Source organism: Thalassophryne amazonica, chromosome 13 (assembly GCF_902500255.1).
Source record: "Thalassophryne amazonica chromosome 13, fThaAma1.1, whole genome shotgun sequence".
In the NCBI taxonomy this organism is placed as follows: Eukaryota; Metazoa; Chordata; class Actinopteri; order Batrachoidiformes; family Batrachoididae; genus Thalassophryne; species Thalassophryne amazonica.
This window is the reverse complement of record NC_047115.1, coordinates 50,010,865-50,079,035: the sequence shown is the minus strand read 5'-3', so window position 1 is coordinate 50,079,035 and position 68,171 is coordinate 50,010,865. Positions and strand designations below refer to the sequence as shown.

Genomic DNA, 68,171 nt, shown 5'->3' with positions numbered 1-68,171 from the left:
TAGAAGAGATGTCTCACTGGACAAAGAACCATCATTTCAGTCTTAGAGTTTAAAAGTAGGAAGTTTCTAGACATCCAACTTCTCACTGCTGCAAGGCAGTCTTCTAAGGATTTTATGTGAACGAGATTACCAGCAGTTATCGGCATATATAACTGAGTATCATCTGCATAGCAGTGAAAGATAATCCCAAAACGCTGCAATATGTGCCTAAGGGGTGCTATATAAATGGAGAAAAGCAGGGGCCTAAGACAGACCCCTGTGGAACCCCAAATTTCATGTCACTTGCAAGGATGAGAGGCATGATGAAAACAAAAAATACAGCTAGAATATCAAGCTTGCTTTAGGGCCCACACATAGTGCGAAGTTTAGACAGTGTTTGGATGAAAACGCAGAAACAACACAGAACAGAACGCACATTCTGCAGGAGACCCTGTTGAGCAAAAAAAAGACTTCATCACTGTGCTCACAATTTCTGTTTTAGTCTATGTCATCAGTCTGCTGCACAGCAAAGAGACAGATGTCCTCATTTTTAGGGGCAGAGATTCTTTATTGGACAAAGACCAAAAGCAATTTGGCTATACTTTCGGGAGTCACATTGTGAATATAGTTGGGGTTATTTCAGAATGAACTTTTCAGCTGTTTGATGTTTTTCAAAGGTAAAAAAAAAAACACAACAGTGGGTCATCTCGTGCAACTGTCAGAGCCAAACATCATTATTGAAAGGACTTACCCTGAAGTGGTTTTCCCGGATGGATCCCTTGGCAACGAACATGCGGCTTCCCTCCACCTTCAGGTGTTTATAGAAGGGCTCGTCCAGGATGAAACTGTTGATCAGGCTTAATTCTCAGAAACTTCCAACAAGTAACACAGCCAAACACTTGATAACTAACATAGAATAATGAATTAGCACAGATATTATCTAACAATTCCAAAATGGAGTAAATTCATTTTTCCCCCTCAAAATCCTACTCACAACAGCCCATAATGACAACATGAAAAAAAAACTGTGAAATGTTTGCAAATTTTATTAAAAATAAAAAAATCACGTATACATAAGTATTCACACCCTTTGCTTAATATTTAGTTGATATGCCTTTGGCACCAATTACAGCTTCAGTTCTTCTTGAATATGATGCCACAAGCTTGGTGCACTCATCTTTGGGCAGTTTTGTCCATTCTTCTTTGCAGCACCCCTCAAGCACAGGTTGGATGGGAAGCGTCTGTGCACAGCCATTTTTAGATCTCTCCAGATGTACAATCAAATTCAGGTCTGGGCTCTTGTTGGGCCACTCAAGGACATTCACAGAGTTGTTCTGAAGCCGCTCTTTTGATATCTTGGCTGTGTGCTTATAGCGTCATTGTCCTGCTGAAAGATGAACTGTTGCCACAGTCTGAGGTCAAACCATGTAATGTCATCCCTGACGCCGATATATGGTGTGGGATTTTAATTTTTTTTTTGTAATACTTCCATGTCCTTCCTGATATAAGGCAGCTTTCAAAGAATAGCTCTGTTGCTCAGTGGTAAAGTCTCTGACTGGTAATCAGAGGTTTTGAAAGGCGTTTGTTCGTGTCCTGGGTGGTGTGTTTTTTCTTTTCTTTTTTTAATTATTCCACATAAGTGGCGTAATGTGGTCCCACAGGTACCGGTTGGTTTTCTTTTTTTTTTTTTATTCCACATAAGCGGCACAATGTGGTTCCACACGTACCAGCTGGTGTTTATTTCTTCCACATAAGTGGCGCCATGTGGTGCACCTGTCACTGTTCCTGCTCGACGGACACCGGCGCATGCACGAACTCTCGCAACGGGTTTGTGCGCACCTGCCTGTCGGCGCAATGTTTTGTGCGCTAATTTCGAACTGTTCTGTGTTGTTTCTGCATTTTCATCCAAACACCGTCCAAACTTCGCACTATGTGTGAAGGGGCCCTAAAGCAAGCTTGACATTCTAGCTGTATTTTTGTTTCCATCATGCCTCTCATGTCACTTCCCATTTGGAGCTATATAACTACATCTCTGTAAGGACTACAAATTTCAGCCTTGCAAGTTTTGAAAGTGTTTTATGTGCAATTTGAGCCATTTGATGAAGAAATGTCAAGATAGATTGCAGTCAAGCATTTGTGAACTGTTGCTGAAATTGCCATATCGTTGGTATTTCTTTCATGTTCATATTTATTCATTGGATGGTTTACAAGACATTGAAGACAATAAAAAGACAATAAGTATTTTGGAAATGTGCTATTGCCAATTACAACTTTAAATTGTGTCAGTGACACTTAAAATTTTGGCTGTCTTTTAAGTTTATGTTTTGATATTTACCGTGTGTCAACAAAGCAGCTATAGCTGAGTATTGTTTTCACTGGTGTGCTTGAGTGAGTGCATGTGTGTGGACTAGATGACTCAAAAAAAAAACAGCTGGACAAATTTCCTTCAAACATGATGGAATATTACATGGATAGATGTCTAGCGGTGATTAGGTTTTCAAGTAGTTTGATCAAAGGTCAAAGTCAAGGGAAAGATGGCGACATTCCATGTAAATTCAACGAACGAGGCTTATATCCACCTGCATGATGAGCAATGCAGTGAATGGGGTACTGTATGTCTGGACTAGAGGTGGGCGGATCGATCCTAATATCGATACCAATGCGGGTATTGATATTGAACGATCCTCGTGTAAAAAGATAGATACTCAAGCTTTTTTTCTCTCCCGCACACACTGACTGCTGCGCATGCAGATTCGTCAAAATCTACTCTCTGTAAGAGCAGCGTTGCGCTGTGTCACACAACGCGGAGCAGCTCACCCTTGTATTGTGGTTTGTCAGATTTTGTTTTAAGTTGTGTTGAGTGATATTTTTTTAACAAAAATGTTGATTGCCATAATAAAGTACTTTGTTGTCAAGTACAATGTTTGGCGAAATTCTATCCTTGGTCTTTTGGATCCTTTGGATCTATGAAGCTTAAATATGAAAAAGTATCGGTATTGGTATAGGCGATACTGGGCCTGTATTTACTTGGCATCAGATCAATACCAAAATTCCCGGTATCGCCCACCTCTAGTCTGGACATGTTCAAAGCTGCTGCTCTCAGTCTGGTTGGAGTAAGAATGGCTGCACATCTTCCTCCCTGTTCTTTTTGGTCTGATGAAAGTGAAGGTCATCACACTTCTTTCTGCAGATGAATATTTTGATGATCTACATTTAAAATTTCTTTAAACAGATCAATAAACATTGAATGCAGTTTTTCTATTGGTATTGATCAGTCTTGTCAGAGTCATGTAATGGTTTGGAATAACACTTTTCATTTTCATGGTTTAAGCCTAGTAACCATGGAAACCTTGGGGAATCTCCCTGGCAGATCTATGTGCAAGCATTCTGGGGTGTGCCATTAATCATATGAATGCAGTGTGTGCACACAATTAAAATGAAATTGTTATTTCAGCACTAGAAATACATTTGCGAGTGCACAAATTAGCCATAACTGGATGCTTAAATTAACCAGGAAGGAGTTTCATAAAGAAGGCCATATTTATAACACAAAGTAGATATCAATACCTTCAAAATGGAATCAGTTTGAAGAGTTTTATTTATTGCCCACATGAGCTTTTCTTCTAATAAAATTCGACCACAAAATTTTTTTTTTCAGATTTCAGAGGTTTCTCCCACAATAACTGTTTACCACAGATATGTCTAATTTACATATTTCATAGCCAGTATAACTGGCATTAAGGAGCCAAGAAATGGAAAGGCTTCTTTGAGTGTAATGGGCTTCAGTGTCTCAAACATGGATGCTCGCAATAGTCAATGTAATATTTTCCATAGTTTGAGCATACATAAACTTCACAGTTTAGTGTCAATGTCTGTTGTTTGACTATAGTCCAACTCTGGGTGTCCATGACAACTGCCACAGAAAATTGCAGGCCTCTAAGTCCATTATTTGCTGAGATATTCTACCTTGAACATGGCTCCAGAAATGACAGCCATAATTTTTGCCTAAAAAACAGCAGACCCCATGCACAGTAATTTGGCCATATCCCAGAAACTACTTGGTCTACAGGCCTCAAACTTCAGATTTATTGTTCTGAATAGTCTGGGAATATTTTATTAAAAACTGAAGAAAATCTGAGACAAAGTGTGTGAGGCCCTCGTTGAATTGACATGGAATGACCTGATGTTCCAAAAAGCACTTTTTTTCTTCTTTGTCTTTCGGCTGTTCCCGTTAGGGGTCGCCACAGCAGATCAATCGTTTCCATCTCACCCTGTCCTCTGTATCTTCCTCTGTCACACCAACCACCTGCATGTCCTCTCTCAGCACATCCATGAATCTCCTCTTTGGTCTCCCTCTTCTCCTGCCTGGTGGCTCCATCCACAGCATCCTTCTCCCTATATACCCTGGGTCCCTCCTCTGCACATGTCCAAACCATCTCAATCTCGCCTCTCTGACTTTGTCTCCAAACCGTCCCACCTGAGCTGTTCCTCTGACATGTTCATTCCTAATCTTGTCCATTCTTGTCACTCCCAATGAGAATCTCAACATCTTCAGCTCTGCCACCTCCAGCTCTGCCTCCTGTCTTTTTGTTAGTGCCACTGTCTCTAAACCATACAACATAGCTGGTCTCACTACTGTTTTGTAAACTTTCCCCTTCACTCTTGCTGATATTCTTTGGTCACAAATCACTCCTGCCACCTTTCTCCACCCACTCCACCCTGCCTGCATTCGCTTCTTCACCTCTCTACCACACTCTCCATTACTTTGAACAGTTGACCTCAAATATTTAAACTCATCTACTTTCACCACTTCTACTCCTTGTAACTGCACTATTCCACTGGGCTCCCTCTCATTCACACACATGTACTCAGTCTTGCTTCTACTGACTTTCATTCCCCTTCTCTCCAAAGCATATCTCCACTTCTCCAGACTAGACTCAACTTGCTCTGTACTCTCACTACAGATCACAATGTCATCTGCAAACATCATAGTCCATGGGGACTCCTGTCTGATCTCATCTGTCAACCTGTCCATCACCACTGCAAACAAGAAAGGATTCAGAGCTGATCCTTGGTGTAATCCCACCTCCACCTTGAATGAGTCTGTCATTCCGACTGCGCATCTCACCGCTGTCACACTATTTTTGTACATGTCCTGCACTACCCTAACATACTTCTCTGCCACTCCAGACTTCCTCATACAATGCCACAACTCTTCTCTTGGCACCCTGTCATAAGCTTTTTCTAAGTCCACAAACACACAATGTAACTCTTTCTGTCCTTCTCTGTACTTTTCCAACAGTATTCTCAGAGCAAACATTGCATCTGTAGTGCTCTCTCGGCATGAAACCATATTGCTGCTCAGAGATCTTCACCTGTTTTCTAAGCCTAGCTTCTACTACTCTTTCCCATAACTTCATGCTATGGCTGATCAGCTTTATGCCTCTGTAGTTTCTGCAGCTCTGCACATCACCCTTGTTCTTGAAAATAGGAACCAGCACACTTCGTCTCCACTCCTCAGGCATCCTCTCACTTTCCAAGATTTTATTAAACAATCTGGTTAGAAACTCTACTGCCATCTCTCCTAGACATTTCCATGCCTCCATTGGAATGTCATCTAGATCAACTGCCTTTCCACTCTTCATCCTCTTCATAGCAGCCCTCACTTCTTCCTTGCTAATCTCTTTTACTTCCTGATTTACTCTCATCACATCATCCAGCCTTTTCTCGCTCATTTTCTTTATTCATCAACTCTACAAAATATTCCCTCCACCTTCTCAGCACACACTCCTCACTTGTCAGCACATTGCCATGTGCATCTTTTACCACCCTAACCTGCTGCACATCCTTTCCAGCTCTGTCCCTTTGTCTGGCCAATTGGTACAAGTCCTTTTCTCCTTCCTTACTATTCAACTTCTTGTACATGTTGTGAAAGTGTAGTGACACGGACCCACAACAGGGGGCGCAAATGAACGGCCAATAGATGAGCCAAAAGGTAACAATTTAATGTTGTGAAATGTGCACAACGAACATACAGACAATCTCAGAATATAATTACAGTCAATCCACAAAGGTGACGTGTGGGCAGGCTCGAGGATAGAAGACGTCTGTCCTGAGAAGAGCCGGAACCACACGATTTCCGGCCCCACAGAACCTGGTGAATACTGGAGCCGCCAAGTCCCGAATTCCCAGGTGATCACCGTCCGACTGTCGGATCTGGTACTGCTGGCGAGAACAAAGACAGTCAAGTGTGGGTGTGTGTACACCCAGTAACAACAACGGTGGGAATGCCACCTCCACCTCTCACTCAATAACTGCAGAGTACTGTAGATTCCTCAGGGGAAAAGAGTGCCTTCAACGCTCTCTCAGCTTTCACCGACGGAGGTACCAGTACTCCTGCAAACACTCAATATACAAATATTGCAATCACAAATGGCTGAGGATATTACCTCCAATGAAGTATGATATCTCGGCAACGAGGTGGAGATGACGTCTGGTCTTTATGGAGTGAGAGGACGTTGAGTAGATGGGTGACAGCTGTCAAGAGGTAATGAGTGACAGCTGTCACCCCCGGCTGTGTCCATGGCGGCAGCGCCCTCTCGTGCCTGAAGCCCGCACTTCAGGCAGGGCGCCCTCTGGTGGTGGGCCAGCAGTACCTCCTCTTCTGGCGGCCCACACACAACAGTACAGCTCGCAATATGCCTTTTCCTTTGCTTTTGCCACTTCTGTTCTCGCCTTACGCCGCATCTCCTTGTACTCCTGTCTTTCTTCATCTCTCCGACTATCCCAAAACTTTTTCGCCAACCTCTTTCTCCTTATGCTTTCCTGGACCTCTTCATTCCACCACCAAGTCTCCTTGTCTTCCTTCCACTGTCCAGATGTCATACCCAGTACTGCCCTAGCTGTCTCCCTCACCACATCTGCAGTACTTTTCCAGTTGTCCAAAATTGCTTCCTCTCCAACTAGTGCTTCTCTCACCTGCTCACTAAATTTCACACAACAGTCTTCCTCCTTCAGCTTCCACCATCTGATCCTTTGTTGAGCTCTCACTCTCTTCTTCTTCTTTACCTCTAAAGTCATCCTACAAACAACCATCCTATGCTGTCTAGTGACACTCTCTCCTGCTACCACCTTACAGTCTGTGATTTCTTTTAGCTTGCATCTACTATAAAGAATGTAGTCCACCTGTGTGCACCTTCCTCCACTCTTATATGTTACCCTGTGCTCCTCCCTTTTCTTAAAGTAGGTATTCACCACAGCCATTTCCATCCTTTTTGCAAGATCAACTACCATCTGTCCTTCCCCATTCCTATCCTTGATACCATATCTACCCATTACTTCCTCATCACCTCTGTTCCCTTCACCAACATGCCCATTGAAGTCTGCTCCTATCACCACTCTTTCATGCTTGGGCACACTCTCCACCACCTCATCTAACACTCCAGAAATCTTATTTCTCCTTCATCTCACAACCTACCTGTGGGGCATATGCACTGATGATATTCATCATCACCCCTTCAATTTCCAACTTCACACTCATCACCCTGTCAGACACTTGCTTAACCTCCAACACACTTTTAACATACTCTTCCTTTAAAATGACCCCAACACCATTTCTCTTCCTGTCCTCACCATGGTACAACAACTTGTACCCACCGCCGATGCTCCTGCTCTTACTTCCCTTCCACTTGGTCTCTTGCACACACAATATGTCTACCTTTCTCCTCTCCATCATATCAGCCAGCTCTCTCCCTTTACCATTCATACTACCAACATTCAAAGTCCCCACTCTCATTTCCACCCTAGTTTTCTTCTTCTCCCGCTGTTCTGGCAATGTTTCCTCCTCTTCTTCGTCGTCTTCACCCAGCAGTAGCCCAATTTCCACCGGCACCCTGTTGGGCAATAGAACCGGTGGTGGACGTTGTTAACCCGGGCCGCGACCGATCCGGTATGGGAATTCGATTCTGAGTCTGCATAGTTGGGCTGGCTTGTTTTACTCCGGATGTCCTTCCTGGCGCAACCCTCCTCATTAATCCGGGCTTGGGACCGGCACTCAGAATGTACTGGCTGCACACCCCATGTGGCTGAGTTCAAAAAGCACTTTTTTTTGCATCTCACAAATCAAGAAGACAAGCTGGATGATCTAAAGCATATATTGATCAGCAAAATATTTGTGATTGATTGGTATGAATTATGTCATAATGAAGTCACAAAGAAGGCATGTGATGAAGTCATACATAGTCAGAAACAGCATCACAGACATGTATTTACGTGTAGATTTATGTTGTTGGTTAGAGTGTGCAGGGTATATATCAACCCTCTGACACCTTTCATTGCATTTTGTAAGGTTTCATTCATATAACTATTCTTCGCTGGCTCCATAGTGAATTGTACTTTGCATTGTTACATAACAGTTTAACTAAAGAATCTGCTTGCACTACTTGAATCATTCTTTGAATACAATATTAATAAGTAAAGTTGAAGCTTAAACTGTCAGATACAAGGGAACATCATGCTGCACACTAAGGAAACAAGGTGATCAGAGCGAGTAGACTTCACCCCATTCACACAACTTGTGGAATATAACAATTAATGAGATATTCTTGCTTTCTATCCCCTTAACTCATCTAATTAGCAGCGAAACAGGTCTCGGCCTCCTTTCATCTAAATTCTGGGTCTGTTAGTGAAGCTCAGGGCTAGCTGAGGCCATAACCTTAAGCAACTTTGATACTTGCACAAATTTGATCCCTGCGTTGCCGCGCAATGCATTGTGCAGAAAAAGTATCTGCAGCTACAGGTTGTCTCGTGCTCATCGTGTGGTGGCAAACGCATTTGAAATCTTGTCTCAAAGGTAATTATTTATATGAGGTCTATTAGAAAAGTATCCGACTTTATTATTTTTTTCAAAAACCATATGGATTTGAACTTGAACCCTCGTGCGCATGCGTGAGTTTTTCCACGCCTGTCGGTTGCGTCATTCGCCTGTGAGCAGGCTTTGAGTGAGGAGTGGTCCACCCCCTCGGCGGATTTTCATTGTCAGGAAATGGCGGAATGATTTGGGCTTGTTTTCCATCAGAATTTTTTCAGAAACTGTTAGAGACTGGCAGCTGGAAACCATTAGAAAAATCTATCTGGCTTTCGGTGAAAATGTTACGGGCTTGGTAGAGAATAAGGAGTGTTACTGTCGCTTTAAGGACGGCCCCCAGCGGCTGTGGGGCGCGCTGCACTCCGAAGCCGCCATCGACAGGGTGAACGACCATTTCATTTCTAAACGGATGGCTGTCTGGATCCGTGACCATCGTGTGCCATTTCTCTGGTTATCACAGGAGCTGGACATCAACCATTTTCTGGCAGATTTCACTTTTAAGAGATTGTCATGGAAAGCCGAGCGGAGGCTTTGCGCGTCACGATGGATTCGCTACTGGAGCGAGACAAAACCACCTCCGTTTTGGTCTCACAGGACGGCTTTGAGATGGCGTTCAGACAACTGTCGGTGGTTTTTCCATCGAGTGATTATCCGAGAAATTGTGGATGTGCCTGGACATGCCAGAACATGTGCCGTGAGGCTTCATCACGGCATTGCTGTGCGCCATGCGGCACCGCGCGAAGCCTCCCCTCCTCTTTCCATGACAAAAACTCCTGTAACAGTGGAATGTGCCATTCATTTCCAAACTGGACGCTGTGTTTTATCCGGGACGTGGTCTGACTAGCACAGGAATTGTGAAAAGACGTGGACATCAGCACTTTTTCAGCACATTGAGACAGACGTGCGGAGGAATTCCCGCGTCAAATATTGTTTAAATATTGTTCACAAACCAGTCTACAACGTGTGTGGCGTCGTGTGGGTGAGCGGTTTTCTGATGTCAATGTTGTGGATCGAGTGGCCCATGGTGGCGGTGGGGTTATGGTATGGGCAGGCGTCTGTTATGGACGAAGAACACAGGTGCTTTTTATTGATGGCATTTTGAATGCACAGAGATACCGTGACGAGATCCTGAGGCCCATTGTTGTGCCATACATCCAAGAACATCACCTCATGTTGCAGCAGGATAATGCACGGCCCCATGTTGCAAGGATCTGTACACAATTCTTGGAAGCTGAAAATGTCCCAGTTCTTGCATGGCTGGCATTCTCACCGGACATGTCACCCATTGAGCATGTTTGGGATGCTCTGGACCGGCGTATACGACAGCGTGTACCAGTTCCTGCCAATATCCAGCAACTTCGCACAGCCATTGAAGAGGAGTGGACCAACATTCCACAGGCCACAATTGACAACCTGATCAACTCTATGTGAAGGAGATGTGTTGCACTGCATGAGGCAAATGGTGGTCACACCAGATACTGACTGGTATCCCCCCCCCAATAAAACAAAACTGCACCTTTCAGAGTGGCCTTTTATTGTTGGCAGTCTAAGGCACACCTGTGCACTAATCATGGTGTCTAATCAGCATCTTGGTATGGCAGACCTGTGATGTGGGATGGATTATCTCAGCAAAGGAGAAGTGCTCACTATCACAGATTTAGACTGGTTTGTGAACAATATTTGAGGGAAATGGTGATATTGTGTATGTGGAAAAAGTTTTAGATCTTTGAGTTCATCTCATACAAAATGGGAGCAAAACCAAAAGTGTTGCATTTATATTTTTGTTGAGTATATATATATATATATATATATAGATATATATATATATATATATATATATATATATATATATATATATATATATATATATATATATATATATATATATATATATATATATATGTGTGTGTGTGTGTGTGTGTATAGTAATGGATTGGTAAAACAATTGCATTTTCATTCCTTCTTACAAGTTAATGTATCTGTAAAGTTATGTTTATTGTAGATGTAACATCTCTTCATAATCTAATTTCAGGTTTAGATGCCCTGCTGTGCGCAATGACCAAGATTGGTGATTACTTTGAAAGAATACATGTGGCTTACATGCATGTATGTAAATACATTTGGATTACTTGTAATTTGATTACTTTTGGATTACATTTCAAAGTAATCATACCCAACCTTGGCAATGACATGCATTGATACGCAGTGACACACTGTTTGCGAATAGTCTGCGCAATGTTCATGAGTAGTTCATGCAAGTGGCACAAAATTTATCAGCCTTGCGCAGTTTATGCACAGTTTACGAGGGGTTTACTAACTGGCATGCAAGGTTTCATGCCAATGAATCAACTCAAGGGTATCAAATTTGTGCAAGTGTCAAGGTGGCTTTATCACTCTGTTTCTCTGTTGATTTACTGCTGGTGAACTCAGGCCTTGGGGTGCAGTTATTTTCAGGCCGACTGATTCTGCTCTTTTTCTCTCTGTCCAAAGCACTGATGACATTGCGCAAGGCTGACGGCTGCGCACCACAGGCCGCTGGATTTACTACAAGATGCTCTGGCTGAAGCTGACACGGCACACTGCAAGCTGCTTTTGGAATGTACTTCAAAGTACATTCCAAAAGTACTGAAGCAGGTCAGCAAGGTGAAGGTTTTTTTGGTTTTTTTTTTGCTGTTTCTTCTGTTTTTGGTTACATTCTTCTCTATGGATCTCCCCCTACAGCTTTGTAGTACATGTCACAAAATTGTTGTAAAAACTCACTTCCCCCACCCCATCCCCCACTGTCCATGTGCATTTGTATTTCACAATCCATGAAACCATGTCAAGAAAGCAACGGTCCATGGAAAGACACAGAATAGAGTTTAGCTCAGACAGGTCTCTCACTCTCTCTCCTTCTCTTTCAGTCTCTGTCACTCTCACTCTCTCTCTCTGCCACTCGTGTGTGTATGATCTCTCTCTCTGTCTCTCTCTGGGAGGACACACACAGACAGTGAGTAAATATGATGTCACACTTTCAGACCACAGCAAACTCTGCTCCAAAGCTTCCACCAGCAGCAGGGACACAGGTCTGTAATAAAAAAATCTTTATGTTGTTAAACAGGCACAGGTGTTGTATGGCTGGGGGGGCCTGGCTGCCTTTTTGTTTCTGTCTTTTGTTTTTCCTTCCAGGTGGCTTGCATTTGGGACTGAGTGGCTGTGTAGCTGAGTTTATCAGGACCTCACCCTGATCACCTGAGGCTGATCACCTGCGGCTCGTCAGGACTCACAGCTGTGGTGCATCTACATGGATTGGAACATGGTGGCATTTAAGACTGGAGTACACAGTGTGTATTTGCCAGAGACTCGACCTTGTGACCAGACGGGTGAGATAGTCGTCTCGGGAGCCATCTCATCATCAGTGGATGCAGAGAACGTCCAGGTTTGATGCATGGTCTGTGAAAGAGGAGAGGGTGAGGTCTCACGCTCGTCAGCACACTTCCTGAGGTACGTTAGATTTTGTGACTAACATTTATACAGTCAGTAAATGTGGTGTCCCTCACACCTTATTATATTGAGCTGTATGTTGGTCATTTAAATCAGCTTCCACTGCAGTGGAGTTTTGTGAACTGGATGTTCCATGCCTGCAGGGTGGGAAGCTGATTAGTAATTAAGCCAGGAAGTGTTTGCTGTTTGTGCACCTTTGAGCGGTCCCTCTGTGTGTTGAGTGTGGACTCACATAATGATTCCTTCTTTCACATACTCGGTTTGTCGCAACCACCTGGGGGGTGTCGGCGGGGTCCTTGGGTCCGAACCAGTTCTGGCTCCGGACCGTTAGCGCTGCTAGGAGCGCACCGCAATCCACCACGCCAGACCGCGCACTTTTATATTTTTCACAGCACTGTTATGTTCATTAAACTCTGTTATCCTTTGTACCGTGCTCTGCTTATTTTATACTGGGTCCTTCAAACGCTGGTCGGTTCTCCGGGCTGCGTCCGACACATAACAGGTACAGTACAGGTAGACAGTCAGCGATGTAAAGGTAACAGGCAGACGTGAGGCTGAGGCATGGTCAAAAAACAAGCAGGGTTCAAAATCACAGATAGTCCAAGTACAAAAGGCTGTGGCAAAAGCGAGGTCAAAAAACAAGGCACGGTCATACACGGCTGAACAGATGAACAAAGACAAAGCAAGAGCTGGGATTAAAAGGGCTGGAACGATGGCTGAGACGCAACAAGCACAACGAAGTGGCGGTGAAGGACAAAACACATGTGGGTGTGGAAAAAAGGGACAAAGAAGAATGGGCAGACTACATGATGTTGTCACATCAATATGGACCAACATCTCAGAGGAATGCTTCCAACACCTTGTTGAATCTATGCAATGAAGAATTAAGATGGTTCTGAAATAAAGGGGGTCCAACCCGGTATTAGCAAGGTGTACCTAATAAAGTGGCTGGTGAGTGTGTAATTGATTAGTGAAAACACACATTTAGAAAAATTGCTAATCAAGATGTCATTCTAACTCATTATCACTTACAACAAACAATTTGTGTGACAATAAAAAGTTACTTCAGTCCCGGTTAAGATATTAGCTTTAAAAATAATCCTCCAGCAATGTTGTGGTGCTTCTTGGTTCATCCGAAAAAAGTGCAGAGTTGAAAGTTCTACAAACAGAACAATGCTGTGATAACCAAAGTGCTTAACTTTCTGATTATTATCAATAAATCAATCAGTTTTTTCCTGCAGATCAGAACAAATATGAACAAACCAGGGAACCTATTAAAATCCCGACTGTTGTATTATCTTTCTAATGTTTACATTTCTGTGACAAATATTTGAACGGTAACTGTTATAATTCATCATTAATTTATGTGTAAAAGCATAGAGTTTGTATATAAAAGCACATGATATACAACACGTGAATGTGATTAAATAAAGACATTTAACAAATACTTAGTGCTGTAATAATTGTCATAATTTTAAAATGACATGTGCTGGTAAACTACTCTACAAGAAAGGAAGGACCTGATTATTAAAACTGAGTTACCTGATACTGAGTTTACATCTGTACATTTCATAGTACAGCAGATAACTGTAAAAATTGTTCAAATCTGGTTACAAGCACCAAAATTTAACTGTGACTTTTGGTACATATTGTAGAAAAATAACTAGCCATTTGAATTTGGAGTAGGGGGCCAAGTAGGGGTCAATTGAAGAACTGAATAGGGTCAAAATTTAAAAATGTTCCAATCATATTGAAAGTGATACCACATTATGTATCTGATAACTATGATTCCAAAAATGTATAGTTTGGACTATCTATAACTGAATGTTCTGGAGTTATGGGGTAAAAACAGCAAAAATAGTGACAAAGGTCACTTTCAGTTTGTACAGGGGTCAAAAGTTAAAGTTGCTCCGGTTTTGGTAAAATGTGGTGCAAATTATTGGTTGAACTAATAGGATTAACAAATGGAATAGTTCTGACTGTGTTGAGTGTTTGGTCTCCAAAGTAAAGGTCAAACAATGTCAACGTCCATTGGATTCTGTGACATGTGACATGTTACCCCGTAACATGATAACTAAGCATGACACATGGTGCAAACTATTCCTTTTTAAACTCCTGCTAACTCAACCAATAATTTGCATCATGTTTTACCATAATTGGAGCAACTTTATCTTTTGACCCCTGTACAAACTGAAAGTGACCTTTGTCGCCATGCTGGCTGTTTTTACCCCATAACTCCAGAACATTCAGTCACAGATAGTCCAAACTATACCTTTTTGGAATCTTTGTGATCAGACACATAATGTGGTATAGTTTTTAATATGATTGGAACATTTTTTTACCCCTATGCAGTTCTTCAATTGACCCTTATTTGACCCCCTATTGAAAATTCAAATGGCTAACGTTATTTTTCTAAAATATGTACCAAAAGGTATACACAGTCAAACTTTGGTGCTTGTAACTGGATTTGAAGGATTCCTCTGCAAATATTCTGTTATCTGCTGCACTATCACTGTTATCTGCTACAGGACTGATCAGACAACTAGACCTCAAGGTAGGTCACAGAGCAAAAATTCTCCAAGAAACAGGAGAATTATAAAAATTGTGTATAAGGTAATCTGTGTGCTATGATTGTAAATAGAAAACAAGCTCCACAATGCAGGCAGCAAAACTCAAAGGATTAGTTCCAATCCAAAATGATTTATTTACAGGTCCAGTAGTCAAAAAATCCACACAGAGAAAAAAAAATAAGCATTCAACACCCACAGAGGAAAGGCACTTAGTGGATCAAAGACAAAAACTTGAGGGGCTGGGAAAGCAATAATTGCACAAAATACTGACAAAATCTGAAGTCACAGGAACAACAGAGATGTCAGAGCACGAGAGAGAGAATCAGACAGCAAAGAACCGAGTACAGGTGAGGACTTAAATAACAAACGAGCCACTTAGGAAACTGAGGAAGGACAAAAAGCATGTGAACACTGACTGACTGAAAATCAGAGGTGGGACGAAGTCACCAGCAAGTCACTCTCAAGTCATGAATCGGCAAGTCACAAGTCTCAAGTCAAGTCCCAAGTCGAGTCATGACTTGACAGTGACTTTGTCCCACCTCTGCTGAAAATAAAACCTGAGCCTAAAGATAAATACAGTAAAAGAAGAAACAGAAAATGACATAAATCCAGATAGACTACAGAACCAACTGTGTAAAACCCAGTGGTGTCAAAAGTACACACATTTGTTACTTAAGTAGAAGTACAGATACTGCAGTTTAAAAACACTCTGGTAAAAGTTGAAGTATCAACTTAACCTCTTTACTCAAGTAAAAGTGAAAAAGTATGTGCTCCAAAACCTACTTAAAGTATAAAATTATAAAGTAACCTTAAAAAAAAAAAAAAAGGTAGATGCCACTATATGAATTGAAAGCTTAATTTAAAAACTGATTCATTCTACATGTGGCCCAAGACCCAAAACCCAAAATTACCCCCCAACACCACCTGCATGAAAATGTTTCTAGAAGCTCTGAAATGCAATCTGGGACTATTCCAGACAATAAACTGCAGTGAGTGCAGCATCCATTTAGTGAAGGAGGAAAACAAAACAAACAAACAAAAAAAACAACTTTCCTTATTCAAATTCATTCCAGTAGTATTCTGCTCTTACAAGGATGCAGCAGTTTTCTAGTTTGTCAGATAGTTCTGGAGGAAATCACTGAAGAAATGAACACATAGAAAATATGGTTTGACCGAAACAAATTGTCATTAAATAAGACAGGGATGAAGTGGAGGTATAAGAGTCACTAGGTGTTCACAGGAAACTTATTTATTTCTGTATGTATGTATGTACGAGGTCTATTAGAAAAGTATCCGACCTTATTATTTTTTTCAAAAACCATATGGATTTGAATCACGTGTGATTACATCAGACATGCTTGAACCCTCGTGGGCATGCAAGAGTTTTTTCACGCCTGTCGGTTACGTCATTCGCCTGTGGGCAGTCTTTGAGTGAGGAGTCGTCCACCCGCTGGTCGATTTTTTTCATTGTTTAGGAATGGCTCAGAGACTGTTGCTTTGTTTGATAAAAATTTTTTCAAAACTGTAAGGCACAACTGAGTGGACACCATTCAATAAATTCAGCTGGTTTTCGGTAAAAATTTTAACGGCTGATGAGAGATTTTGGTCTGGTAGTGTCGCTTTAAGGACGGTCCACGGCGCCTGACGGCTCTGTTGATGCGTAAGTCATCAGAGAACTTTCAGAAGTCGGCATGAGGAGTTTATTCGGACATTCCATTGTTAACGGTCATTTTGTAATGAAAGAACGTGCGGGCAGAGTCGCATGTCGGGCTGGACCCGACCGCGGGGGGTCGCGGCAGGAAAAACACCTCCATTGGAAATCTTAACGGGCAAGTTGGAACATGCCCAAGCTGTTAAACAATTTCTCAGTTACTCACTTGTTGAAAGCCATTAAAAGCCGCCTGAATTCTACAAATGGTTTTCAACACGGAGGTGTTTTTCCTGTTGCGGCGCACACAGATTTGCCGAGTCGTCACGGAAACGACTCGGCGAATTTGCGCGTACGTCTTTCATTAAAAAAATGTCCTTAAACAGTGGAATGTCCGCATAAATTCCTCATGCCGGCCTCTTCTGAATCTTCTCTGTTCTCCCCTTACCAAAAAATAGTACTGATAAGTATATAAAAAGTAAACTAGAAGTATACTTGAAACATACTTGCATATACTACTTTTTGGTAAGGGTCTCACGATGTCCTGGGTGAATTAAGCCTTAAATTAGGATGTTTTCAGCTCGAAACAGGCCGACGACAGCGCCTGGAAGCGCTGCGCGACGTCCCGCTCCGTGGGAAGTCCTTACACCGACAGAAACACCCCATAATCTCTCATCAGCCGTTAAACTTTTCACAGAAAACCATCTTAATTTCTCGAATAGTGTCCACTCGGATATTCCTCACAGGTCCAGAAAAGCAACGCGCGCCGTCTCGAGCAGCGTGTGAAACAAAGGAATTCAGCCGAGAGGGCGGGACCACATCTCACTCAAGGCCTGCCCACAGGGAAATGACATCACCGACACGCGTGAAAAAACTCACGCATGCGCACGAGGGTTCAAGCATGATTGGTGTAATCGCATGTCATTCAAATCCATATAGTTAAAAAAAAAAATAAAAGGGTCGGTTTATATCTAAGAGACCTCGTATGTATTTATGTATGTTCATTGTTAGTTGCTTTTATATTTTCTGTTGTATTTCTATTCAGGTTCTTTGTCTCTTTCTCTAAAATTGTATATAATAATCAATAGATTATTAATATATAAACAAAAATAAATTAAGAAATATTACAATTTGAAAACAAATGCACCCGAACATTATGAGAGCTGCAATTGCTTAATGCTAACTTTTAACATTGAAAATGCCATAGACATGCTAACGCGTTAGCGTCGCTCCCGTTTTGAAGTTATAAAATACATCTATCAACTGTTTCAGAAGACCATAACAGGTCGGTTTAACATAGAAAAGGTAAATAATACTCACAGACGGATGCTCTTTAGGGTTTTAGCGGGGGAAAATTAAGCGAAAGAAAGAAAGAATAAACGAAGCAATAGGTCGGACTTGAATTAACAGTCTTTTTCAAGACTTTTTTACTTTTTTACTTTTTTTTTACTTTTTTACTGTGCTCCAACGCCTAAGGAAGACCTCTAACGGTCGAAACATCGCGACGGAGCACTTTTATCAGCTAACTTTCATCAGCGTTGGCAAGCTAACTAGCTTGCTAATGCTTTCGTTTTTAATTTATTTTTTTTATTTTTTTTCTCTTTTAGCACTGTTGTCGTGCGTTCGCTGTTGTCGTGCGTTGCCTGTGCTGCTTCATGGCCTGTTTGGTGCCTTGATTGGGGCACTCCTTCTGCTGAATCACCTTTAAATTATTTACACATTATTCACTTTGTGTGTTTTTAGGAATCCGCTAGGTTGCGTAGCTACTAGCTCTTAGCCGATTTAGCATGGCGGCTTCTCCTGTCTCTCCCGCACTTTTCTGCTCTGGGTGTGAAATGTTTAGTTATTCCTCGGCCTCCTTTAGCAGTAACGGTACTTGTAATAAGTGCAGCTTATTCGTAGCTTTGGAGGCCAGGCTGGGCGAATTGGAGACTTGGCTCCGCACCGTGGAAAATTCTACAGCTAGCCAGGCCCCTGTAGTCGGTGCGGACCAAGGTAGCTTAGCCGCCGTTAGTTCCCCCCTGGCAGATCCCGGGCAGTCGGGAAAGCAGGCTGACTGGGTGACTGTGAGGAGGAAGCGTAGCCCTAAACAGAAGCCCCGTGTACACCGTCAACCCGTTCACATCTCTAACCGTTTTTCCCCACTCGACGATACACTCGCCGAGGATCAAACTCTGGTTATTGGCGACTCGGTTTTGAGAAATGTGAAGTTAGCGACACCAGCAACCATTGTCAATTGTCTTCCGGGGGCCAGAGCAGGCGACATCGAAGGACATTTGAAATTGCTGGCTAAGGCTATGCGTAAATTTGGTAAGATTGTAATTCACGTCGGCAGTAATGACACTCGGTTACGCCAATCGGAGGTCACTAAAATTAACATTAAATCGGTGTGTAACTTTGCAAAACAATGTCGGACTGTGTTGTTTTCTCTGGGCCCCTCCCCAATCGGACCGGGAGTGACATGTTTAGCCGCATGTTCTCCTTGAATTGCTGGCTGTCTGAGTGGTGTCCAAAAAATGAGGTGGGCTTCATTGATAATTGGCAAAGCTTCTGGGGAAAACCTGGTCTTGTTAGGAGAGACGGCATCCATCCCACTTTAGATGGAGCAGCTCTCATTTCTAGAAATCTGGCCAATTTTCTTGGATCCTCCAAACTGTGACTGTCCAGCGTTGGGACCAGGAGGCAGAGCTGTGGTCTTATACACCTCTCTGCAGCTTCTCTCCCCCTGCCATCCCCTCGTTGCCCCATCCCCGTAGAGACGGTGTCTGCTCCCAGACCACCAATAACCAGCAAAAATCTATTTAAGCATAAAAATTCAAAAAGAAAAAATAATATAGCACCTTCAACTGCACCACAGACTAAAACAGTTAAATGTGGTCTATTAAACATTAGGTCTCTCTCTTCTAAGTCCCTGTTGGTAAATGATATAATTGATCAACGTATTGATTTATTCTGCCTAACAGAAACCTGGTTACAGCAGGATGAATATGTTAGTTTAAATGAGTCAACACCCCCGAGTCACACTAACTGTCAGAATGCTCGTAGCACGGGCCGTGGCGGAGGATTAGCAGCAATCTTCCATTCCAGCTTATTAATCAAAAACCTAGACAGAGCTTTAATTCATTTGAAAGCTTGACTCTTAGTCTTGTCCATCCAAATTGGAAGTCCCAAAAACCAGTTTTATTTGTTATTATCTATCGTCCACCTGGTCGTTACTGTGAGTTTCTCTGTGAATTTTCAGACCTTTTGTCTGACTTAGTGCTTAGCTCAGATAAGATAATTATAGTGGGCGATTTTAATATCCACACACATGCTGAGAATGACAGCCTCAACACTGCATTTAATCTATTATTAGACTATCGGCTTTGCTCAAAAAGTAAATGAGTCCACCCACCACTTTAATCATATCTTAGATCTTGTTCTGACTTATGGTATGGAAATAGAAGACTTAACAGTATTCCCTGAAAACTCCCTTCTGTCTGATCATTTCTTAATAACATTTACATTTACCCTGATGGACTACCCTGCAGTGGGGAATAAGTTTCATTACACTAGAAGTCTTTCAGAAAGCGCTGTAACTAGGTTTAAGGATATGATTCCTTCGTTATGTTCTCTAATGTCATATACCAACACAGAGCAGAGTAGCTACCTAAACTCTGTAAGGGAGATAGAGTATCTCGTCAATAGTTTTACATCCTCTTTGAAGACAACTTTGGATGCTGTAGCTCCTCTGAAAAAGAGAGCTTTAAATCAGAAGTGTCTGACTCCGTGGTATAACTCACAAACTCGTAGCTTAAAGCAGATAACCCGTAAGTTGGAGAGGAAATGGCGTCTCACTAATTTAGAAGATCTTCACTTAGCCTGGAAAAAGAGTTTGTTGCTCTATAAAAAAGCCCTCCGTAAAGCTAGGACATCTTTCTACTCATCACTAATTGAAGAAAATAAGAATAACCTCAGGTTTCTTTTCAGCACTGTAGCTAAGCTGACAAAGAGTCAGAGCTCTATTGAGCTGAGTATTCCATTAACTTTAACTAGTAATGACTTCATGACTTTCTTTGCTAACAAAATTTTGACTATTAGAGAAAAAATTACTCATAACCATCCCAAAGATGTATCGTTATCTTTGGCTGCTTTCAGTGATGCCGGTATTTGGTTAGACTCTTTCTCTCCGGTTGTTCTGTCTGAGTTATTTTCATTGGTTGCTTCGTCCAAACCATCGGCATGTTTATTGGACCCCATTCCTGCCAGGCTGCTCAAGGAAGTCCTACCATTATTTAATGCTTCAATCTTAAATATGATCAATCTATCTTTGTTAGTTGGTTATGTACCACAGGCCTTTAAGGTGGCAGTAATTAAACCATTACTTAAAAAGCCATCACTTGACCCAGCTATCTTAGCTAATTATAGGCCAATTTCCAACCTTCCTTTTCTCTCAAAGATTCTTGAGAGGGTAGTTGTAAAACAGCTAACTGATCACCTGCAGAGGAATGGTCTATTTGAAGAGTTTCAGTCAGGTTTTAGAATTCATCATAGTACAGAAACAGCATTAGTGAAGGTTACAAATGATCTTATGGCTTCGGACAGTGGACTTATCTCTGTGCTTGTTCTGTTGAACCTCAGTGCTGCTTTTGATACTGTTGACCATAAAATTTTATTACAGAGATTAGAGCATGTCATAGGTATTAAAGGCACTGCGCTGGTTTGAATCATATTTGTCTAATAGATTACAGTTTGTTCATGTAAATGGGGAATCTTCTTCACAGACTAGGGTTAATTATGGAGTTCCACAAGGTTCTGTGCTAGGACCAATTTTATTCACTTTATACATGCTTCCCTTAGGCAGTATTAGACGGTATTGCTTAAATTTTCATTGTTACACAGATGATACCCAGCTTTATCCATGAAGCCAGAGGATACACACCAATTAGCTAAACTGCAGGATTGTCTTACAAAGACATGGATGACCTCTAATTTCCTGCTTTTAAACTCAGATAAAACTGAAGTTATTGTACTTGGCCCCACAAATCTTAGAAGCATGGTGTCTAACCAGATCGTTACTCTGGATGGCATTTCCCTGATCTCTAGTAATACTGTGAGAAATCTTGGAGTCATTTTTGATCAGGATATGTCATTCAAAGCGCATATTAAACAAATATGTAGGACTGCCTTTTTGCATTTACGCAATATCTCTAAAATCAGAAAGGTCTTGTCTCAGAGTGATGCTGAAAAACTAATTCATGCATTTATTTCCTCTAGGCTGGACTATTGTAATTCATTATCAGGTTGTCCTAAAAGTCCCCTGAAAAGCCTTCAGTTGGTTCAGAATGCTGCAGCTAGAGTACTGACGGGGACTAGCAGGAGAGAGCATATCTCACCCGTGTTGGCCTCTCTTCATTGGCTTCCTGTTAATTCTAGAATAGAATTTAAAATTCTTCTTACTTATAAAGTTTTGAATAATCAGGTCCCATCTTCTCTTAGGGACCTCATAGTACCATATTACCCCATTAGAGCGCTGCGCTCTCAGACTGCGGGCGTACTTGTAGTTCCTAGGGTTTGTAAGAGTAGAATGGGAGGCAGAGCCTTCAGCTTTCAGGCTCCTCTCCTGTGGAACCAGCTCCCAATTCAGATCAGGGAGACAGATACCCTCTCTACTTTTAAGATTAGGCTTAAAACTTTCCTTTTCGCTAAGGCTTATAGTTAGGGCTGGATCGGGTGACCCTGGACCATCCCTTGGTTATGCTGCTTTAGACGTAGATTGTGGGGGGTTCCCATGATGCACTGTTTCTTTCTCTTTTTGCTCCGTATGCATCACTCTGCATTTAATCATTAGTGATCGATCTCTGCCCCCCTTCACGGCATGTCTTTCCTGGTTTTTTCCCTCAGCCCCAACCAGTCTCAGCAGAAGACTGCTCTCCCTGAGCCTGGTTCTGCTGGAGGTTTCTTCCTGTTAAAAGGGAGTTTTTCCTTCCCACTGTTGCCAAGTGCTTGCTCATAGGGGGTCGTTTTGACCGTTGGGGTTTTTTTATAATTATTGTATGGCCTTGCCTTACAATATGGAGCGCCTTGGGGCAACTGTGTGATTTGGCGCTATATAAGAAAAAAGTTGATTGATTTATCTAGAATAATGTATCCCACTTTCTCAATAGCTACCCCTTATACTCTAAATCAATTAACCAAACAAATTTCAATTTTATCTGAAGAAATAAACATCACTATCTCAGAAAAGGAGACTCAGTAAAACCATTAAATGAAGGAGGCTTAAATATAATTGATTATGAGGCAATGAATGGTATGATAAAATTGAAATGGTTAAAACAATTTACTCAAAATACTAATGATTTCTGGTTTCATATTCCCTTTAAAATATTTGAGGTATGTGGAGGTATTGATCTGTTGATGAGATGTGATTTCTGTTTGTCCAAACTTCCCATTAAGTTATCTAAGTTCCATGAACATGTCCTGATATATTGGAAAATGGTCTATATGTTATGATTTGAAGCCAGGATCTGAACAAATGCTGAGATTTCCCAAATGCAGAGCAGTCACAACAAAAGGTTGAATTTTTAAAGAATACCAGGTTTAATGCTGGACTGGTGACAAGATACAAAAACAGTTGAGGAACAGGAACAACCAAAATACAAAATTCACCCACTCAGGTTGTGGGGAGATCCAGGGCGTGAGGAGACAAAGCAAAACTTAAGTTGACAATCTTCCAGTGAGTGCAAAAACCAGAACTGAGTACTTACAAAAAGGGAGCAGTGGAGAACACAGGACATCAGAAAAGGTGAGCAGTCACTTTAACAACAGAATGATAAGTAGCATGCTGCATGGACAAAGACGAAAAGCAGCACAGGAATCAGCTACCACAGGAAAACAGCTACAATGGACCAGCATGGGACATGAACACAGGTGAGGTTAAATACAGAGTCTGATGAGTGAATTAATTCCAGCTGGAAACTCAGAAGAAGTGTGAAGACTAATTTAAGACACTAGATGGCGGCAGAGAACAGAACATACATGACTGAAGCATGCAAACATGAAGTGACCCAACATACTAATAAGCCTAATGACATAGAAAGGAACAATGACAAACACACAGTGGAAAGACCAAGACACAAGCAACCACAGGAGTGTAGGACAAACTTGGTTGGAAAGAAAGATGAGAGAACAGACAAAACATAATGTAAACAAAGGGCGGGGTCTAACCAGACCGACAGCACTGCACGCTCAGTGAGAAGTACCCAGACACAGAGCGCGCACATGCACCAGGAACAACACAGAGGAAGGAGGGATAATATGCACACATACGCAGCAAGACAGAAGAGGAGACAAAGACAAAAAGTGAGGACTGAGCGCCTGAGGAGATCATGTATAACTGCATTCACACACACAGACGTACACATCCACACAGATGAGGGCCAGCATACATGTCAATGTGGACTAGGAGGGGGACGTGCCAGGACACATGCGCATATAGCTGAGCACACTAACCAGACGTGCACATACACCTACACACACCTGACTCCAACTCCTTCATCCAAATGACATCCAAATGACAAACCCACAGATTCACAAAGACAGAAATCATGGACAGAGCAAATACAGCAGAAACTTGGACACTGACCATTCAGAAGACAGGACAGACAGACAAGGAAGAAGACAAAATACAAGACCTCAAAAACAACCTGAAGGGACCCTAACAGGACCCCCTCCCCAAGGGCTAGCCCCCGAGAGCCCAAAAACAACCAACCCCCCCAAAAAAACCCAGACTACAAGACAAAGACCAGGGGACACGGAACAACCACAGGAAAACCAAACAGAGCCCAAGAACAACCCCACCCCCCAAAAAACCCATAATGAGCGGGAGGCGGGCGGAGGACAGGAGGGACCACCCCCGAACCAGGGCGCACCCGACTGGAAACCTGAAAACGGGAACACATTAGGAAATAGAGAACCCAGAAACTGACCCCCGAAGAAAGCGGGAGTCGACACTATGGGAGGAATGCCCCCAAACCAGGGGGCGCCAGCCTGGAGACCTGGAAACAAACATGTTAGGGACTACAGAGTCTATAACCCGACCACCATGGAAAGTGGGGGTCGGCGGTCGCAGAAAGTCCTGAAAACAGGAAGGCTGACCTAAGTTCCCAGAACAGAAGGGATGCAGGCTGGAGTTCAGAGGAGAGAAGATGGGCCGGTGGTCATTGAGAGGAGAGCCAGAAGGCCGGCTGATGCTCTCAGTTGAGTAGGAAGGCCTGGACTTTGGCCGGCAAGAGTCCGACAGTGTGAACGGAGACCGGCTTGTAGGCCGGCTAAAAGTCACAGTCGAGGTTGAAGATGACCCATGCAATCCTCCTGGATCCATGGTAGAGCCTGACGACGAACCGTGCGATCCTCCTGGATCCACGGTGGAGACTGACTGACTCAGGCGTGTGTCTACTTCTTTCTAATCTATTTAGAGGTAAAGTGCTTTCTGCAGGAGCACAAACACTCAGTTCATTCTTGACATCACCCTCGATCCCTAAACCGACACCAAAACCCAAACTTTCAGGATGGGGGGAAGGCTCCTCTCTGAGTCCTTTAGCAGATGACATACCTTCCCTTGATAAAGATGGGCAAAAGTTTGTTTGGGATAATGAGGTGTCATCAGAACTATGAATGCTTTGTTCATTATTGTCACCAGTATCCATGCACAGACCCTCACACATCAAAGCTGCACTGCTACAATCAAAATTTAGAAGAGTCAAAATGGAATTTGACCGTTCCTCTGATCGAAAAGCTTAAGCGTGTGTCTAAGCTACATTGCTTCACTCTGGATTCTATGTGGATCGGAACACTTGAGTCTCCATCAGGGTGAGTAGCAACATGTGGACTACGAGAGGAACTAGGATCTGCAGCTCCTCGAAAAGCATCAGACATATTGGTGTGAGCCTGTTCATCTAAGCAGGGATCTTGGTTGGTATTCTGCAAGGAACAAAATTCAAAGAGCACCACTACTGTCCTCATTATTGTCACTAGTGCTAATTAGTTTACAATCACCCGCCTCACAGTCACTGCACTTCTGTTCTGAGGATACAACATCCGTTTGCCCCAAAATTACCTTCTCTGACGTGAGGGCTTGTTGCTCTGGGGTGATGCAGATCACATGGGTGGAGTGATCAAGAGCACACCCTGAAGAGGACGTGGCTTGCTCCTCTGTGACGTCATCAGGGGCGGGCACGGGATTCCCCTCGGTGATGTCCATCGGGCTGATGTGGAGGCATCCCCCCACCATTTCTGAACAGCAGGACTCACGGGCTGACCTTTTTAAAGAATTTTTAAAGAATACCAGGTTTAATGCTGGACTGGTGACAAGATACAAAAACAGTTGAGGAACAGGAACAACCAAAATACAAAATTCACCCACTCAGGTTGTGGGGAGATCCAGGGCGTGAGGAGACAAAGCAAAACTTAAGCTGACAATCTTCCAGGGAGTGCAAAAACCAGAACTGAGTACTTACAAAAAGGGAGCAGTGGAGAACACAGGACATCAGAAAAGGTGAGCAGTCACTTTAACAACAGAATGATAAGTAGCATGCTGCATGGACAAAGACGAAAAGCAGCACAGGAATCAGCTACCACAGGAAAACAGCTACAATGGACCAGCATGGGACATGAACACAGGTGAGGTTAAATACAGAGTCTGATGAGTGAATTAATTCCAGCTGGAAACTCAGAAGAAGTGTGAAGACTAATTTAAGAGAACATACATGACTGAAGCGTGCAAACATGAAGTGACCCAACATACTAATAAGCCTAATGACATAGAAAGGAACAATGACAAACACAGTGGAAAGACCAAGACACAAGCAACCACAGGAGTGTAGGACAAACTTGGTTGGAAAGAAAGATGAGAGAACAGACAAAACATAATGTAAACAAAGGGCGGGGTCTAACCAGACCGACAGTACTGCACGCTCAGTGAGAAGTACCCAGACACAGAGCGCGCACATGCACCAGGAACAACACAGAGGAAGGAGGGATAATATGCACACATACGCAGCAAGACAGAAGAGGAGACAAAGACAAAAAGTGAGGACTGAGCGCCTGAGGAAATCATGTATAACTGCATTCACACACACAGACGTACACATCCACACAGATGAGGGCCAGCATACATGTCAATGTGGACTAGGAGGGGAACGTGCCAGGACACATGCGCATATAGCTGAGCACACTAACCAGACGTGCACATACACCTACACACACACACACACACCTGACTCCAACTCCTTCATCCAAATGACAAACCCACAGATTCACAAAGACAGAAATCATGGACAGAGCAAATACAACAGAAACTTGGACACTGACCATTCAGAAGACAGGACAGACAGACAAGGAAGAAGACAAAATACAAGACCTCAAAAACAACCTGAAGGGACCCTAACACTATAAGCACAATTTCAATCCTCATAACTCCCCTATCTGGAATAATAGAAACGTATTATTCAAAAGGAAATCCTTTTGCTATTATGATTGGGCAGAGAACGGTATTTGGTCTGTTTTACACCTGATGGACTCAAGTGGCAAGTTTCTTAAATATAATGAATTTAAGGTAAAATTCAAGGTTCACTGTACTAAAAGGCAATACTCAGTGGTGAGTGACTAAAGCAATACCACAAGCGATGGTGAATACAGTGAGAGGTATGATGACACTGATTTTAAGGGGGGTAAAGGTACAAATAAAATTATAAGATATGCTCTCATGTCTGAAATTTTCCCTCTATCGCTAAAAAGGATACATTTGTTAAAAGTTTACCCTGATGAAGTCAAAGTTCGAATCAGAACCAGATACCTATCTATCCCGGTCCCACCAAAATCTAAAGAAGTTCATTTTAAGATCTTAAACGATATTTACCCTTGTAATGAATTTCTTAGACAAAGATTTAATCTGGAAAGTAATAACTGTAAATTCTGTAACTCTGATATTGAAACTCTTGAACATGTATTTTTTTTGGATTGTCTTTATACCAAAACTTTCTGGGGAATTTTTCAAAAATGGACTTCTGAAAAGGACTCTCAAGCTCCAATCCTAGTTTTCAACACGATTAAAATTGGTTCTTTATTGCACGACAAAAAAAAAGAGATATGCTGTTCAACACTGTAATTGTTATGGCAAAATATTATATCCATAGGTGTAGATTTTTAAATATCACTCCACTGTTTCTATTATTTATGAATGAGATGCTTAATTTCAAAAAACTTTGAAACATATAAAAACTAAACAAGCCTTATCCAATCCAATCCAATCCACTTTATTTATATAGCACATTTAAACAACAGAACAGTTTCCAAAGTGCTGCACATAAAAATGATTATACAACTATACAAAACAATAAACCCACTCAGATACTAATAAATAAATAAACATAAAAACAATAAAACAATAAATAAATAAAACACTGGGCCAAAGACAACAGAGGACCATACAACTCATGCAGAGCTAAAAGCCAGAGAATAAAAGTGGGTCTTCAGATGAGACTTAAAACACTCCACTGTGGGGGCTGTTGGAACGTGGAGAGGCAGAGCGTTCCAGAGTCTGGGCCCAGCCACAGAGAAGGCCCTGTTCCCCCTGGTCTTAAGTCTCGTCCTAGGCACCACAAGCTGGAGCTGGCCCTCAGACCTCAGACCACGCGCTGGGGAGTAAATTTGGAAGAGGTCTACAATATATTGTGGGGCCAGTCCATTTAAAGCTTTAAAAACAAATAATAAAATTTTAAAATCAATTCTAAAATTAACAGGGAGCCAGTGCAAAGACGCAAGAATGGGTGTAATATGTTCATGTTTTTTGCTCCGTTAAGAGGCGTGCAGCGTTCTGGACTAACTGCAATCTGTGAAGTGTATTTTGATTAATTCCAAAAAAAAAGTGAATTGCAGTAGTCCAGGCGTGAAGAAATAAAAGCATGCATGACGCGCTCCAAGTCAGAAAAGGATAAAATTGATTTAATTTTGGTTAAAAGACGAAGCTGATAAAAGCTGGATTTAACAACCACCTTGACCTGCCTGTCCAGTTTAACATCAGAGTCCATAATGACGCCAAGGTTGGTGGCTGTGGGCTTATGTGTCTATAATAGCTTAATAGCCTTAATTCCTGATTAAATCTCTGACTTTTTATGGTTTTTTTTTTCTCTTTTTTTTTTCTTTATACTGCACTTTATTTTGTGGTTACAACATTATTACACTATTCCTAAATGTATTTTCATGTTTGCTTGGTATACTTGCTACTTTCTGATTGAATTTTATGACTTTGTAATGCCGGCATTTGTTAATAAAATGAGTTTTTTAAAAAATGAAGCGCCATATTTGCTGCACAATAGCGGGAAGATGGGAGGCGTCGGGGTGCGGTCTATAAGGCGGGTTTTGAAACGATACTCCAACTTAACCAATAGAAATCCACGATCAAGCCTCAGACTATATGACTGACAGGAATTTAACCAATAGCAACCGTAAATGTCGGCACCTCCTTCTTAAATACTGTCCGTCCGTTGGGGCGCCATTGTTGTCTCTTCGTCGGCATCATCGCTGCTGATTTTGGAGACTTTGTTCCGAGGACGTTGAACAGCAACGATAATTTGGATAAACTAAAATGGTGAGACTAGCGAATATTGTTTAGAATTTTGCGAAGTAGTGCGTTTAGTTTTCTCAGCTCTTTTTTTGTAGTGAAGAAGCATAGGCCGAAAAAAACGTGATTTTAAGTATGTGGTTTTTAAAGTGGGGGAGCTCGGTGCCTTCTTGGTGTTCTAACGGCATGGTGACAAGGCCGAACAGAAGTCCTGGTGGGTAATGAACAGTAAGCTTCAGTGTTGCTAGTGATTAATTTCTGAATCAGTAGCGCAACTGAAGCTTTCCTTTTGTATCGAGTGACGTGCCGTTGTCTCGAAGCAAAAAAACGGCGGAGTGCTAGGCTCAAAGGGTGCTCTGTTACTTTACGTTTTGTGAGCCGTCTTGTCGCTGTTGACGAATGAAATGCATTGTCATCAATTAAAAGTTTAATTAATTAATCTGAAGTTTAGGTTTTAAATTGAAACCCAAACTTCTAATTCATTAATTAGACGGCATGGGCCAATCAGAAAAACTCAGAACTCAGTTGACTGCATCGAGAATTTAAACGTTTTATTGTGAAATGGTGCAAGCAACAGGAACTGTGTTAACTTTGCTATCGGTGGCATCTGTGAGCCACACCATCGTGAAAGTGCAAATGTTTACATTGTTGATCAAAATAAGTTTTGAAAATGAATTCCCAAAATTTACATAATAAAGGATGCACATCATTGTGCTATGTGCAGCCATATCCGAAAGATGAGGCTGAGCTGACAGAGGTATGTGAGCCACATACTCGCATTCACACATGCGCTTCTTGCTTTAGAGGGCTTTCGTGTGACGTTTCGGTCACGTGATTTTGCGCCCCGCGGCCATTGTGGATTACGACGCGGTGGCCGCTGTGATACGCTACGTGTATTTGGCGAACAATTGCAGAAGCTTCAACAATGGTCAACTTTTGTGCTGTCATTGGTTGTTCAGAGGTGATAAAAATGAGGCAGGTGCTCATTTTACATGCTGCCAGCAGTTATTGTGCGTCAAGCAGTGGAGTGTTATGATCTTTCTAAGCAACGCAGAGAGACCTGGCTCTGCAGAATAGGCAGAGCAGAGCTGAAGGAAGCTTTAATATGGTCAGAACCAAGCAGACCGCCCGTAAATCAAAATCCAAAGCTGCCTGGAAGAGCTCTCCGGCTACCGGCGGTGTGAAGAAGCCTCGCCGTTACAGGCCCGGCACCGTGGTGCTGAGAGAGATCCTCTGCTACCAGAAATCCACATAGTTGCTGATCCGCAAGCTGCCCTTCCAGCACCTGGTGAGAGAAATCGCTGAGGACTTCAAGACTGACGTCCGCTTTCAGAGCCCCACTGTGATGCTCTGCAGGAGGCCAGCGAGGCTTACCTAGTGGGCAGCTTGCAGATCAGCAGCTCGGTGGGTTTTTGGTAGTGGCGGATTTCTCTCAGCGTCACGGTGCCGGGCCTGTAATGATGAGGCTTCCTCACACCGACAGTAGCCGGCGCGTTCTTCTGGGCGGCTTTGGTAGTGAGCTGCTTCCTCAGAGCTCTTCCTCCAGTGGATTTACGGGCGGTCTGCTTGGTTCTTGGCCATATTAAGCTTACGCTGTGAAACTGCCGCCACTTCGTTACATCGTCATTAAATTCACTATCCGGTATAACATATGGATCCACTGAACCAACTGTTACACATCGATCACAATAAACAGCTTTATCTCGAGGGTTTAAAGCCTCGTAATAAGCTTTCATTCTCTGTTTTCTTTCGCGCACCAGCCGCGTAGTAATCCACAATGGAGACGGGAGCAAATCAGTCACGTGACTGAAAACCCTCTATAGATAGGCTAGATTTTGAATAAGCTTTAAGAGGAACTGACAAACTCAATTATCTGCGTTATCCCACATAAAACATACAAATGTGCTGCAGCAGATGCCACCTGTCTAGTACCAACAAGGAAGATAATTGCTCAATATTTTCCAGAATGAAGTGACGTATTTTCTGCATAATAGTGGGAGGATGTCAAGAATCGGGGTGGGGTCTGTAAGGTAGGCTTTGGAATAGGGATGTACCGATCCATTTATTTTTTATTTTTTGGTCCACATCTGATACCTTGAATTTGGATATCTGATGATGACCGATATTATTCCGATACCAGAGCTGTGTTTGCTTTCATATTATCATTGTTGATTTTATATGAAGATATTTTGTATTCCCTGTTATACAGCCTCATGTTTAGAGGAAGATTTTATTAAAGACCTCAAAGTTCAGCTACAATTTGCCAGAAGGTATCTAAGATGCAAGCCTAGATTTGATGTTTTGGTGAAAGTATTAAGTATCTTTTTTTTTTATGGGCTCTGTGTGTCACTCTCTCCTCAATTTTCAAATTCAGTGGCACTTTATTGACATAAGAAATATATGTTTGCATTGTCAAAGCAAGTGTTGGAGCAAAAAATAAAAATTAAGTCCTCTCGACCCCTTCGCTCATTCGCTGTTCTCCTGCTAAGAGCAAACTTGGAACTTTTTGGAAACACAAAACCTTTCAACTGTAAAAAAAAAAACAAAACAAAAAAAACATAAATTTCAAAATGTATAATCAACTACATGCCCTAGAGGAACACTGGATTAATACTGAAGGATTTTGATGGAGTTTTTTTCCTATTAAGTGAGTAGAAACTCTGTGCAGCTATGCTCCGAGCTGCTGTTTCATAGCATTTTCATAGCCTCAGGACGCTGAAGTCCGCAGCTAAGTTTTCAGAAAATCTGTGCTCAGCGGCACAACCAATTTGAACCAGAGAGCTAAGTGGTCATTTGCTGCCACCCATGGCTAGAACACTGCTCCTCAACTGTGGAAAAGACCTCTCTCAAACAGCTTGGCCTCAGTTCAGAAACTTCCTCCTCAAGCTCAGCAGCAAACAGAGCAGAGAGCAAGTAGCACTTGAGAGGTTTTACAGACGTGGCTCCTCTCCAGTATTGGAAAATGCGCAGGTTGTATTGGAAATTTCTGGTACTTGAATTCCGTACTGGATCGGCTCGGCCCCATCCTTACTTTGGAACGATACGCCAGCTCATCCAATAGGAAGTTTTCAACTTGACCGACAGAGATTTGACCAATAGCATACATAAACAGAGTTCAGTTATGCACAAATAAGACTACCCATCTTGTACGCCAAAATATGGTCTGTTCCGTCAACTTCATAACCATCGAGTTGAGACTGCTGCAGGGAGTGAAACCGGAACTTGGAGTGTCTAAAATGGGGAGACATAGCATGACACTCATGCTATGCTTTTTAATTTTTGTCAGCTTTGTTTGTTTTTTTTTTTTACTAATTTAAGTAATGAGTAAGACCTTAATTGAGGCCCTGTTAGTCGCTTTAAGCCTGGTTCACGTGGCAAGATTTTAAAATTATCTGTAGGTTTCCAAAACCTGACAGACCACACATGTGAAGATAAAAAAAAAAAAAAAATCATAGCGCTAACAGTGTTGTTCGTACAGTGTGTGGCGTGCAGCCACACGGTAAAAACACACCACACACGAACGGATTTCACACAGGAACCTTCCCAGGTCAGACAGGAAATCTCACAAAATCTCTTGAGATTAAACGTGACTTCACAGTAAACAAACGGAGATAGTTTGTGGACTGTTTTCAACAGAGGGGAAAAAAGATAGAAAAAGAAAAGCCATTCTTTAAAGGAGTGGCAAAAGCGCAACCACTAGACTTTCTGGTAAGCCATAACAGCTGTTTGGATTTTATTTTCCACTCCGTACGTTCGTCACCTCGCTTTCTGATTGGCTACATGTCACATTCAGCAGGCTGCGTGCTCATTTGTGGTCGGAGGACACCACACACACTGCAATATCAGGCCAAGACAATCTAACATGTTGAATATTCCTGATTTGCGATCGGAGTGCTCCTGACGTCCTTCAGAGCAGATCACAACGCTCTTAACCCACCACAAATGGCAGGAATATTTAATAAGATTATCTTTAGCGCCATCACGATTGTCGGGGCGTCCTTAAGATTCTTGGAAGGGGAAGATCTGGTCCGATATCGGCCTAATTATCTTGCTGTATGAACCAGGCATTAGTGTACAGGTAAATTTATTTGGCTTTTTTACGTTTGAAGTATGTTGTTTTTGAGAGGCCGTAGTGTGGGGATCCCCCCCGATTCACTATTTTGAACCTATACACTTAGTCAGCACATTTGTCAGTATGAACAGCTGCATGTTTGAAGTTAACTTGTTTACAACTTGACTTGTATCTTTGACTCATTAACTAACTTATTCTCTCCTTTTTTAGCGTGAGTGTATCTCCATCCACGTTGGTCAGGCTGGTGTCCAGATTGGCAATGCCTGCTGGGAGCTTTACTGCCTGGAACATGGCATCCAACCTGATGGGCAGATGCCCAGTGACAAGACCATTGGAGGAGGAGATGATTCCTTCAATACCTTCTTCAGTGAGACAGGAGCTGGAAAACATGTCCCCAGGGCTGTCTTTGTGGACCTGGAGCCCACTGTCATTGGTAAGTGTCATCTGTTTGCACTGTAAGTTTGGGAGTAATGAGACTAGAAATGCACCATCTGAACAACAGTTTCCTCATCTCAGATGAGGTGCGTACTGGAACCTACCGCCAGCTCTTCCACCCAGAGCAGCTGATCACTGGCAAGGAGGATGCTGCCAACAACTATGCCCGTGGACACTACACCATTGGCAAAGAGATCATTGAACTGGTGCTGGACAGGATCCGCAAACTGGTGTGTGACAGATAATTCCTACCTGACAAATGACTGTTGTGTACAGTTCAACATTGTCTTTTTGTCCTCAGGCTGACCAGTGCACCGGTCTTCAGGGCTTCCTGGTTTTCCACAGCTTTGGTGGTGGCACCGGCTCTGGTTTCACCTCCTTGTTGATGGAGCGTCTGTCTGTAGACTACGGCAAGAAATCCAAGTTGGAGTTTTCAATCTACCCAGCCCCTCAGGTTTCCACTGCTGTGGTGGAGCCCTATAATGCCATCCTGACCACCCACACCACCTTAGAGCACTCAGACTGTGCCTTCATGGTGGATAATGAGGCCATCTATGATATCTGCCGTAGGAACCTCGATATCGAGCGTCCTACGTACACCAACCTGAACAGGTTGATCAGTCAGATAGTTTCTTCCATCACTGCCTCCCTTCGATTCGATGGCGCCCTCAATGTTGATCTGACAGAGTTCCAGACCAACTTGGTGCCGTATCCCCGTATTCATTTTCCTCTGGCCACCTACGCCCCTGTCATCTCTGCTGAGAAGGCTTACCATGAGCAACTCTCAGTGGCTGAAATCACCAATGCTTGCTTTGAACCAGCAAATCAGATGGTGAAATGTGACCCTCGCCACGGCAAGTATATGGCCTGTTGCCTCTTGTACCGTGGTGATGTGGTACCCAAAGATGTAAATGCTGCCATTGCGGCCATCAAGACCAAGCGCACCATCCAGTTTGTGGACTGGTGCCCCACTGGTTTCAAAGTTGGCATCAACTACCAGCCTCCCACCGTAGTTCCTGGTGGAGACCTGGCCAAGGTCCAGAGGGCCGTGTGCATGCTGAGCAACACCACTGCTATTGCAGAGGCCTGGGCCCGTCTGGACCACAAGTTTGACCTGATGTATGCAAAGCGTGCCTTTGTTCACTGGTATGTTGGTGAAGGTATGGAGGAGGGAGAGTTCTCTGAGGCCAGAGAGGACATGGCTGCTCTGGAGAAGGATTACGAAGAGGTTGGAGTTGACTCTCTTGAGGGTGAAGGAGAGGAGGAAGGGGAGGAGTATTAAAGAGGAGGGTGAAAGAGAATTGTAGTTCAATGTTCTGATGAGGAAGGGGGAATAATAAAATATGAAGTTGTTTGACAGAAAACTAAGTGTTCTCACAATGTCCTTTTTTTTTCATGTTTCATTAAAGTACGTGTTTGAAAGAAAAATGTTCATTAAGCATTCTCAGAATGTTCAGTTTTTGGGAATTTTGCATTTGCAAATAAAGTTGTAGAATGTCAAGTGTTTTTGTCTTAACAGGTTTGAATATTAAATTGACATTGACTGAGCTGATCTCAATGTAGACGTGCATTGTAACACAATTTCTAAGTGTTGGTATTGAGTCTCAGTACAACAAGCAATGAATTTGCTCTATATATTCCATGTAGTTTTTGTAACAGTTCTGCAAGAATCCTCGCACAAGATGCAGCAGCCTGTTGTGAGGGTGTTATAAAGTCTCAAATTTCAGTTGGGTTATGTGGTTCTGACCATGTAGGATCTTATCACCCTTGCATGTGGTTTAATTTAAAAGCAGCTGTCATCTGAATGATCTTAAACCCACTTAGTTCAAAATAAGTAGGTCTAAGTGCAGGTGTGTAGACTGTAACTGTTTGATCCATTGATGACAAACTAAACTTCAAATGCCCCTCACCCTAAACTGCCCCCACGTAATGGATGCTATTGAAATTTAAATTGACAGATTTGAGTTCTGGTCCAATGTTTGAACCAGACTTTTTTTTTTTAACACACTTTTTTTTTAAGCTTGTTGAAGTTGATCTGTTCTAATTCACCCTGTAATGTGGTATCAGAAAGGGCATCAAGTGTCCAACTTGTGCCAATCCAGACGACCTGTGGTGACCCTGAGTATGGGAGAGCTCTCATGCAATCCCAACTATCGTCAATAGATGGCATAACTTGAATTTAGCATGCACTGCTACAATGACTAGAAAAACATCTCAGGTGGAAAATCAGACTTGTTCTGGCATCATTCCATTTTTGGTAAAAACCAGCATGAGTATCAGACTCATGGAAATGCCAGTAACCAGAGTTTTCTTTTTTCATTCCAAGTTTTGCAATTGTATGCATAAAGGAGCTTATGTGCAAAGGCAGTATGTAGTGCTGCTTACAAAAAGGTCTTCACAAAACCAGAACAGTTTTCTCAAGCAGAAAATGGTTCTTGATTGATTAACCAGGCCCACCAAAATCCCCAAGTTCCTGATTAATGTAATTCTGTAAAGTTGTTTTAACAAACCAACCTGGTATGATGGCAGTGTATAACCAAGCCACTGGTATCTGGCTGGGGGTTTGACACATTTCTTACTTTGTGATACCAAATGTGTGTTATATTTTTGTTTGGTCCTACTTGCTGTTAGAATTGTTAATATACCTAAAAAAAAAAAAAAATTTTTTTTTTTTTTTTTGGTGGTATTTTAGTAACGACTTGTATAACATGCTGGCTGGATGTTGTGAGTTTGACATGAGGCCAAAATATGGCTGTCTGGTATTGCGAAGGCCTTACGTCCGTCCGTCTATCTACCCGCCTGTCTGTTCAGCATAAGTCCAGTCCTATTACTGCCAGGGCCTTCAAATTCATGGGAAGCCTTTTTGGCACACAGACCTTGGACAAGTTCAAAGATGACTAACTTTGACCTATTTTAATAGGCCAGAAGGTCACATTGTTTCCTATTTTTATGTTCATATTATGCATTTTAGCATTGCCTTATATTTATTTATTGAAATGTGTATGTATATGTGTGTGTGTGTATATATGTATATATATATATATATAGTATGTTGTCTCTTTAAACACCTAAATCAAGCCTTGTCATTTGATTGGTGGTTGTGTTTCTGATCATTTGTCCCATTTGCTATTACTGTGCAATTTTGGTTCTGTATGTTTTGCACCATTGCATGTTAGAACCACCTTAACATAAAAACAACATACTGTGTTTCTGTGTGTGCAGCAGTCAAGCATTGGACTGTACGCTCACACTAGCACTGTCTAGACCTTTGTCATGAAGAGGCGCTTATAGTTTTAAAGCAAACATGGCAGGGTTTGTTTTTGTGATGGACAACAATTTGAACGAGCTTATTGACTATGCTCATTCTTCTAACACAAGTCCAGTACACTGTAAGCCATCTGGAGGCATTTGCAGTGTTTGCTGGGATGAGGTAGAAGTACTGTCGGATGAAGAGCTCGAGAAATTTCTGTCTCAATTTTTGCTGTACTAAGGAAAGCAGACAGCAGTCTACACGAAGAAGTCAATGCACAGCAACAGGTATGGACTACATCGTCATTTTAAAACCACGAGAGATGTCGATATTACCACTGACAACAACTTTGGATTGGATTGCTATTTAAAGTTCGTGCTGGGTTGTTTGGAACCTCTTGACTTCAAAGGGCCAGTGACGTACACCAAAATGTAAGTCCCTTTTCAGTTGTTTAAAAAAATCAAATGACAAGGATTTATGAGGTGTTATATAAAACAAATAATGTTTTATCATTCGTGCAATGGAAAGAATATTCCATCTTTCACCTCATGAAATATTTTTACCATTGCACTCAAACATTCAATATTTGTATATTGTGGCCATGTTGCTGTGGTGCCTTCTTGCCCAGGTCACGCTTGGAAAAATGTTTTTCATGTCAATGAGGCTTTTACCTGGTTAAATAAAGTGTGTATATATATGTATATGTATATATATATAATGTCTAATTGTTTAGAATCATTCAGTTTTACCAAAGGCCAAAATATGGTAAATGAACTGCATTTATATAGTACTTTTCCATCTGCATCAGACGCTCAAAGTGCTTTACACACTGTCTCACATTTACCCCATTGTGAGGGTATTGCCATACAAGGTACTCACTACACACCGGGAACAACTAGGGGATTAACGACCTTGCCCAAGGGCCCTTAGTGATTTTCTGATCAGCCTGGGATTTGAACCGATGACCCTCTGTTCTGAAGCCCAACACTTTACCACTAAACCATCACCTCTCCTATGGCCATTGGGTATTGCAAAGGCCTTGCGTCCTTCCATCCGTCTGTCTGTGCTCATCATAAGTCCAGTCCAATTACTACCAGGGCATTCCAATTCACATGGAACATTCTTGGGACACAGACCTTGGACAAGTTCAAAGATGGCTAACCTTGACTTATTTTAAGCGGTCAAAGGACACCTATTTCCTATTTTTAAGAGGTCAGAGGACACCTATTTCCTATTTTTATGCTCATACGGCCAACGGAATTTTAGCATTGCGTTATATTTATGTCAAATTGGTGTAAAAACGCCAAGCCTCATGTTTGTAGGAAACCAGCCACCATCCTGACATTGAAATGTGGCAGCATCATGCTGTGGGAATGTTTTTCAGTGGGAGGAACTGGGAGACTAGTCAGGCTGGGGGAAAGATAAATGCAGCAATGTACAGAGACATCCTGGATGAAAACCTGCTGCAGAGCGCTCTTGACCTCAGACAGCAAGGCCAAGATATCAAAAGAGTGGCTTCAGGACAACTCTGTGAATGTCCTTGAGTGGCCCGGCCAGCGCCCAGACCTGAATCCAATTGAACATGTCTGGATAGATCTGAAAATGGCTGTACACTGATGCTCCCCATTCAACCTGATGGAGCTTGAGAGGGGCTGCAAAGAGGAATGCGCAAAACTACCCAAAGATAATGTGCATCAAGCTTGTGGCATTGTAGAAGACTTGAGGCTATAATGGCCTTCTTCTTGGCTGCTCCTGTGATGCCCAGCCGACTGAAAACTTTGCAGAGCGAGCATCCTGCAAACCCTCTACAGCCAACTTCTACGGGTTCGTAGTAGGTCCTCCAGCCTTGGTTCCTGCACTTTTCCACCAGCTCTTGATACCTGGCCCGTTTCCTTTCATTTACTTCCTTTATGCGGTCCTCCCAAGGCACTGTGAGTTCCAGCATAAGATGTTTTGAACCTTCGGAGGTGATGATCAAGTCTGGTTGTAGCGATGTTATGGCAATGTGCTGTGGGAACTTCAACTGCTTTCCAAGATCAGCTTGTAGCTGCCAGTTAGAAGCTGTGTGGGGGAAGCCTGTTGTTTTTTCCTGTGCCTGGGGTTTTTCTCCTGCTCTGAAGAAGGTAACTTCCTTCCTCTTACAGTGGTGCTGCCCACAAGTGTTAATAGCTGAGGCTAGGCTCTCATCAATTGACTTGAGCACCTGGTCATGGTGCCACCGGTAACGACCATCCGCCAGGGCTTTGGGGCAGCTGCTGAGAATATGCTCTAATAGCCTCTTCCAGTGCAGAGTGGGCAGGAAGGTGTTTCGTTCTTCCCCCAGGCATAAAGGTTCACCGGGCTTGGCAGGGCATTGTAGACTGCTTGCACCAGGAATGGGATGCCGAAGAAGTCTGTCTGCATGATGTTTGCCCAGGTGATCCTGCGCTGCAGTGTACTCTCCCACTTCGTTCATGCTCCTTACTGCCGGAGTCCTACTGCCCTGCTCACCCATTCCTCCTCCACCCCTGCATGGACCTCCTGCAGGAGCAGCTGGTGTGTCTCCTTACCCTTGGCCTTGCTGACCTGGGCTTTTGGGAAAAAGCCCAGTCCTGCTCAGCCAGTTGCCAGGGTGCCCACCAGGGCCTTCTGTCTCAGGCGTGACTCTGCCATCTCCACTGCCATCTCTGCTTTCCATTTCCTTCCTGTTCTCACCTCAATGCCTGCTGATGACACCTTTTCATCCCTGGAGTCCCTATACTGTAGCGCTTCTCGTGTGCGTGCCACCTTAAACTCCTCAGTGAGACCACTGAACGGTAGCTGCAGGGTGCTGCTCGTCCCATACAGTGCTGCGCTGGTGAGGCTGCGTGGTAGGCCCAGCCACTTCCGAAGAAAGCCACTGATCTTCCTTTCAAGGGACTCAACTGTTGTAATTGGGATGGCATAGATCAGCAGAGGCCACAGAACTCGAGGCAGAATGGAGTGCTGATAGATCCAGGCTTTAAATCTACCAGGCAGGCCAGACCTGTCAAACTTGCTGAGCCAAATACCAAGATCTTGGGTGAACTTGTGGATGGCGGCGGTGTCTTTCAGGGTCGAGTCATTCCTTCCCCAAACTCTTGACTGGCTGTTCAGTGATGGATGGAATGACAGTTCCTCAGATGGTAAACTGGAATTTGTTAATCACCTTACCCTTCTTCAACACCATGGACCTTGACTTAGAGGGCTTGAAACTCATTCTTGCCCAGCTGATGAGTCTCTTGAGTCCTCAAAGGATCCATCTACATCCTGGAACCGATGTTGTAGTGACGATCAGGTCATCCATATAGGCTCTTATCGGGGGCTGCCATACTCCTGACTTGGTCAGGGGTCCTCTGCATTCCACTTCAGCAGACTTCACCACCATATTCATGGCAAGGGCAAAAAGGATGACAGACATGGTACAGCCTGTTATAATCCCTTTTCCAAGACAACGCCAATCTGATGTTTCTGACCCCGAAGTGACCCTTAGCCTGAAATTATTGTAGTAATCCAGGATCAGGTCCTTGATCTTACTGGGGACATGACGGTGTAGCGCCAGCTCAACCAACTTGTGTGGTATAGACCCATAGGCATTAGCCAGGTCTAACCACAACACTGTAAGGTTGCCTCTGTTCTCATGGGCCTCTCTAATGAGCTGTGTGACTACCCCTGTGTGCTCCAAACAACCTGGGCCTCCTGGGATCCCACCATTCTGGACTGAGGGGTCAATATAGCCGTTCCTGAGGAGGAACTCTGTCAGTCTCTGAGAGACGAGGCTGAAAAACACCTTCCCTTCTACACTCAACAAAGAGATTATCCAGAACTGGTCGATGTACCTCGAGTTTTCCTCTTTGGGAATCCAAACTCCCTCAGTGCACCTCCACTGGTCAACCACTTTCTCTCTTCGCCAAATCACCTTCAAGATCTTCCATAGGTGCCGGAGAAGCTCTGGGCATCGCTTATATACAAGATAGGGTACACCACTGGGGCCTGGAACAGATGCTGATTGGGCAGCCTTGATGACCTCCTCAACCTCCTTCAGGCTTGGCTCCTTCAAGTTGAAGTCTGTTGTTGAAAGGGCAGTGTTGATGAGTGCCTTGTTGGTATCCAGGTCTTGTTCCCTCATTGGATCGCTCAAGCTGTCCTGGAGGAAGTGATTCACTTCTTCTTTTGAGCACTGAAGACGCCCAACGCGCCTATCCCCCAGGAGTTGTTTCACAAAGCCAAAGGGATTGGCGATAAAGGCTGTTTTCTTCCTGGCTCTCTCTCTTCCCCTCCTCCTGTGCCACTCTGCTTTGCGAAGAGTCATCAGCTTCCTCCGCAGGATGTTTTGCAATTCTGCTAATGCGTGCTTCTCTTCATCAGCACCTTTCTTGTACTGCTTCTTCAGGGCCCGAAGCTCTTGACGCAGTGTGTGTATTTTAGTAGCCCTGCAGTTCCTAGTGTATGAAGTGGGCTTGGTGTTACCTTTCTCTAACAAGTCAAATCTCTCTAAGGCATATCTGTTGATGATGGTGGTCATTGTATGGAGTTGAGTGTCAGCATCATCTTTGGCTGTTACTTGAAGAATTTTGGAGACATCCTGGTCAAATTGGAGCCACTCATTTCACTTGCTTGCTGGGGGCCACTTTATCCGCTGCTGTGGAACTACTCTGCTGGGGTTAGGAGGCTCTGGTACGTGGAGGGACAGGGCACTGTGGGATGCCTCCTGGCCGGGCTCCTGCGTCTCACCAGGACCTGTGCGTTGCACCATACTATCCCGCTTCAGACATTTCATTCTGGCCTGGTGGATTCTTAGGCCACGTTGGTTCTTGCACAGCTTTCCGCAAATGCATGTTATACTCGTTGTCAGTTCATTTGCATAGGTCGTTAACCTTTGGGCCATCCGGTTGGAGATCTCATCCTCCCCCCCTCTCGGGATCTCCTGGGGGTATATCTCTTTAGGGCTTTCTGTAGCTTGTAGGGGTTCTTTCTCATGAAATAGTTTTTTTAATTTTTAATTAAAAACATTTTTCATGTTGTCATTATGGGGTGTTGTGAGTAGAATTTTGAGGGGAAAAATAATTTACTCCATTTTAGAATAAGGCTGTAACATAACAAAATGTGGGAAAAGTAAAGCATTGTGAAAAGTTTCTGGGGGCACCGTATGTGCTCAGGTTGAACCTTGTTACAGCATACAGTTGTATGCAAAAGTTTGGGCACCCCTGATAATTTCTATGATTTTCCTTTTATAAATCAGTGGTTGTCTGGATCAGAAATTTCAGTTAAATATATCATATAGCAGATGAACACACTGATATTTGAGAAGTGAAATGAATTTTCTATTTACAGAAAGTGCAACAATTATTTAAACAAAATTCGGCAGGTGCATAAATTTGGGCACCCTTGTCATTCTAATGATTTGAATACATTTAGCACTAACTATTGGAACACAAAGTTGGTTTGGTAAGCTCATTGACCCTTGACATCCTTACACAGATGAGTCCAATCATGAGAAAGGGTATTTAAGGTGGCAAATGTTTCCCCTCTTTGCATCTCTTCTAATGAGTGGCAACATGGGAGCCTCTAAACAACTCTCAAATGACCTGAAAACAAAGATTGTTCAACATCATGTTTTAGGGGAAGGATACAAAAAGCTATCTCAGAGATTTCAGGTGTCAGTTTCCACTGTGAGGAACATAGTGAGGAAATGGAAGACCGCAGGCACAGTACAAGTTAAGGCCCGAAGTGGCAGGCCAAGAAAAATCTCAGATAAGCTGACGTGAAGGATGGTGAGAACAGTCATAGTGAACCCACAGACCTGATCCAAAGACTTACATGATCTTGCTGCAGATAGTGTCTCTGTGCATTGTTCAATTATACAGCACACTTTGCACAAGGAGATGCTGTAATGCAGAGGAAGCCTTTTCTGCAAACACGCCACAAACAGAGTAGCTTGGGGTATGCTAAAGCACATTTGGACAAGCCAGCTTCATTTTGGAATAAGGTGCTGTGGACTGATGAAACTAAAATTGAGTTATTTGGACATAACAAGGGGCAGTATGCATAGCAGAAAAAGAACACGGCATTCCAAGAAAAAATGCTTGCTACTTACAGTAAAATTTGGAGGTGGTTCTCCATCATGCTGTGTGGCCAGTGCAGGTACTGGGGATCTTGTTAAAGTTGAGGGTCACATGGATTCCAGTCAATATCAGCAGATTCTTGAGAACAATGTTCATAAATCAGTGACAAAGTTGAATTTGCGCTGGGGTTGCGTTTCAACAAGACAATAACCCTAACCACTGCTCAAAATCTACTAAGGCATTCATGCAGAGGAACAAGTACAACGTTCTGAATATCCATCTCAGTCCCCAGACCTGAATATTACTGAAAATCTGTGGTGTGATTTTAAGCGGGCTGTACAAGCTTGGAAACCAACAAACCTGACATGTTTTGTAAAGAAGAATGGTCCAAAATACCTTCAACCAGAATCCAGACTCTCACTGGGAGCTATAGGAACCATTTAGAGGCTGTTATTTCTGCAAAAGGAGGATCTACTAAATATTGTATTTTTTTCTGCTGGGGTGCCCATATTTATGCACCTGCCTAATATTTTTTAAAGAATTACTGCACACTTTCTGTAAATCCTATAAACTTAATTTCACTTCTCAAATATCACTGTTTGTCTGCTATATGATATATGAGTATTTAACTGAAATTGCTGATCCAAACAACCAATGATTTATAAAGGGAAATCATCAGGGGTGCCCAAACTTTTACATACAACTGTATATTGATGCAGTGCATATATTGTCGCCATGACGATATATGCACCTGTTCAAAGGTACCGGCACATATTGTCTTAAGCGAGAATATATACTGACAGTGAAAGTACATATCATCGCTGGTCATCAGAGCAAGAAGTAAACTTGACGTTTAACTATGATTTCTCTCTCTCTGTCTCACACACACGCACACACACTCACTCGCTCTATGTCCACCAAGAACATAATAAAATCATCGGCATTTATTTATTTAATATGCTGTTTAAATTCAGCGGGTGGTGTCGTCTAATCTGAGGTCGTAGCCCAAAGGTGTTTTTTGTTTTGTTTTGTTATTGGTTTTTTGTTTGTTTTTGTTTTTTGTGAGCAGCCCCCGGGGCAGGGCGGCTCACGGTACTCTCAGGAGGGCAAAGTGGCAGTAGGCTGCAGGCAACACCATCGTGTCACGTGTCGACCGCTAACCCACAACACAGGTAGCTGGCACACAAAGGTCTAAAAAGTATAGGCTTCCCGTGGATGCTCACCGGGCTCGGTTCTGGCGTTTTATTGCTGTGTGCGCATGAAAAGTGTCACATTTATTTTCTTGCAAGTCTTCTCAGCAGCGCCAGGACTTTTTGCGACCAGTGCACACAAGACCGAGGAAGATGGTTTATCCATCCTGTACTGACTGGTGATACGTAACGCAGAGATGCTTCTGTGCAGGCTGTCTTCTGTCACATGGTGGTATGATCCCCAAAGTGAGATTTAAGGACATTTATACAAGTGCTTTTTGCTGTGAAGTTCAATTAAGCGTGCAAGATATTGTAGTGTCGTGTGTGTGCAGACGAGGATGATTCAGACTGCTGCCGGTGGAACAATCACACGGGGATTTACACTGCGCTGACTCTGCAACACAGATATACACGCAAAGCCAACCAGCTGTGCGGATCTAATTCATGCAAGTCTCTCTCGCCCTCTTTCTCTCTTTGATTGATTGATTGGGCAGAATACATGATATGAAATAACAATGACAATATATATACTTATACTTGCCGAGGCTGGAACGAAAAAGCACAGACTTATTTCCATCGTGGTCGTCCCCATGACTTCACAGATAAACAACAAAGACAAAAAAACCCCAGAAATACTTAAAAATGGCTACAAAGCCATCTATATACACAAATTTAAAAAATACAAAATTATTATGACTTCTCTCTCTCACACACAACTGTTGCGGCATATCATGACAGTATGTACCAATGTTTATGGCACATATTGTCGCTGATGCAGTGGACTGTATGTAGTAGTAATACACCTGGCACACATTGTCCCTGGCGACAATATGTACTATGTCGGCATATATTGTCATGGCGGCAATATCTGCACTGCGTCAATATATGCCATAACAAACGTGTGTGTGTGTGTGTAACCCAGGTGGAAAAACCTTGTTTACTTAATTTCGCCTTTCTCTCAATATAATTGTTAATATATTAGAGCTTTGCGCCGCTCGCTCAACCAGAAATAGCACAAATCTTGGCCACTGTTGAGAAAAGGCCACAAACCACACTCTCACGAGCGCCACTAGCTTAGCTTATGGCAAGCTAAAAGTGGTCCAATGAGAGCGGCACTCTGAGCAGGGTGGCCACAAACCGGCGGACAACATTGTCGTAAAAATCCGTAAAAAGCCACAAACCAGCGGAAGACGAACATAGACATTATAAAGACAAGTAGACACCACGCTGGTTGCTGAGCAGCAAGAAATGCAACCGCTGGCACTGGTACCACAGTCTCTTATACAAAGAGACTGGTAGCGTGTTTTTGAAAAGATGGCTGTGATTGGTCCATCTGATACTTCGGCTGCTATTGGCTATCACGCCACGCTCTGTGATTGGCGTAACCGCCAGTTGGTTCCACTCCTCCAGAGACTGTGGTACCAGTGCTACGTTGTAAACAAAGGCTGCAGCCAATCAGAGCGCAGCATGTCTCAGCCAATCCGCAAAATGTTAGAATCCTGACTAAAAGTCATGTGACCAAATAACCCGATACTGACTCCTTTGCATTGGCTGGAGGAGTGGAACCAACTTATGCAACCGCCATCTTGGACAAACATAGATATTATAAAGAGGAGTAGACGCCGCATTGGATGCAAGAAATGCGGCCGCCATCTTGTCATCATCACAAGGCACAGTGAAGGTTTGATTTTATAATTTTATTTTCTTTTATAATCTTTCTAACATAATAGAGTCTGTTCAGATTGCACCCTGCATGATTTACCGTTCAGAACAGAGTTTTATTTAAAACAACACTGAGTTGTAAAATCACTTAGCATATAAAACCTAAGTCTTACACAGAGCTCTGTGGATCCTGTTCTGAGCCCTGATGTAATAAGAAGAGTCCCCCATGCTATCTATGATCCACTTAAAAAACCTCCTCTAACAATGATTCAGCTATTCTTGTGGCGTTTTCTCCTCCTCTCATTGGTCCAAAAGGTTGGTAAGATCCACCTGCTTCTGGCAGTTCTCCTCCCCTCGCGTTGTGTGGCAAAGCTAGCTCGGAAGGAGAGGTTTCCAGCATGTCACTTCCCTCGAGTGTCTTTACCACACCCGTCCCTGACTGACCTGTACAGGACAGGTCATGGCCACATGCTTCAGGCTTCCTCCCTTGTTCCCGTGAGAATCTGCAAAACAACTACGAGGTCTGTGAGAAAAGTAACAGACCTTTTTATTTTTTCAAAAACTATATGGATTTGATTCATATGTTTTTACGTCAGCCAAGCTTGAACCTTTGTGCGCATGTGTGAGTTTTTCCACGCCTGTCGGTTGTGTCATTCGCCTGTGAGCACGCCTTGTGGGAGGAGTGGTCCAGCCCCCTCGTCGGATTTTCATTGTCAGGAAATGGCGGAATGATTTGGGCTTTTTTTCCATCAGAATGTTAGAGACAAGCAGCTGGAAACCATTCGAAAAATTTATCTGGCTTTTGGTGAAAATTTTACGGGCTTCACAGAGAATAAGGACTGTTACTACAGCTTTAAGGACGCCCCACAATGGCGCAGACAAAGAACACCTCCGTTTCGGAGTGCCAGGGGACAAGTTGGGACATGCCTATCTCGGCTTTCAATGCTTACCAGCCCAGTGAGTATAAGAGAAATTGTGGAGACAGCCATTGTTCTATCCACATTGGGCCTGTCCATTGGTGGGCCGGGGTCTGGTGCCTGGGTGAGGGGGCGATGCCTCTCCCCGTGCCCGGATCGCGCGTGGCCCCACGTGCCCCTGCTTCTCCCTCCGGGTTTGTGGGGCCCGTCTGTCTCCCTCTGGCTCCTCGGCTGCCCCTGTCTCTCGAGGGTCTCATCTCGCGCCTCCCTGGCTCGGGGCCACCGGGTGGGGTGGCTCACCCATCTCCGGCTGCCTGGCCCCCTGTCCCTCCTGTTCGTTTGTTCTTTCCCTGTGTTTCCAGTGCTCGTCTGGAGCTGCCACCCCCCCCCCATCCCGTGGTCTCCCTGGTGCCTCCGCGGGTCTGGACGTGGGCCGCGGTGCCCGGTGGGGCTGGTGTGTGTGGCCCACTCCCTGCTCCGTACATGCACGTTATACTGGGGTTTAAGTAGCAAATTATAGGAATCAAATAGTTCTGCGGTCAGGTATTGGGAATGGGTTGATCTCCATCCGCAAATCCTGCCCTGCCATTTTAATGCATACACTATATTTCAACACAATTAGTAAACACACTTACTATTTAGAGTCGGAGTCACAGGCGGTGGTGGGTTTGCAGGGAAGGCTGTGGTGCAGCATTGTGCCGCAGCCTCCCACGGCATTCTGCCACCTGCCATCTCCTGCCCTGCTTTTAATGCAACACTATCTGGGGGGGGGGGGGGGGGGGGTGTTGTGGGGCTCGCCAGTTCTGCCGTGATCTCTGGGCCCTGCTCTGGGGCTCGTGGGGCACGGGGTCCTGCGGTTCATTGGGGGGATGGGTGATGGCGGTGGGGCGCGGGTGTTGGGACGGGGGCAGACGGCTGCTGTGGGTTTGGGGGCTGCAGTTTCCATGGGGTGGGGTGTTCTCCCGTTTTCTCTTAGGCAGTCTCCCGATCTTGGGTTTGGTGTCCAGGGTGGGGTCCAGGATGGGGGTGGATTGGGGGCTGGTGGGGTCTGAGGGGTCCTGCAGGCTGCCTGGGGGGTCTCAGGTGTCTAGGGGATCTTGTGCGCTTCCTGGCCCGGGGGGTGGGTCTCAGCTCTTTTTTGGGGGCCAGGCCCCGCACTAGTATGCTGGTGGTCCCTGCCTGCGATCTGAGTTCAGTTGCGGTGGCTCCTTTGCCCCCCGTCCCCACCGCCACTCGCTCCTCCCTCTTGGGTCCGTGGCCAGGTTGGTGTGGTTCTGGGCACCCCCCTCTTGATGGGCCCTGCCGATGCCCTGCATGCTTCCCTCGGGTATGGAATTGCTTCCTGTGCCTCCATTGGGGGGGTAGTGTCGGGTGTGCGTTCCGGCGCCATCGGGCCCCCCCCCCTTGTTGGTCCGTCATGCTGCCTTGGTGGCTCTTTTGGCTGCCCTTCCTGGCCCCTGTGCCCTTCCGCTTCCCTTTTTCGCCTGGTTCCTTCTGTCCTCCTGGGACCCTGCGTCCTGGACCCATTTCCGTCGTCGCTTGCTGTCGGCCGTATGGCTTCCGGCGCACCGCAGTGGTCCATGTCATATGGTAGGGTTCTGTACTTTTATCTTAGCCCAACACACCAGCCACAGTAGTGATCGTAATGTGAAGAACTTACTCATTGTGCTTCATCATGGTCCATTCCACAATAAAAAAGCACAGACAGACAGTGGCCATGTCCAGCCATAACTTGTCCACTGCAGTCTGTAAAGTGTCAAGATTTGTTCCAGTGACAACAAAGGCTTTTCTCTCTCCTTCTCCCTGTTTTTAACCCCTTAAGCCCTAGAGCCTATTTCACCAAAATCACATACCCATGCATTATGATTTATTTCTCAGCTTGTACAAGGTCAAAAATGCAAAAGTCTGGATCAGCTAAAAGACAGGTCCAGGGATGTTGTGGATGCAAAAAAATTGAAAGTAAATAATACTTGGTAGGAGTAAATGAGGGTTTTTTTTTTTCCCAAAAAATGAATTCCGATTTATGTCTTTATTTGCTTGGCGTTTCAGTTGTGGTTAGTTGATAGGTGATTGAAGTGGATACTTTTGTAGAGGAGACTTTGTTAACATTTTGATGTATAATAAGTGTATGTTGGTGTCAGCATTGGTTAGTTATGAGTGTTCAAATGTTCCAAAACAGGGCAAATTTGGGGACTCTAGGGTTTAAGAGGTTAAAGAAAAAAAAGTTCTCTGCAACCCGGAGACAACTTTGATGAGTAGAATGATGTGTAATTATTTAAATTAAAATAAAACAAAGTAGGGTAAATACAATTCAATGAGAATTGTCATGCTTTGTTTTGGGTTTGAGGTCTTGGAATAATAACCAAAGACATCTCTGGTAAGAAACATTAATTGTTATTATTAAAAACATATGAGCAGATTTCTCATGAGACTGAATTGAGATTTTCAGATTTTTTTTATGAGTAATAAAGGTTGCGAGATGGAGAAATCCAAAAGCAATTGAGCAAAAATTAAATGAAACTACAAATACACATCAGCTGCACATTTCACAATATTGCGGGGTTTTTTTTTTTTTAAAAAAGAACGTCAAAGCCAACTGCAAATATAACAGGGAAAAAAATTCAAAGCGTGACAAAAAGCCTGGTAAAAGTTCCATTCTGAAGGCCACAGCCAAAAGAAAGATGACAAAGGACCATGGATCAGCACCATGGACAGCAGCGCTGCAAGAAAAACTCAGCACCATGGACAGCACTCCACACCCTGAAGCCCTTAATTTTCTTTTAATTAGTCACCACAGGTGCATTTGCTTGTCCAGCGGTATTAATATTGCTTGTTAAAGTGGCTGTGGGATGGAAAATACAGTCATGCAGGTATTATTAAAGTTAATTATTATTTACTCTTTTGATCAGCCTAAGCCTAGTCTCCCCTCATTTGTTTGTCGCAAGTTAGGAGCCGGCATGTGACACCAGGGATAAGATGAAAATTAAAAAAGCTGAAAAAACAAACAGGTTGTGGTATTGGTGGTATGCACGTCTCTAGAAACATGATAATAACAGAGATCATTGACCTGAATTGTTTTGTTTTCTTGTGTCTGAATCGATTCACCACTAGGCTTGAGCCCCCCCATGACCCTTTAATTGGAATAAGTTGGTCTAGAAAATGAGTGAATCCATTAAAGGATCATTTTGTGAGGAAGAATTCAATCCACATCACGGCTTTTGTCTAAATGCTTAATTTCTGTAAATAGCTGTCTGTACTCTGAAAAAAGTGAAACATCAGTGCACTTCATTCAAAGTACTTATTTACATTGGTCTAATGGAAAATTGTGGTTTGCAGTTTAAATCTGCTGGAATCACTTTACCAAATCATAAATATACATTGTGAAAAACAACAACAACAACAACAAAAGCTGTAACAAATTATACTCAACAAAAATATAAACGCAACACTTTTGGTTTTGCTCACATTTTGTATAAGATGAACTCAAAGATCTAAAACTTTTTCCACATACACAGTATCACCATTTCCCTCAAATATTGTTCACAAACCAGTCTAAATCTGTGATAGTGAGCACTTCTCCTTTGCTGAGATAATCCATCCCACCTCACAGGTGTGCCATATCAAGATGCTGATTAGACACCATGATTAGTGCACAGGTGTGCCTTAGACTGCCCAAACTAAAAGGCCACTCTGAAAGGTGCAGTTTTGTTTTATTGGGGGGGGGGGGGGGATACCAGTCAGTATCTGGTGTGACCACCATTTGCCTCATGCAGTGCAACACATCTCCTTCGCATAGAGTTGATCAGGTTGTCAATTGTGGCCTGTGGAATGTTGGTCCACTCCTCTTCAATGGCTGTGCGAAGTTGCGACGACGAACTGGAGTCAGGTCGAGACCCCGATGAGGACGACGAGCATGCAGATGAGCTTCCCTGAGACGGTTTCTGACAGTTTGTGCAGAAATTCTTTGGTTATGCAAACCGATTGTTTCAGCAGCTGTCCGAGTGGCTGGTCTCAGACGATCTTGGAGGTGAACATGCTGGATGTGGAGGTCCTGGGCTGGTGTGGTTACACGTGGTCTGCGGTTGTGAGGCTGGTTGGATGTACTGCCAAATTCTCTGAAACGCCTTTGGAGACGGCTTATGGTAGAGAAATGAACATTCAATACACGAGCAACAGCTCTGGTTGACATTCCTGCTGTCAGCATGCCAATTGCACGCTCCCTCAAATCTTGCGACATCTGTGGCATTGTGCTGTGTGATAAAACTGCACCTTTCAGAGTGGCCTTTTATTGTGGGCAGTCTAAGGCACACCTGTGCACTAATCATGGTGTCTAATCAGCATCTTGATATGGAACACCTGTGAGGTGGGATGGATTATCTCAGCAAAGGAGAAGTGCTCACTGTCCCAGATTTAGAGTGGTTTGTGAACAATATTTGAGGGAAATGGTGATATTGTGTATGTGGAAAAAGTTTTAGATCTTTGAGTTCATCTCATACAAAATGGGAGCAAAACCAAAAGTGTTGCATTTATATTTTTGTTGAGTGTACATAATTTTTTTTAAGTTGATCCAAAGTGGAATTTTTTTTCAGTGTAGTTTGGAGATTTCTAATAAATTAAGCATTTCTGTTTTGTTGAATGTGCACACTGGCCGGCCTCAGACTGACTGACGTCACTAATGAGAACAAAGCACTGATTCATTCGGTGTTGAAAAATAACACAGCTTTACTAAAGCCCTTTAAAATATTTCAGTTAATAAGCACCAATCTTGTAATCCATTAAAAAAAACCTACACTCTGTTTGGGGGGGTGGGGTAGCAGGAGGTGGTAATGGTAGAAATTTTTTTTCAAATATGCTTACATCCACTTCAGAGATTGTACATTGTGTAATTTGAGAGATATTTCATATAGGAAGTGGGTGTCTGCCATGACAAAAAAAACCCACCCCATGCAACAAAGAAAACTGCAATATATACTGTAATTTTAACGTCTTTCAAAATATTAGAATGCAATTGTTTTGACTTCATGATTAGTTTTGATGAACCCTGCATTGAACACAACATTCAGGTTTATGATATATAATGCTCCTGACTTAGTAGTACTTGTTTTAGAGAAGTCACAAAAGCTACATAAGTACTGATATTATTACAGTGATCATGCAATTACACATGTAATTTCAAGTCACAGCATGGCAAGTTGTAGTAAATCAAGTGTCATGGCCAAGCCAAAAACAAGATCTCAGGCTAAAGAATTTGATAAAACCTTTGACAATGGTTTATGTTTGTAAAGTTTTTGAAGAGCATGGCCTCCTCCTAAATTCTGTTATTCACACAGTGTTACTGAAATAAAACCTTTGTGAAAGAATTGTGTTTATAAAGTTTTTTGAAGCGCATGGACAAACTTTACACATAGTGGAATAGCCAGATAATTGAAAATAGACCATATTTTGTTACATTCAAGGGGTGGGGGGTTATTTTCAAGATATAGGATTAATTTTGATACCAAAATGCTGGTATTAATATTGTGAATCATTTCCCAAGTGGATGTATTGAAATTCTCACTTGTGATTTTACCACCTCCTGCTAGTGGGGGGTGGGGGGGGGGGCAGACTTGGAGCATGCAAACTAATTTGTATCAGTTCGAGGTTAAAAAGAAATGCTTAAACAAGACAATTGAAAAAAAAAAAAGATTGTCATGTCTCTGCAGCAGCCTTATTTTCGTTCTCTGGGTTGTGGAGGAGGGAGACGTCTCCTTATGTAGTGTCTGCAGATGTCCGACAGCGGGAGCACCCTGAAATTAATCATCTGTGATATTAAACCTCTTACTTTTCTTCCCCCAGTGTGAGTGTATCTCCATCCATGATGGACAGGCTGGTATACTGACTGGCAATGCCTGGTGGGAACTTTATTGATTGGATCATGGGATTCAGCATGATGGGGAAATGGCCAGTGACGAGACTTGGAGGAGGAGATTATTCATTCAATGTGAGACTGGAGCTGGAAAACATGTCCCCAGGTCTGTCTTTGGGGACTTGGAACGCACTGTCATTGGTGTTATCAGTTTTCACTGTAAGTTTATGAGAAAAGAGATTTGAAATGCAGAATCTAAACAACAGTTATATCTGCTCAGATGAGGTGAGTACTGGGACCTACCGCCATCTCTGATGCTGCCAACAACTATGCCCGTGGTCACTACACCATTGGCAGAGGTCATTGACCTGGTGCTGGACAGGATCTGCAAAAAAAAAAAAAAAAAAAAAATCCCTGCTTTTTATGTTTGGTAGTGCGTGGCCCAAATTGTCCTTATGAACAAGCTGCCCTTGGCTACAACCATTTTCGTGGGGACTCTGCCTTGTTCCACCACAATTGGGAGGTGTACAGTAATGTTCAAAAAGTCCTAAAAAGTGGATCTTTCACATGATCACTACACATTTTCTGGCAAGAGCATTGCCCTCAACATATATCTTCCAATGCTCTTTAGGTATCATCATCTGTCAGATCACTACAGAGGATATGGCATAAATATTTACAAGTGTCGGCTTTTTCACAATGGATCCCCATCAGGGTAAAGTCGTGAATGTGAATGACCTTCAACTTTCTGCATTGAGAAACCATGACATTGTTCTTGGAGCTATTATGTTGAATGTCATGTGGCATCTCATAGTCTGAAAATACAGACAAAAGCAAAGATAATCCCTTCATTGATGGAGCCATGAGGAGGAGGTCATCCACATACGTGACATGATTCATCAATGAAGCACCAACCAGCAAACCTAAGGTATTGACTTAAAGCCACCCAAATGCAAAACAGATATGGTGAAAAGAGTTTTCCCATGATGTATACCATTTCTCACGTTGATGCCATTAGATGTTATCCTTAAAACACTAGAATTCTCACAATATAGAGAAACCCCCCATTATTACTGCCTTTTCAAACAAGGCATAATGATTTATATAGTCAAATCTTTTTGATGCATGAGTCAAATATGAGTATATGTTACTACTAAAATGACAATATTTTATAAGTGACTCTTTGAGAGCATAAATACACATATCAATGCTGTGTTGCTTTAAAGCCAAACTGGTTGTCACAGGTAATAAGACAAAATGAGATCCAATGCTCTTTAGGTATCATCATCTGTCAGATCACTACAGAGGATATGGCATAAATATTTACAAGTATCAGCTTTTTCACAATGGATCCCCATTCAGGGTAAAGTCATGAATGTGAATGACCTTCAACTTTCTGCATTGAGAAACCATGACATTGTTCTTGGAGCTATTATGTTGAATGTCATGTGGCATCTCATAGTCTGAAAATATAGGCAAAAGCAAAGATAATCCCTTCATCGATGGAGCCATGAGGAGGAGGTCATCCACATACGTGACATGATTCATCAATGAAGCACCAATCAGCAAACCTAAGGTATTGACGTTCAAGCCATCCAGATGCAAAACAGATATGGTGAAAAGAGTTTTCCCATGATGTATACCATTTCTCACATTGATGCCATTAGATGTTATCCTTAAAACACTAGAATTCTCACAATATAGAGAAACCCCCCATTATTACTGCCTTTTCAAACAAGGCATAATGATTTATTTAGTCAAATCTTTTTGATGCATGAGTCAAATATGAGTATATGTTACTACTAAAATGACAATATTTTATAAGTGACTCTTTGAGAGCATAAATACACATATCAATGCTGTTGCTTTAAAGCCAAACTGGTTGTCACAGGTAATAAGACAAAATGAGATCTGTTCATTTATTATTATCTTTTATCACACTTTTGATACTGTACAAGCTAGTATGACTGATCTGTAATTGCTTTTTATCGCATATACTCTTTACTGCCTGTTTTTATTTTTTTATTTTACAATTTGCTAGATATACCTTTGCAATATTGAGATTTATTACAATTTAAATGAGATTGTTAGATACTGTTTAAATAGTCTCATCATCCTTATTTATCCCACATAAAACACGTAATGTGCTACAGCAGACGGGGCCTGTCTGGTACCAACAAGGGGCATAATTACTCAGCATTTCTTACAATGAAGCGCCATGTTTGCTGCACAATAGCGGGAGGATGTCAGTAATCGGGGTGGGGTCCGTAAGGCGGGTTTTGGAATGATACGCCAACTCATCCAATAGATATCTGCTATCAAGCACCGGGGCGTATGACTGACAGGGGTTTGACCAATAGCATCCATAAATGCTGACGCCGCCTTCTTAAAAAGTGGCCGTCCGTCGGGGTGCTATTGTTGTCTCTACGTCGGCATCATCACTGCTGGTTTTGGAGACTCTGTTCCGAAAACCTTCAACAGCAAAGATAATTTGGATAAACTAAAATGGTAAGACTAGTGGAAATTTAGAATTTTATTAAGTAGGGCGTTCAGTTTTGTCAGCTTTATTTTGTAGTGAGGACTCAATAGACTGTCAAAAAAAAAAAAAAAAACAGCCAAAGGCGCAGTTAGACGCGTTACTCCAGCCTTGAAAATGTGACTTTTAAATATGTTGCGTTTAAAGTGTGGGGCTCGGTGCCTTCTTGGTTTTCTAACAGTGTGTAACAAGGCTGAACAGACGTGTTGGTGGGTAATGAACAGCAAGCTTCAGCGTCGCTAGTGATTCACTGGTGAAGCCTTGTGACAAATGAAGATTTCCCCCTTTTTGTATGGAGTGAGGAATGGGAGTGTCAGCGCTAGGTGGTGAGTATGCTGTGGCCGAAGACGACCGAAATTTACCGAGCGCTAGGTGGGTGGGTGGGGGGGGGGATGCATCCCAAATGCTATGTAAAATATGCATAACGCAAAATAAAATGCATTAACCACAATTATGGCAATAAAATCCCTAATCAATGCCAAAGGTAATACACTTAAATATCTCTCATCAATGTCAATAACCTTTTTTGGGGTGTGGGGGCTAATTGTTCCTAAGTCTGCTCTGCAGTGAAACTTTTTAAAATGTGCATTGTGTATATACGTGTGTGCGCCATGCTCATTTTAAACACTGCAAAGCAGCCTGAGGAGCAGTTAGGTCCCATTTATTAAAAAAATCATCCTTGATGTCAGAAAAAACTGAGGTGTTTTTTTTTTTTTCTTAAACAAAACAAAATAATACAGTAAAATTTGGAAGTTTATGGTGTTCATGTCAGTCTCAAGGATTCACAGCCCTGGTTCTTTCCTGAAGCTTGTGGCAATCAAGACGAGATTTTTTTTTTTTTTTATTGAACACAATAAAATGATATAGAAAAACATACATCAACTTCTACAAAGTAAGAATTACAAAACAAGCCAGCCTGCCAGGAAATGGACCTTTTCATGTCTCAAAGGAGTGAGTTTGTTCTGGTAGTTGTCACACCTGCCAGAAGAAATTCAACAACTTTGTTGTTGCAAAAATATGCATTAACATAAAATGCACAGGTGGGGAAAAATACCCTGGGAGCTGGTAAAAGTATACTAAAATTATAATTTGATTGAAGCTATTACATTTCTTTGAATTATAATTAAGTTTATGTTTACACTATTAAGCTTTCTCAACATGATTTCAGTAATTTTGTATCTTAAGAGGGGCTGATCAATAATAAATTATCTTCCTCCTTCCACATAAAAAATGTAAATGTTAAAATGGTCTCATTATTTGTCCCACATAAAACATGTAAACGTGCTGGAGCAGATGTCGCCTGTCTGGTACCAACAAGGGGATAATTACTCAGCATTTCTCAGAATTAAGCACCATGTTTGCTGCACAATAGGGGGAGGATGCCAGGAATCGGGGTGGAGTATGAAAGGTGGGCTTTGGATCAATACTCAGACTCATCTAACAGGAAGTTTTCAACCTGACCTACTATTGCCATCCATAAACACTGAGTTTGCTTGTGCATAAATAAGACTGCTCATCTTGTACGCCATTATATTATCTGTTCTTTTGAATTTGAGACTTTTGCAAGGACAGCGCAACAAGAACTTGGGGCATCTAAAATGGGGAGACATACCATGACCGCCCCCCGTGTGTTCGTGCTGGGAAGGCTAAACAAAAGTGGCGTTCAGAAGATTGCTGTGGACAAACACTAGAACCACTGTAACAAACGTTTGTGGCATTTTAGTACTGCCTGGCCTTAAACTGTGCTGTGTATGCGTAGGTATGTAGGCTGTACTGAGCTGCTATTCTGACTTAACTGACCACCTGATGAATTTGTAAGCAAAATGCACTACCGTTTCACTTGCTGTCAATCTATTCACTTAAGTCAGCAGATTTTTCAGTATTGTCAGCTGCAGATGTGAAGTTAACAACTTATATTCAACTTGACTTGTATCTTTGACTCATTAACTAATTCTCTCCCTTTTTAGCGTGAGTGTATCTCCATCCACGTTGGTCAGGCTGGTGTCCAGATTGGCAATGCCTGCTGGGAGCTTTACTGCCTGGAACATGGGATCCAGCCTGATGGGCAGATGCCCAGTGACAAGACCATTGGAGGAGGAGATGATTCTTTCAATACCTTCTTCAGTGAGACAGGAGCTGGAAAACATGTCCCCAGGGCTGTCTTTGTGGACCTGGAGCCCACTGTCATTGGTAAGTGTCATCTGTTTGCACTGTAATTTTGGGAGTAATGAGACTAGAAATGCACCATCTGAACAACAGTTTCCTCATCTCAGATGAGGTGCGTACTGGGACCTACCGCCAGCTCTTCCACCCAGAGCAGCTCATCACTGGCAAGGAAGATGCTGCCAACAACTATGCCCGTGGGCACTACACAATTGGCAAAGAGATCATTGACCTGGTGCTGGACAGGATCCGCAAGCTGGTGTGTGACAGATAATTCCTACCTGACAAATGAATATGTTGTGTACAGTTTGAACATTATCGTTCTGTCTTCAGGCTGACCAGTGCACCGGTCTTCAGGGCTTCCTGGTTTTCCACAGCTTTGGTGGTGGCACAGGCTCTGGTTTCACCTCCTTGTTGATGGAGCGTCTGTCTGTAGACTACGGCAAGAAATCCAAGTTGGAGTTTTCAATCTACCCAGCCCCTCAGGTTTCCACTGCTGTGGTGGAGCCCTACAACTCCATCCTGACCACCCACACCACCTTAGAGCACTCAGACTGTGCCTTCATGGTCGATAATGAGGCCATCTATGATATCTGCCGTAGGAACCTTGATATTGAGCGTCCTACGTACACCAACCTGAACAGGTTGATCAGTCAAATTGTTTCTTCCATCACTGCCTCCCTTCGATTCGATGGTGCCCTCAATGTTGATCTGACGGAGTTCCAGACCAACTTGGTACCGTATCCCCGTATTCATTTTCCTCTGGCCACCTATGCCCCTGTCATCTCTGCTGAGAAGGCTTACCATGAGCAGCTCTCAGTGGCTGAAATCACCAATGCTTGCTTTGAACCAGCAAATCAGATGGTGAAATGTGACCCTCGTCACGGCAAGTATATGGCCTGTTGCCTCTTGTACCGTGGCGATGTGGTACCCAAAGATGTAAATGCTGCCATTGCGGCCATCAAGACCAAGCGCACCATCCAGTTTGTGGACTGGTGCCCCACTGGTTTCAAAGTTGGCATAAACTACCAGCCTCCCACCGTAGTTCCTGGTGGAGACCTGGCCAAGGTCCAGAGGGCCGTGTGCATGCTGAGCAACACCACTGCTATTGCAGAGGCCTGGGCCCGTCTGGACCACAAGTTTGACCTGATGTATGCAAAGCGTGCCTTTGTTCACTGGTATGTTGGTGAAGGTATGGAGGAGGGCGAGTTCTCTGAGGCCAGAGAGGACATGGCTGCTCTGGAGAAGGATTACGAAGAGGTTGGAGTTGACTCTCTTGAGGGTGAAGGAGAGGAGGAAGGGGAGGAGTATTAGTGTGAAAAAATTGTAGTTCAATGTTCTGATAAGATGTTTAACTTTAATCATTTGCTCTTCTAAATAACCTGATGGAAGGAGGAATGTTGGTGTTGGGGAAACACAGTTTAAGCATTGGAATAGATGTTGCTTCTCCAAATAAATGGTAAGGGAGGAATATTAATGTACTAGTTGCACAGAAAACTGATAAAGCTTTGTCATAAGATGTCTTGGTAACTTGTTCAACTTGAAAATAAAATAATTTGGAATTTCCCCCCAAACTGGTTTGAGTGATTTCATTTAGGCCACTGACGCAGTTAACACCAGTTGTACAACCCCAATTCCAATGAAGTTGGGGTGTTGTGTAAAATGTAAATTAAAAACAATACAATGATTTGCAAATCCTCTTCAACCTATATTCATCTAAATACACAACAAGACATTTAATGTTCAAACAAACTTTTAGTGCAAATATTTGCTCATTTTGAAATGAATGCCTGCAACACACTTCAAAAAAAGCTGGGGCAGTGGTAAACATACCACTGTCCCAGCATCACCTTTCCTTCTAACACTCGATAAGCATTTGGGAACTGAGGACAATTGTTGAAGCTTTGTAGGTGGAATTCTTTCCCATTCTTGCTTGATGTACGACTTCAGTTGTTCAACAGTCCGGGGTCTCATGTCGTATTTTGCGCTTCATAATATGCCACATGTTTTCAATGGGCAACATGTCTGGACTGCAGGTAGGCCAGTCTAGTACCTGTACTTTTTTTTTTTTTTTTTTTTTTTTTTTACTACAAAGCCATGCTGTTGTAACACGTGCAGAATGTGGTTTGACATTGCTTGGATGGCAGAATGTGTTACTCCAAAATGTGGATGTACCTTTCAGCATTGCTGGTGCCATCACAGATGTAAGTTGTCAATGCCATGGGCACTAACACACCCCACTACATCACAGATGCTGGCTTTTGAACTTTGTGCTGTTAACAATCTGGATGGTCTTTGTCCTCTATTGTCCGGAGGACACGACATCCATGATTTCTAAAAATGATTTGAAATGTGGACTCATCAGACCACAACACACTTTTCCACTTTGCATCTGTCCATTTCAAAGGAGCTCAGGCCCAGAGAAGGTGGCAGCGTTTCTGGATGTTGATGTATGGTCTTCGCTTTGCAGGGTAGAGTTTTAACTTGCACTTGTAGATGTCAGTTAACAGTTCCTCACTACAATGGTTTTCTGAAGTGTTCTGAGCCCATCCAGTAAGATCCTTTACACCAGTGATTCTCAACCGGGGTGCCACGGCACCCTAGGGTGCCGTGATCGATCGTCAGGGGTGGCGTGGGTATTTTTCATATTCGCGATTACCGTGAATTTATTTTATCCACAAAGCATAAAACGACAGAATCTGACGTCAAACGTGCTGCAGCCTCGCTCTCGTCTTAAAGCGGGACAATAACAAGGAGGCTGACGGCCGATTAAAACAGTGCCGTCTCCTTCAAAAGCCGTCTAAAAGGGGGAGCTGTCGGTGTGTGTGCCTGTGTGCGCGCGCGCGGAGTTAACAGGCTGCAGACTGCGAGGGAAGGGGTGGGTCAGGGAGGGGAGGGGGTGGGTGAGGGAGATTCCTGAATGCAGGCGTGACACGTTCAGTGTGCATCGAGTGCGGAGCAGAGAGGATTTTAACCCGAGTGAACGTTAAAAAAACGGAAACGTGAAGCTGCCTTTACTTCTCTCTGAACTTTCTCTAAAGGTGTGATTCTGCCATTACCATCCTGTTCACACCATGTGCGCGTCGTATGCTGAATTTATGAGATCATGAGATGAAATAAACGGTCAAATATCTTTAAAAACATATTTAAAAAATGAGAATATATGAATGAACTGAGCCACAAAAAAAAAAAAAACTTCAGACGCAGAGATCACAAAAAGCAGGTGAGAACTCTGAACTTTAACAGCTGTTATTTTCCAAAGGTATTTATTTGTTCAATCTTGAGCTTAATGCAGTGTTTAAGCACAAAATGTGACTGATGAGGAGAAAATTTCAGAAATGCAACAAACAACCACAAAGAAAAAGTGGGGACTGTATGTAAAATGAAGATAAAAATGTTGCACCATTCCAAGTTTCCCACTCACAGAAACCAAACATTCTTTCAGAGTTGTGTAATTATACTACAATAGTAGAATATAAAGAAGGGGAAAAAAGAAAAAAAAATAGACAATATATTCGTCAATCGCAATTATTTGTCTGACAATTAATCGTCTCCAGAAATTCCTAATCGTGACAGCCCTACTTGAGATCAGAGCGCAAAATGCTTGAGGATTTTCGAAATGCGGTGTTTTCTGTATCGATTTTCTACTGTGATAACTGGGTTTTGCGCAAAACCAGAGGTAATAGCATTATAATATTATTTTGGTTGGTGATGTGCCACAGGATTTTGTAAATATAAAAAGGGTGCCGCGGCTCAAAAAAGGTTGAAAATCACTGCTTTACACAATGATGTCGATTTTTAATGGTGCTGCCTGAGGGATCGAAGGTCACGGGCATTCGATATTGATTTTCAGCCTTGCCGCTTACTTGTAGAAAGTTCTCCAGATTCTCTAAATCTTCTGATTATATTATGGACTGTAGATGATGGAATCCCAAAATTCCTTGCAATTGAATGTTGAAAAAAGTTCGTAAACTGTTGGTCTCCTGCCCATGCAGTTGTTCACAAAGTGGTGAGCCTCGCCCTGTCTTTACTCCTGAACGGCTAAGTCTTTTGGGGATGCTCCTTTTATACACAATCATGACACTCACCTGTTTCCAATTAACCTGTTCATCTCTGGAATGTTTCCAAGCAGGTGTTCTTTGAGCAGTCAACTTTCCCAGTCTTTTGTTGCCATTGTCCCAGCGTTTTTTGTGTGTGTGTTGCAGGCATCAATTTCAAAATGAGCAAATACTTGCACAAAAACATTTTATCAGTTTGAACATTTTTTTTTTTTGTCTGGTGTATTCAATTGAGCATAGGTTGAAGAGGATTTGCAAATCATTCTATTTTGTTTTTATTTACATATTTCACACAATGTCCCAGATATTTGGCTTTGCAGTGCAACATAAAACAAAAACACAGTATGAACTGGGGAATTTATTGCACACCTGTCACATAACTACAACCCCTGACAAAAAATTATGGAATCACTGACCTCGGAGGATGTTCTGCAGATCGCAGACATGACACAAAACTGAAGTCATTTCAAATGGCAACTTTCTGGCTTTAAGAAACACTATAAGAAATCAGGAAAAAAAATAATTGTGGCAGTCAGTAACGGTTACTTTTTTAGACCAAGCAGAGGGAAAAAAATATGGACTCACTCAATTCTGAGGAATAAATTATGGAATCACCCTGTAAATTTTCATCCCCAAAACTAACACCTGCATCAAATCAGATCTGCTTGTTAGTCTGCATCTAAAAAGGAGTGATCACACCTTGGAGAGCTGTTGCACCAAGTGGACTGACATGAATCATGGCTCCAACACGAGAGATGTCAGTTGAAACAAAGGAGAGGATTATCAAACTCTTAAGAGGGTAAATCATCATGCAATGTTGCAAAAGATGTTGGTTGTTCAGTCAGCTGTGTCTAAACTCTGGACCAAATACAAACAACATGGGAAGGTTGTTAAAGGCAAACATACTGGTAGACCAAGGAAGACATCAAAGCGTCAAGACAGAAAAAGCAATATGTCTCAAAAATCGAAAATGCACAACAAAACATGAGGAAGGAATGGGAGGAAACTGGAGTCAACGTCTGTGACCGAACTGTAAGAAACCGCCTAAAGGAAATGGGATTTACATACAGAAAAGCTAAACGAAAGCCATCGTTAACACCTAAACAGAAAAAAACAAGGTTACAATGGGCTAAAGAAAAGCAATCGTGGACTGTGGATGACTGGATGAAAGTCATATTCAATGATGAATCTCGAATCTGCATTGGGCAAGGTGATGATGCTGGAACCTTTGTTTGGTGCCGTTCCAAGATGACTGAAGAGAACATGTAAATTTCCACAGTCATTGATGATATGGGGCTGCATGTCAGGTAAAGGCACTGGGGAGATGGCTGTCATTACATCATCAATAAATACACAGGTTTACGTTGATATTTTGGACACTTTTCTTATCCCATTAATTGAAAGGATGTTTGGGGATGATGAAATCATTTTTCAAGATGATAATGCATCTTGCCATAGAGCAAAAACTGTGAAAACATTCCTTGCAAAAAGACACATAGGGTCAATGTCATGGCCTGCAAATAGTCCGGATCTCAATCCAATTGAAAATCTTTGGTGGAAGTTGAAGAAAATGGTCCATGACAAGGCTCCAACCGGAAAAGGTGATCTGGCAACAGCAATCAGAGAAAGTTGGAGCCAGATTGATGAAGAGTACTGTTTGTCACTCATTAAGTCCATGCCTCAGAGACTGCAAGCTGTTATAAAAGCCAGAAGTGGTGCAACAAAATACTAGTGATGTGTTGGAGCGTTCTTTTGTTTTTCATGATTCCATAATTTTTTCCTCAGAATTGAGTGATTCCATATTTTTTCCCTCTGCTTGGTCTAAAAAAGTAACTGTTACTGACTGCCACAATTTTTTTTCCTGATTTCTTACAGTGTTTCTTAAAGCCAGAAAGTTGCCGTTTGAAATGACTTTAGTTTTGTGTCATGTCTGTGATCTGCTTTTTTTCTACAAAATTAAACAACTGAATGAACATCCTCCGAGGCCGGTGATTCCATAATTTTTGCCAGGGGTTGTATTTGTGGTCTGGTAATTTAACTTCACAAAAAGTCCCAGAATCATTAAGTTTTGGCCTTATTGCTATTGTGCTGCTTTTGCCGTTCATGGATTCCTTTTGAGAGAATCGTAGCACTATTTTCCTCTTCTCTTTTTAGGTGGTGGGGTTTGTGGTGTCAGAGGTCACTGGAGGCAGATGCACTCCTTGTAGCTGCATGCGTGTATGTGGACAGGCCATAGTCCCTAAGGGGTCTGGTTGCTAAGTCAGGCTCAGGTTGGGCTAAACCATGTGAGAAAAATGAATAAAAACCTGTCTGACTCAGGTACATAGAAACCGCTGCTAGTTTAAAGTTAACATAAAAATGGAATTGAACACAACTGTTTTGCATTCTCATGTAAGATTCTAATATGTTGCCATATCAAACTGGAGGATGGAGAGGATTATTAAAGGGTTAATGCACTAGTTCAAACTTTTTTTAAGCATTGTGACAGCCAAAATAAAGTATTAACATGCTGAGTTTGTATGTCTTTATTCAGTAGTAATGGATTTGATTAAACAAAATCTGAATTACATTTAGAAATAATAGACATGCATTAAAACAGGTAAGATGCATAAAATTTCCGTGCTACACATGGTTTGTGCAGACAAGATTGAGTACATTTACAGCGCTGCATGAGATCCAAAATCGTCCTTACAGGTAAAAGGCGCAGCTTCTGGTTGGAGGGTCTTGAATTTTAGGTTGGCTCTGTGACATCTGACCCCACAGGGCAGGTGATGGTCTAGTGGTTAAGCACGGCTTGAGACTATATCCTCGGTTCAAATCCCAGCCGACCGGAAAATCACTAAGGGTTTTTGGGCAAGGTCCTTAATCCTCTGTAGTGAGTGCCTTGTATGGCAGCAACCTGACATTGGGCTGAATGGCATTATTGTAAAGCGCTTTGAGCGGTTGATACAGATGGAAAAGTGCAATATAAATGCAGTCCATTTAACTTGGAAAATGACAAACACACCACCACAATTTTTTTTTTTTAAAGCATCAACTCATTTGAATGTGATAGCTTTCATGCAATCCCAGCTATGGTCAATAGATGGCACATGGAGTGTCAACAGGTTGCCAGCACCATTACTATGACGTTTGCAGGTGGAAACCAGCAAAATCAAGCTAAAGGCTGACATTTGATATTCTGACTCCAAAAAATAGGTTTCTTGGGGTCACTGCCCAATGCATACACCAGGTTCGGTGACAATCAGGCCCTTACTGTGGCTCACAAGTGTAATGTTGCAAGACTGTCACTGGGATAAAGGGAGAAAACACACTCATCTTCAAATGCTTAGTCCAATTAAGGGTTGCTTAGGGCTGGAGCCTATCCCAGCAGTCATAGAGGCGAGGCGAGGTACACCCTGGACAGGATGCCAGTCTGTCGCAGGGCCACATATAGACAAACACATTCACACCCACACCGCACACCTACAGACAATTTAAAGTTTCCAGTCCACCTAACCTGCATGTCTTCGGATGTGGGAGGAATCCGGAGCACCCGGAGAGAACCCATGCAAACACGGGGAGACCGTGCTTCTGGGAAAAAACACGTTTTACACAAATGCGCTTTGCACCATTTGTTGTCATAGTGGACACATTGAAAATATGCCAGCCTACTGCACAAATCACTTTGCACCTAAAAATTATTTAAAAAGCATGAGACAAAAAAAAAAAAATCCATAATGAAGCAAATCAGATGGAAGTCACATTTATAAGCCAATTATGAATGCAAGCACATTAACACTGCACCATTTAACACTTACTTACATCATGATTAGGAGCACACAACACAGTAATCATCAGTGTTGAAGACTTCCACTCCCATGTGGATCATTGCTCGCCAGCTGGCTCTGCCCCCCACTTGTTCTTCTCAGGTTTTCCACTTTGATGGAGCAGCTCTTGAGATTGTGCTTCAGAACATCCTTGTAGCATTTCTTCTGCCATCCTCTGGAGCATTTTCTTTCACTCAGCTGGGAGAAGAAGATCTGCTTGGGAAGTCGGCTGTCACCCACCCTAATGACGTGACTCACCCACTGAAGCTGGTTCTTTATGATGATGATGATAGTGCTCTGGAGCTTGGCTTCAGCCAGGACACTGATGTTGGTACAGTAGTATTCCCACATGTGGTGGATACGTGTCAGGCAGCGATTGGTGGAATCACTCAAGGGTCTTTTGGTGACAGTGGTAGATGATTCAGGTCTTATTAGATCCATATAGCAAAGTTGGCATAATGACAGCTTTGAAGACAAGGATTTTCATCTCATGTTGAAGGTCTATGTTTGAAAACATGGGTGCGTAGCATTCATCTCTACAGGGTTAACAAGGAAACCCAGTCGTTAAAGGTTCTCTGAAAGGACTAGATATTACAATCCCTAATGTTTGGACCACTTTTTTGGGAGTTTTTGATGGATGGCTGCCATTAGGCTTTACCAGCAGGACACATCATCAGTTGTGTACCTCAGCATCAAGGGGGGTTTTGGCCAGTTATCACAACAGACCCTCTGCTGAGGCAGGCTCACCACAGGTTGAACTAACCTGGGTGTGTGTCCCGTGGTTAGCTGTTCGCTGAAGGAGCCCAGGTGCTGTCATTTCTCTTCAGCCACAGCCAATAGTTTGTCCTCTCAGCGGTGTTGGCCAACTCTTTAATGGCTTGTCTATAGGCCTGACCCCTAATTCCGACCTCCCTAATACCCCCGTCACACTAGAGCACGAATGAGCCCGAATGCCCTACAACTGAGGATTCGAGCCACATTCCGGAAAATTCGAATTGCATTCGAACTCCTCATACAACATTCTTACATCAGTCGGCAGATTTGTGCAGCCAGAGCGCATGCACTCTACACTCATGTTGCGCTTGTGGTGGAAAAAGCTGAACGATGGCCGAGGTGCTGTCATACCGCAATCTGACTGCAGTCATAATCATACGGCAATTGTTTGCAATTCAAAGCATTCGGAGAGCGTTCAAGGGGCTGTTCCAATTGTTTGAGCATGTTAAATCCTGGCCGAATGTCTCAACCATGCCTGCATGCACCTCCCCGTCACAGTAGAATGAGTTTGAATGCCCCACGAATGGACATTCAAACTACAGTCAAGCAAATCTGAGCTGCATTTGAAATCCTTGTACAGCATTCTTGAGTGCATGCTACACAGTTGGGGACAATCACACGGCCAGCATGAATGTTGTGCACATGCACACCGCTGTTGAGCTGCAATCAAAGTAGGGAAAGGCCTCTGGCGAGCTCATGGCCTCCTGCGCCCCTTCTGCGTCTTTCAGTCAGGCCGGAATAACAGCACATCGAATCGCTGCGTGTGCTCCAAGCTGGATCATCCACACACCCCGCTGTGCGTGTGTATTCAGAACAGCTGATCGAACCGCTGCCTGTGCTCAGAACAGTTGATCAAAACACTATACTTGTGTCATGCTGGATCTTCTGATCACCTGCCGCGCATGTGTGTGCACATAACATCTGATCGCTTTACCACTTGTGCCTGAACCCGTCTGGTCAGCAGGGCGTCCACAGTCTGCTAAACAGCTGATGTCCAGTGAAAGAGAGAGAGAGTGCGAGAGAGAGAGAGCGTACATCCAACCCATGAACTGACATGTAATCAGTTCATGGGTTGGATGTCATTCACAGAGCCCTATTTAAGAACTGGAGTGTGCATTCGCAATGAGATGTGTCCCGGCAAGGAGGTGTGGTCGCCATTTTGGATCAAGGCAACTCAGTGGGCAGCATGCACTGACGCTTAAAGAATCTCATCAAGAAACAGGTGCAAAATGCTGGAAAGCTGCACATGTTGGCAATGCCACAAACGGAGGAAGACAAATTTCCTTCCATAAGTAAGCAGTTTTTGTCATTCTTGTTATTTTTTCTGGGACTTTTGGGCAATAAACTGGTGTAAATCATGCTTGTGTGCCAAATCTGAGGATTTAGTAGCCACCTGGAATTTTATTCAAAGCTGAATTTATTCAGCACTATACAAAAATGGATTTAATTAATGCAGACCATGTGGAATTAATTCATGTTGTCTAAAATAAAATAAAATAATTTCTTAGCTGATGACACATTTGCTTTCAAAACTATTGGCTGATGAAGCCATTCGCTCATAGAATCAGAAATCATTTACAGCTGCAGGTGAATTGTCTCCGTCTTGGGGTGGAGAGCATATTTGGAATTCTCTCAAAGTTAACGATTTATGATATACGAGGTCTCTTAGATAATAAACCGACCCTTTTATTATTTTTTTTAACTATATGGATTTGAATGACATGCGATTACACCAATCATGCTTGAACCCTCGTGCGCATGCATGAGTTTTTTCACGCGTGTCGGTGACGTCATTTCCCTGTGCGCAGGCCTAGAGTGAGATGTGGTCCGGCCCTCTCGGCTGAATTCCTTTGTTTCACACGCTGCTCGAGACGGCGCGCGTTGCTTGATCAAAATTTTTTCTGGACCTGTGAGGAATAACCGAGTGGACACTATTCGAGAAATTAAGCTGGTTTTCTGTGAAAAGTTTAACGGCTGATGAGAGATTATGGGGTGTTTCTGTCGGTGTAAGGACTTCCCACGGAGCGGGACGTCCTGCAGTGCTTCCAGGCGCTGTCGTCGGCCTGTTTCGAGCTGAAAACATCCTAATTTAAGGCTTAATTCACCCAGGACATCGTGAGAGAACAGAGAAGATTCAGAAGAGGCCGGCATGAGGAATTTATGCGGACATTCCACTGTTTAAGGACATTTTTTTAATGAAAGACGTACGCGCAAATTCGCCGAGTCGTTTCCGTGACGACTCGGCAAATCT

At 42.9% G+C, this 68,171-nt stretch overlaps 2 protein-coding genes and 1 long non-coding RNA gene across 8 annotated transcripts; 2 read left to right on the top strand and 1 right to left on the bottom strand.

The window, feature by feature from the left end:
• Positions 1–29,060: 29,060 nt before the first annotated feature.
• Positions 29,061–58,668, top strand: LOC117523407 (tubulin alpha-1B chain-like). The gene is made up of 5 exons (XM_034184925.1): positions 29,061–29,174; positions 33,430–33,652; positions 33,736–33,884; positions 33,956–34,975; positions 58,625–58,668. The coding sequence occupies exons 1-4, from the start codon at positions 29,172–29,174 to the stop codon at positions 34,934–34,936; spliced, it is 1,356 nt and encodes a 451-aa protein (XP_034040816.1). The 5' UTR covers positions 29,061–29,171; the 3' UTR covers positions 34,937–34,975; positions 58,625–58,668.
• On the bottom strand, positions 34,842–54,008 carry LOC117523410. The gene is made up of 4 exons (XR_004564498.1): positions 53,997–54,008; positions 51,708–51,721; positions 35,581–35,590; positions 34,842–34,970 (listed from the first exon to the last, which is right to left on the bottom strand). It is a non-coding gene; the product is annotated as an uncharacterized LOC117523410 (long non-coding RNA).
• Positions 43,130–63,052, top strand: LOC117523408 (tubulin alpha-1B chain-like). Of its 6 annotated transcripts, none has more exons than XM_034184928.1 (5): positions 43,130–43,136; positions 43,348–43,351; positions 57,084–57,306; positions 57,390–57,538; positions 57,613–58,673. In XM_034184928.1, exons 2-5 carry the CDS (start codon positions 43,349–43,351, stop codon positions 58,591–58,593), a joined length of 1,356 nt encoding a protein of 451 aa, XP_034040819.1. In that variant the 5' UTR covers positions 43,130–43,136; position 43,348; the 3' UTR covers positions 58,594–58,673. The 6 variants fall into 6 exon arrangements, with proteins under 6 accessions (XP_034040819.1, XP_034040820.1, XP_034040822.1 ...); XM_034184927.1 differs by lacking the exons at positions 43,130–43,136; positions 43,348–43,351 and adding exons at positions 54,940–55,088; positions 63,048–63,052 and having other exon boundaries at positions 57,613–58,592; XM_034184929.1 differs by lacking the exons at positions 43,130–43,136; positions 43,348–43,351 and adding an exon at positions 51,556–51,564.
• Positions 63,053–68,171: the final 5,119 nt, after the last annotated feature.

What these genes read in the sequence shown, in the direction of transcription:
- LOC117523408 (XM_034184927.1), top strand. An exon ending in CCTGGAGCCCACTGTCATTG is followed by an intron (nt 57,307 to 57,389) that starts GTAAGTGTCATC and finishes TCCTCATCTCAG; the next exon opens with ATGAGGTGCGTACTGGGACC. An exon ending in TGGACAGGATCCGCAAGCTG is followed by an intron (nt 57,539 to 57,612) that starts GTGTGTGACAGA and finishes TTCTGTCTTCAG; the next exon opens with GCTGACCAGTGCACCGGTCT.
- LOC117523407 (XM_034184925.1), top strand. An exon ending in CCTGGAGCCCACTGTCATTG is followed by an intron (nt 33,653 to 33,735) that starts GTAAGTGTCATC and finishes TCCTCATCTCAG; the next exon opens with ATGAGGTGCGTACTGGAACC. An exon ending in TGGACAGGATCCGCAAACTG is followed by an intron (nt 33,885 to 33,955) that starts GTGTGTGACAGA and finishes TTTTGTCCTCAG; the next exon opens with GCTGACCAGTGCACCGGTCT.